The 70,233-nt window shown below is 54.9% G+C and overlaps 2 protein-coding genes across 2 annotated transcripts; one reads left to right on the forward strand and one right to left on the reverse strand.

Annotated features, from left to right (window-relative positions):
- Positions 1 to 306: 306 nt before the first annotated feature.
- LINGO3 (leucine rich repeat and Ig domain containing 3) lies at positions 307 to 22,919 on the reverse strand. The gene is made up of 3 exons (XM_055710124.1): positions 21,758 to 22,919; positions 12,114 to 12,217; positions 307 to 2,158 (listed from the first exon to the last, which is right to left on the reverse strand). Exon 3 carries the CDS (start codon positions 2,122 to 2,124, stop codon positions 307 to 309), a length of 1,818 nt encoding a protein of 605 aa, XP_055566099.1. The 5' UTR covers positions 2,125 to 2,158; positions 12,114 to 12,217; positions 21,758 to 22,919.
- A 21,534-nt stretch (positions 22,920 to 44,453) lies between these two features.
- LOC114014486 (C2 calcium-dependent domain-containing protein 4C-like) lies at positions 44,454 to 45,754 on the forward strand. Its single transcript, XM_027798312.2, has one exon. It carries the CDS (start codon positions 44,575 to 44,577, stop codon positions 45,424 to 45,426), a length of 852 nt encoding a protein of 283 aa, XP_027654113.2. The 5' UTR covers positions 44,454 to 44,574; the 3' UTR covers positions 45,427 to 45,754.
- The last annotated feature ends 24,479 nt before the right edge of the window (positions 45,755 to 70,233 follow it).

The raw sequence follows: 70,233 nt of genomic DNA on the forward strand, positions 1-70,233 counted from the left end.
GGTAGCAAAAATGTTGGCTACATCGGGAGCCCCTGGAGCTGCGACGGCTGCTGAGCCATTGTGCCCCAAGGGCTCACCACAGGGCTGGGACAGCCGTGGCCATCGCTCCCCGCCCCTAAGGTCCATGTGGTTCTGACCCTGCTGGCCCACGGCACCTCTGCCATGTCTCCGTCTGTGTCCCAGCACTGCGAGGTCCCGCCACCAGCCCTGGGACGTCCCTGGTGCTCCCACCACACCTTCGACCCCGTTCCGCCGTGGCCGTGCCCGGGCCCAGGCAGCAGACAACGGTTCTCTTCTGGGAGAGGCTCAGATCATCTTCATGTTGAACTTTCTGGCTCCTCCTTGGCCAGTGGTGGTGGTGGGACCGTCCACCTTGCGGAAGGAGTACTCCACTGAGAAGTTGTTCTTGTGCTGCCCCCGGCCCCGGCTCCAGACGAAGAGGAGGAGGAAGCAGAAGAGCACCACGCCCAGGAAGGTGATGCAGCCCATGGCCGTGGAGACCAGGATGGTCTTGAGGTCCAACGTAAACTTCAAGAAGACTTGCGTGTCATTGTGGGAGGTGTCGTTGAACTCGCTGAGGTATAAAGTCCGGTTTGCGTAGCGGGAGCCATCAGCTGGGCGACCCTTGACTGTCAGGGTGGCGAAGTAGGTGTCGTTGCCGCCTGCGTTGCTGGCGATGCAGATGTAGGTGCCACTGTCCTGCACCTGGGCGAAGCGGATCTCCAAGGTGCCCCCAGGCAGCACGGTCACCCGCCCCGTGCTGCGGGTGGTGATCATGCGGTGCTGGGGGGACACCCAGGCGATGGAGGGGTCTGGCTCCCCGTCTGCCCGGCAAAGGAAGGACACGGACTGCCCCTCCTGGGCTGTCACGTGCTGCAGCTTCCGATCCCGGATCTTGGGCTTCTGGCAGGTGAAGTACTCGAAAAGCACAGAGTCCGGGAAGTCGCGCAGGGCATTGCCCTGGATTTCAGGGGGCGAGGAGCACATGGGCTGCTGCCCGTCGAAGTTGAGCGTCTTCCGCCGCTGCAGGATCCAGAGGAGGCGGCAGTCGCAGGCCAGGGGGTTCCTATCCACCCGCAGTGTCTCCAGCGTGTTGACGGAGTGAAAGGTGCTCTCCTCCAGCGTGGAGAGAAAGTTGCTGGAGAGGTTGAGCAGCCGGATTTGTCTCAGGCCGGAGAAAGCCTGCGGCTCCACGGATATCAAGAGAGCGCCCACAATGTGGAGCTCCTGGAGCCGGATGAGGTCTTTAAAGGAGCCCTTCTGCACAGTGCTGATGGGGTTGTAGGACAGGTTCAGGTACCGGAGGTATACCAGGTTCCTCAAGGCAGCGGCAGGCACGGCTGTGATGTTGGTGTAGGTGATGGAGAGCGAGGTGAGGTTCAGGCCCTGGAAGCTGGTGGGGGAGACGTCTTCCAGCAGCGGCCAGTTGTCAATCTCCAGCTGCAGGAGGTTGTAGAGCTTCTTGAAGTTTTGGTCCTCCAGTGCAGAGATGCTGAGGTGCCGGAGCCGCAGCACCTCCAGGTTCTGGAGGTAGGAGAGTGACTCCGCTGAGATGGAGGTCAGGTTGCACTTCTCGATGGTCAGCTGCTCCAGGCCGAGCAGCCCTGAGAAGGCCCGCTGGGAGATGTACACCAAGTCGTTATCGCCCACCTCCAGGCTCTTCAGGTTTCGCAGGTCCTGGAACATGTAATCCAGCAGGATGACGAGTTTGTTCTCGCTGATGTCCAGGAGCGTGAGGTTGGTCAGCTTGGTGAAGACCCCTGGTGGGATGAGCTTGAGCTGGTTCCCCCGCAGCCGCAAGGTCTGCAGGTTGAACAGGTTGCTGAAAGCGCCCGGCTCCACATTGGAGATGATGTTCTCACTGAAATCCAGCTCCTCCAGCAGCGGGTATGGGGAGAGGTCCCCCGGGTTCAGGCAGCGGATGCGGTTCTTGTTGAGCTCCAGGATCTTGGTCTCGGTGGGGATGCCCTCAGGGATGGAGGTGAGCCGCTTGCGGTGGCACACCACCGACTTGATCTGCGGGACACACTCGCAGCGGGCAGGGCAGGCTGCCACCCGCGGGGGGCTCAGGAGGACCAGGTGGAGGACCAGGACCAGAAGCCACCATGTCATTGTGTAGAGCATGGTCTTACGGGCTCACTACTGCTCCCCCATGTGCCTGGAAGGAAGAGAGATGCAGAGTGAGTGGCAAGCCTGGGGGAGGCTAACAAAGTCCTACCCAGCCCCAGATCACCCGTCTGTGGGCTGAGATTGGAAAATGCTCCCCAGACCGTGGCCTGTGGTGCTGGTAAGGCCCCAGCACCCCCCAGGAAACCCACTGGACCCCACTCTCAGCATCTAATGGGTGACCTTGTGATTGTGCCCCATGCAAACCTGGGGTAAACAAGCCCCACTGCCCGCACATTCTGTTGGGAGAGCACAGGAACCGAGGCAGGAGGAGAGGTTTGTGAAAGGGCAGTGTAGGAGCAGAGAGATGCAGCCAGAGGCCTTGCAAACTCATGACACAGGTGGGATGCCACATGTCCTCGGCTCCCCCTGCAGCTGCAGCGAGGTCTTATCTGGCAGCACAAATCCTTCCCAAGCCCGGGGCTCCGTGAGGTCCCCCAGGACAGGGGATGCTCAGTGCTGCACGTAGGGACCTGTCCTCCCATCCCTGTCCCCAGCATCGCCCTCTCGGAGTGGAGATTAAGGCAGCTGCGGCACAATCTTCACAGCAGAGGGATTAATGCCGACCCTGCGCAGCGTGGTGCCCTGGCTGCCCTCCTTTCCAGGGATTAGCACTTGGCTGTTGCTTTCCCTTTTCTCTGCTTCCCCTTTCCCACTGCCCGTCCCTTTCCGCGCCCCAAAGCCGCTGGGCTGCCACTGCACCTGGAAACGCACTCCACAGTCCCCCTTTCCATAATGAAGCACTGTCATTAACCTAATTAAGTGGCAGAGCTGCTTGGTTGGGGTGCTGTGGGGTATTTCTGGGCCTGCATGCATCCTGGCATGCCTGCCTCCATGGGGAGATGCTCACCATGTCCTGGCAGCCCCTCCTTCTCCTCTTCCTCCCCCTCCTCCTCCTCCTCTTCCACCTCTGACTCCTCCACCTCCTCACTGCCAGGGTTTATTTGCTTTGTGCCCTCCCAGGTGTCTCCTGGCCACTGCACCTCATGGGCAGGAGGCAAGAGCATCCCTCTTCCCAGCTGCTCTCCATCGACAGTGTTTACCTGCGCTCCAGCGGCCCTCACCGGGGACAAACCTGCCTGTCCCTGGGACATCTCCGCTCACAGACTCCGAGCCCTGCCTTCGCTGTTTTCCAAATTTTCAGCACGGCCAGACTGATGGTTTGAAGGGGCAGTGGGGCACCGACCCCTCAAGCACAGGGGACCACATCCCATCACTCCCACAGCACTGGGACAAACTGGTGTGCAGTACCCGAGAGGCAGCCAGGCTGGCTCCAGCCCTTCTGCCTCAGGGAAGCCCAAGCCCTGGCTCCGGGGAGCGCTGGACCTTGTTTCCTTGCCCAAGCCCCCACCCCCTCACTTCTGTCCCTCTGGGTCCATCAGGGACCCCAAACACGGCTGCCAGAGCCCAGCCAAATGTGGGGAGGGGGGACGGGAGGATGCGATGTCCGGAGCCGCTCAGCCCATCACAGGTTTCTTCCAACCTAAATGATTCCATGGCTTTTCCTATTCTATGAATCCATGACTTTTTTTTTTTTTGGTGCGTGCCTTAATCTTGCCACATTTCCCTTTTTCTTCCAGCCGAGAGGGAAGCGTTCCCATTTTTCACACAACCACAGGGAGGGGACCAGCAGCCGGGTGGGATGCAGCATCACATTTCCTTGCTGGAGGACAGTGGGGTGGGACCAGAGATGCCCTTGATGCCCCAGCCCCTTCTTACCCCCTCGCCAGCTATGCAGCCCCCTCCAGCAGTGCTCAGGCTTCACCATTGCACCCAAACCCCCCTGTCCAGTGACTGGGGGTCCCCAAATGCCCCCCAAGCACTGGAGGAGGGATGTGGCTGGAGCTGCTTGGCAGCTTCTGCCTTCTGGGAGGCTGCTCACAGCCATGCCAAGAGCATTTTGCGTTCGGCTCTGCCTGGCTGGTGGCCTTGGGAACCCGAGCTGGCTCTGGGATGGGGGGGGGGGGTGGCTTCCTTGGTCCCCCCACTTCAGAAGGCTCTGCTCCTGCTCTGCTGCAGGGCTGAATGGGCAGGATGCACTCGGGCACGACCTGCAATCCCACAGGAAAAACACCTTCCCAGTTGACTGTGACGCATTTTTTCTAGGTAGCATCTCTATGCTTGGCTGTATCTTGTGCCTGCCGTCACGTCCCCCAGGGGCTGGGGGTGGATCTGGCCCCTTCCCCTGCCCACAGCCACGGTGCTGAGGCAGCCCATGAGCACGCCAGCTCACCGCCGTGTTTATTATGAATGAGCCCGCGGTAACCATACTCCACTTTTGGTTACTACTCTGGCCACCTGATCCTCTAAGCAGAGGTATGAACCCGCTGGCGTTGTTTTACCCGGCAGCCGGGGAGCAGGAGCCATGGCCCATGGCTACCCTCCCCGCTCCGCAGCTGCAGCAGAGCACCCATGGGTGCTCTGGTGGAGCTGGGCACGGCCCCGACACCCTCAGCAAACCCCACAGCAGGGGATTAATGGGTGCTGGATGAGCTTCCCCTCCCAGCAAATCCAGGTGGATACACGCTCTGGAGTGGGGGTCTCTGCTGGCCCCGGAACATCCCGCAGAAGCTGCCCCAGCTGTGGAGACCTCGTGTCCCCTGCAGTGACAACTGGGACCCCATGGTCCCCATCCAGCCCGGGCAGAGCCCAGCACAGAGCTGAGCCCACTGGCTATTAATAGCTCATGACTCCGACAGCGCGGTGCTCTCCAGGGCTCACCTCGTCCCCGGGGACTGAGGCCAATTAAGACTCCAGTTGAAGGCCTAGATACAGGCTCTTCTTCACATTTAATTTATTTTTAAAAATAACACGCCTGCTGCCTGCAGGGCTGGGGAACAGAGCCGGGAAAGCCTGCGGCTGAGGGGCTGCGGCACAGGGTGGGGAAGCCAAGCAGACCACCTTTGGCTAACTCAGAGCCCCTGGGAGCAGCCCCCAGCTCCTTCCCCCCCTCCCCACCAGGACAGGTGGCCACTGAGCCTGTTTTGTTCCAGCCACCCCAGCACGGTGCTCCCCAGCCACCCGGTTCGCAGATGCTCAGCTGCCAGCCACCCCAGCTCACAGGTGGGGTTTCGCTGCCTCACCACCACTGCTCCGGGAAACGGAGGCGGCAAATCCCTGTCACCCGCTTCGAACGGCTCCTGCTTTGGTGGCACACGCTTGGCACACTCAGCTCCTCAGACAGCAATTGCTCCTCAGCCACCATTCCTCCCTTTTTCTGAATAAAGACCAGAAAATAAGCCAAGGGTGACATTTCTAGGTTCCCCTGTTTTGACATCGTGCACGTACAAATGCTTCGGTCAAAAAAGCATCTTGTTTTATCGTACCATTGACTTGCAAGATGCAAAACGGTCCTGCCGAGACCTTCTCCTTCAGGAACCCCACTGCTGCTGCTGGATGAGCCTGTGTCACCTCCTTCACAGGTCTGCCTGGGGAGGCTACATGCTTGGGACAGGGGATGCAGGGGACCCCAGGGGAGGGTGGAGACCCCCAGGCAGGGAAGGAAAAACCAGGGCAGAAAGCAATGCTGGGACCCCCATGCATTTTTGAAAGGCTCATCCTCAAAACACCAATGGGGGGGATGTGTGTGCCCTGACACACAGGTGACAGGGAGGTGGCAGTGCCAGCAACCCGTGCCAGCACATCCCAAATTGACATGAGACAGGAGAGGGCTCCTACAAACACCGCCGGCAGCCAAACGCTGCTGGAAACACCCCGAGCGCTGCCTGCTCGATGCTGCTTGCCAGCAGCCAGCCCTGCCCTGGCAGCGAAGCGTCCCAGCTGCCTGCCCACGGCCGCCCTCGCTCCCCGGCTGCCGTCCCCAGCCTGCCAGGCTCTGTGCCAGCAGCTCTTCGGCGCAGACAGCGGCACCTCCGTGCTCGCTGGGGGCCGTGCCAGCATCCTCGCAGGCGCCACTGCCCCGCTCAGCCCCTGCACTGGATTTGGGAGGAGGATGGTGTGGCCGAGCATCCCTGCCGAAGCAGGGTGGTATTTCCCCTGGCTTATTTCCAGCTTGCCAAGACTGCTCGGGCAGAGCGCCGGACTCTCCATCAGCACAAACTGCCTGTGCTCCCCGGTCCTGGGTTATCAACTAGATGAACTCTGCGTTCCCAGGAATGGGGTACAGCTGCATCAAGCAGGCTCGATGGCTCGGCTGGGACTCAAACCACTCGGAGCTGCTGGCTTGGAGCGGAGGATGCGCGCGCTGAACGGGGACTCCATCAACTCCCATGGGTGGGTGCCAGGCTGAGCTCTGGGCTTTGCCTCCGGGTGGGAGCCTTGGCACGGGGAAGCCCAGAGCCAGAGCCCTTCAAGACCCGAAAAGGAGCCCAGCTCCCCAGTCCTGTGCCAAAACCCATCCAGACGCCTGCTCCTTCCTCCCCACTAGAAAACCCCGCGCCCCTATTTATACCCTGCAACAACCAGCAAAAGCACAGCCTGCCCGCGGGGGTCTTGGGTTGCAACGGAGACACCCAGAGCCCCCGGGATGTCTGCTTCGTGCTCAGCTCTCACTGGTGATGCTGCCCAAATCAACCTGTAGCACCTGCAGGCTGACACTGGCCCCCCGGGGCAATTTTAGGCATTTTTCAGAGCTGATACAAAAAAAATCCGTGCCCAAACGTGAAGTCAGGGATTTGAACCATGTATTTCCAGCCACGGCTGCAGGTGGCTTTGCTCACAGCAGAGCACAGTCACCAGGGACATTTTCCAAGGGCACTGAAACAGGGACCAAAGGCGATCTTGTGCTGCTCAGTGTCTCCAGGGTTTCTCCTGCCACCACCCAAAAATAAACCTGTGGCTCTTGCAGTTTTATTTTATCCATTGCCTGGAGTCTGCAAAACCAATGGGTATGTGGCCACGCTGAGCTTGGAAAACCCACAGGAAAGACCAGGGGGCATGGGGAGGATGGAGATGATGGGGAGGAGCTGAAGGAGCATCCCTGGCTGTAGGAGTGACACCAGCAGGTTTCTCCCTCTGCTGAGGGCAGCAGAAACAATTCTGCTTATGCTGGGGAGTGGAGGAGAATAGATCAGATCTGAGGCATAAACAAAGAGGCAGAAAACTTGGAGGGTCAGAGGAGGCCAGTGACGTGCCTGCGCCTTGCTCTAGCGAGGCTCTAGTGATCAGGCAATTAGCAAACCAAGCATGAGAATAATCCAGCTGAAACAGGGAGAGGAGGAGAGAGCTGGGGATAAGAAGGAAGAAAATCAATCACCAGACCTAATGGAGAATTATCTAGCAGAGAGTTATTCCTAATCCCATCAGAGTCTGGCTGGGAAACAAATTCTTCCAGCTCTGCCACTCCACAGCATGTTTTTCTGGGTCAGTTCAGCTCCCTGCAAAGCCGGGTGGGAGCAGGCAGGAGGCAGAGCGGGAGCAGTGGCGGGGACAACCGAGCGGCTGGGTGGGCGGCGGGGCAGCCTCTGCAGCAGGAGGGCAGCCGGCAGGCTCCGTACGGTGGGTGCTCCCACGCCGCGGTGGCTCGTGCCTGCAAGACCTGGCAAATGCCCCAAGGTCGGGGCTCCCCGGGGCACCAGGCAGCCAAGTGACTGCAACCAACAGCCATGGCAGAGCCCAGCAGGGACCCGTGGTGGCTGTCCTCCTAAGAGTCACCCTCCTGAGCCAGCTCAAACAGAAACAGGCTTTCCTGACGACTCACAGAGATGGAAGAAGAAAGTGTCGGAGGAGAGATGTCTGTGAGGAGACCAGCTCCTGCTGGGCCACTGCAGAAAGTGTCCCGAGGCGTGACTTCAAGGGACTGCTCGAACAGCGTGGAAACCTTCTGTAGAAGGGAGTTACTCAGGTGACTGGCAGCTGCTGCATCCCACTCGTCTCCCCCTGCTCAACGGCCCCAGGTTTCGGGGCCAGCCGAGACAATGCTGGAGCACGAAGGCTGTGTGAGCTTTCAGCAGAGGCAGGATTTACCCTTTCTACCCAGCAAAAGCCACGACTGATGTCTTAACGGAGCTGTCTTCCCACCCTGTGATCCCATCCTGAGTCCTAGCTGAGTCCTCAACAGTCGAAACCACAGGACTCTCCACTTTTCCTCCCACGTGGAAACTCCCAACCCTCACAAATGCTGCGAAAACCCAGAAATGAGGATTCCCTAATGAGCTAAGACACCAAGGAGACAACTTGAAAGAAGCCATGGCTTATTTTTAGAGTCAACCTTATGATTCTTGAGCACGTGGCCCAGGCAATACTGCACAGGCAGCCACAGATTGGCCGCAATCTGCTTTTCTTCTTGATAGACGTCATGTCTGAATCTCTATCTCTACAAGATGCTCCCGGGAGAGAAGACATTTAGATACGACCACAATGTACAACATTTCTAAAAGGTCACTGCATGTACTAGGGAACGAGGTGCAGGAGCCACTCATCAGCAACAGGGGCTTTGGGGAGGTATTTAACATTCCACAAGCATCTTTATTTCTCTACCAAGGTGAGTAACTCCTCTAAAACGCGGGAAGGGGGAGCAGGACTGGTGGGTGCTACACTCTTATTTCAACCCAAGCAGTTGGCTTGAACCACCAGCCAGATCTGAATCCCGACACCCACTGGGCGATGGTGGCTGAGAGCAAACCTGGCCCAGACCTTCACGACCTCAGCACCTGCTGGACCACGCGGGAACCAGGGCTGGGCTCCACTCCCTGTCTCCAACCAGAACGCCTTGCTGGTGGTGAGCTGCTCCACTGGCATCGCTCAGAAAACACTGGAGTTGAGCTTGGGTTTAGTCAGGGGCGGTGGTCCCCGGATGGGCACCGGGGATTATTTTTTTCAGGACTCCCAGCAAGTTTCTGCTGCGCAGTGAGAACTTTTAATTTGCAGAAGCCGTTAATGTCATGGGCAGGATGAAGAGGGTCGGGAAGGCAAATGCAGGCTGACGATGCACGTCCCTGGGACTTCACCCCAATGCTTTGCCATCACTGTCTGTCACCCGACCAGCTGCTGGCCACAGATCCCATGGTGTCCTTGTCCCTGAGCATCCACTCGGCTGGGAGAGGACCCAGCAACGAGCTCAGAGGCCACCCGGGTCTAGGAGGCTCCCCCTGTAAACCACCTCCCCCCTCTCCCACTGAACAGCAGGATGCAGCCCAGGAGGCTTTGCAGAGCTCCTCATCCAAACCAAAGCTCCTCATCCGAACCAGCCTGGGGGTCTGCCCGTACTCAGGTTTCTCCCCAACCCAGCACCGAGAGCGGGGACGGGCAACCCGAGCCCCCGGGAAACGTCCTCCTGGCATCTGTTGGGTTTTAAAGCCCACGCCACGATGCTGCTGCAAGATGTAGAAAACACACGCTCCCAACAGCCCCATCCAGCACAGCCGTGACAGCCAGGCAGGCACGTACCCTGGCTACGAGCAGAGCATCTCAGGACGCAGGGCTGTGCTCCTGGCAAGGGCTCCTGCCCCCACTGAGACACAGATAAAAGTCATTAAATGAGAAAGGGGAATTTGCTCCTTCTCCTGCAGCTCCTTCCCCCTCCTGCCTCCCACGGCGTGTGGCTGCTTTACGAGCTCATCGCGTACCTTCTGCACCAGGGCTGCCAAAACCCAGCCTGGGAGCAGCACCCCAGGAACAAACCCTGGGCGGCAGAGAGCACCGGAGCCCGTGTGCCACGCATGGCTGGAGCCACGTGGAAGGGGACGGAGGGAGCTTGCTGGAACCTGGCCAAGCAGGACATCCCCAGGCAGAGCTCGCTGTCCCCCCTCACTGGGAGCACCCATGTCCTGCCACAGCATCCGAAGGGGCTCCCAAGCAGCAGGGACAACGTGCCACCTGGCCACGTGAAGGGGCCCTGTGTCTTTGCTCCTCTAACCCAGGCAGCTCCATAATAAATGAAGTACAGGAGCAGGATGATTAATAATCATAACTGAAAAGCATACACTGTAATTAGCCACCCTTCAGAAAGCTGATTGATGACGCTGCTCGGGGGCGCGCGGCGCACCCAGGCTGGCACACATGCAGCCGCTGGCCCCAGCCCCGGCCAGCACCTGGCAGAGCCCCCCCCCAGCTGCTGGTCGAGGACATCGCAGCAGCCTGAGCACCAGCTGCTTCCCCGCAGGCTTTGCCCCGGCAAATGACCTCATTTGTCCACCTGGTCCAGCGCGCCAGCCCTCGTTAGATTAGGTTGTTCATTAAGCTCAGCATCTTGGTGATGCTGGCCTGAGCCCCTTGGGAGTCTGGCATGTAAATCTCACACCGTGATTGATGCTTCCAGCTGCCGGCACTGGACCTTTGATGGCAAAGTCTACTCTTCATCCCTTACCTGAACTGCAGTGGCACCCAGCGCAGAGCCAGGGTTGCACAAAACCAAGTCAAGGTGGTCACAGCTACCTCTCCAAGGCACACAGATAAAATGACAGCTATTTCCAGGCTTGACCCTCAGAGAGGACCCTGCTCCTGAGGGCTCAGCCCCAGGGGTGCCCTCACCCACGGCGGGGGGTGCAAGGGTGCCTGGCACGCTGGCGAGCCCGGCTTCCCTCCAGAGAGCGAGCCTGGAGCCCTGGGGCTGGCTGCTGCCAGCCCACGGGCACCTCACCTCGGGAGGGTGATGCATCACTTGGGAGGCTTTAATTCAACTGGGCGGCTGGACCTGTGGGCAGGATGAGCAGGATGAGCAGGCTGACAGACAGATGTCTGCTCCGAGGACAGGGCAGGAGAGGCAGCCATGGGGGGAAAGCAAGCGGTCCCAGCAGGACTGCTCGGCTCTCTACAGGATAACGAGCTTCTTGTGGCTCTGCTAGCAAACCTCTGTGGGTGCAGGGGGGGTGAGAGGGGCAGGTATGGAGCCCCTGATCTGCTGGAAACCCTGCTCACAGCTGGAATCCCAGGCAAGGGGAGTGCGGAGCAAAAGCCTCCCCTCCACCTTTCAGCTCTGCTCAGCATCAGTCCTGGGCTGAATGCATTTTTTAAGACCTGTCCACAAGCTACTGCATTGGCAATTTCATTGCCATCCCAATTACGATCATGGGAGCAGCGAGCAAAGAAAGCAAAACGCCATTACAGGGTGAAATAACGCTTGACATTGCAATCTATACCTCATCCTGCCAGTGGGAGAGAGACCGAACCCCCCACTGTAATAAGTCCCTGGGAGGGGAGGGGGACGGCGGACTCGTCCCAGCCCTGCCTGAGCCCTGGGAGAGCAGAGGCCCCCCCAGCCTCGCTGCTCAGATTTCGGAGGGGGTTGCCCGGGCCCTGGGGGGGGGTGTCCAGCTGCGCCACCCCCGCATCTCCTCCAGGCTGGAGACTGCAGCAAGTGGTGACATTTGGAGCAAGACACGCTGGTGTCTGTCCCCAGATCTACAGCTTCGGGGCATCAGCTGTGGCTGCAGGACCAGGGCAGTATCTCCCTTCCCACACGCAGCCCCAGTGAGGTCCCCACAAGTCAGAAGTCTCCATGGCAAGAGGGGAAGGGGATGGCAGGGCTGTATCGCTTCACTCCCTGTCCGGCATCTTGACAGCAGAGCAAGGGCAAAGGCTCCAGAGTCCCTCTCCCAGAGCTGGGGGACTCCCGAATCCCATGAAACCCACCCAAACCCCAAACTGCCACTCTTCAAAGCGATGCTGCGCGTGCAGGCCAGTGCGGCCAAGTCTGGGGTCCCCGCTGCTGTCTGCCAGTGGCCTCAGAGGGTGTAACAGAGCTGAACGCCCCTGAGCTTCACATCACACCCCCACTTCAGTTACTTTTTCTTCATTTTGGGGCCATGGCAACAGGCAGGAGATTTCTCAGCTGTTACGTGGGATAAACCACCAGCTCGATGGTACCAAGTGCTCCACACTGAAAAAGGATGGTGGGGACGAGGAGGGAGCTAATGCCACCAAGCAGGGATGGCCACGAGCTAGAAATGAGTTGGATTTCAAGCATCCCAGCGTACAGATCCCATGAGGTGCAAGGGCAGGGATGCTGCTGTCCCCCCCGCCCCTGCTCAAGCCCGGGGGGTGCTCACCGTTCTGCAGGTCCGGGGCCGCACCAACATCTGGGTCTGCTGTGGCATCTGAGATCGGGGATGTTTAGACAGCAAAGTGTCCGGCACAGCCAGCCTCGGCTCCTCTGGGCAAAACAGCACAAGGAGACGACTGTCAATCACCTTTCCACAGTGTCCAGCACAGAAATCTCAAATAAATGCCCCCAAAACCCAAGGACGTGGCACACGGGCACCTCGCAGAGAGGGGAAGCATCGAAGCATCCATAGTGTTGCTCCAGCCCAATGTGTGACCTGACCATTCCAGCTTGCCCAATTACATCCATAAAATGATACAGCACTTTGTATCCTGAAGTGTCCTCTGACAAAGAGGAGAGTGTTGGAGCCAACAGCAGCTCTGGGATGGAGCAAGGGAAGACCCGGCAACGCTCCTGGGCAATCACCTGCGGGGATGCCAGGAGGCAGCACCCCCACAGCAGGTGCCCATGGGCAGCTTGCCAGGAGCCCCCTCATTTGGGGAGATTTGACCCAAACCTGGGAGAAGTGCCCTGTCCCATGTCCCTCCCCGGGGCTCTCTGCAGGGCTGAGACATGCTCCCAGCCCTGAGGGCCGGTGCAGGGGATGCAGGACACCAGCCTGCGAGCACGTTTCACTAGTTTGCTAAAGTGTTTTGAGCTCTCTGGATCAACCTTAATTAGTCTGTAACAAAGAAAGAGGGAACTGAAACAGCTCCTTTTTCAGGGGAAATCCACACCCTCCTGGTTAAGAGACCACAGATGGTCCCAGGCTCGGGTCCTGTTCAGCTACACTCACACAGAGATGCTGTTACAGAGATGCTGTTACAGAGATGCTGTTACAGCCTGGCAGCTGCTCTGACCTCTGCTCGAGACCCCAACTCATCTCTGCCCCCTGCTCCTGTCCAGCCCAGCTGCCCCAGAACTGCTCAGGGGGCATGGCAGCAGCTGGGGAGGTTAATTCCTGCTGAGAGGGGACTGGGGAGCCTTCGCCAAAGGAGCTTTCCATCGCTGGAGAACAGTGGAGAAAGGAGGAGCGGGCCCTGCAGCGGCAGCCCGAACCATGTGCCACCAGATCCCCCGCTTTGTGCTTGGGGGGGACATCGCCAGTGGCACCGGAGCTGACCCCAGGAGGGTGGGTGCCCCTGCCCGGGCAGAGCCACCCCCCGCAGCCTCCCCCCACATGCTCCTGCAGCCCCAGCGCTGCCTACCTGCTGCTTCTGGATGGGTAAAACTGCACTTTTGGGGTCCCCGGTGAACCGAGAGTGCACAGCACTCCAGAGAAGCTGAAATTCCTACAGGAAAGCATCACTACCCCAAAGCGAAAGATGGAGGGATCCCCCTAAAACCCACCGGCTCGAGGCTCAGCCATGCAGGTGCTGTGTGGGAGCTCCGCTTCCCTGGCCACCCCTGAGCCGGGGGTCCCACACAGCCCCTGGGGGGTGCAGGGTGGCTGGGCTTCACCAGGGACTGACAATCCCAGCCCGTTCCCTGCTCCAGAAAACCTTCCTCTTGTCTGCTTGGCCTGGGGGAACCTCAAGTTCTCCCTGGGAGGGCAAGCACCCACATTTCCAGCTGCCAGGTCCCAGTGTTGCCAGCAGCACAGAATCATGGAACGGCTGGGGTCAGAAGGGATCTCTGGAGATCACCTCGTCCAACCCCTGCTATGGCAGGGTCTCCTAGAGCAGTATCTCCTAAAGACCACACCAGGATGCCCGTGTCAAGCTCCTCTGGGGCAGGAGCCCCCCACCCTCGGCACACACACACACACACCCCAAGTCTCCCAACCACAGCCTGCAGATGTGCACAGCAGCAAACCTGCAGCTCATCCCAGCCCGTGAGAGACCCACAGGGGCCAAACCACAAGAGACCCAGACCCCAGGAGCCCCCCGACATGCCCCCGCTTCAGGACACCCAACAGTGTCCAGGGTCCAGCCAGCCAGCATTGTGCTGCCCTGGCATATGGGAGCGCGGAGCATGGAGCAGTAAGCCAGAGACTTTTGTTCATTAGGGCAATTAGCATCACACTTCCCAGCCAGGCAGGCTTCCACTTGACCTTCAGTTATTGAAATATGAACAATAAAAATGATGTGTTATTGTGGAGGGGGTGTCACAGGCCGTTCATTTGAAATCATCTCTCTTAGTAACATGCACCCCCAAGAACATCTTTTTGCAAAAGTAAATAGGAAAGTTTGGAAAACCATCTGAGAAAGAGAAAAAATTCAGCTCCACCCATCCACAGCAGCAGCCCAGCAGGGACAGGCATCTCCTGGCTTCTGGGGAGGGCAGAGCCAGAAATGACCCCAGGGAGAGGAATGGAGAGACGGGGCAGAGCTGTTCAAAAAAACCCCCAAAACCAAAAAAACCCCAAACAACAAGAAGAAAGAAATAGAGAAAAGACCTGTTTCTTAAGAGTCTTGGGAAAGTGGGAAGTTACTGAGATGGAGGCAGCTGAGCTGGACCCCAGCAGCACAGCATCAATCCAGCATCGAGCGGTCCCTGCACCGGCTCGAGGCTCAGCCATGCAGGTGCTGTGTGGGAGCTCCGCTTCCCTGGCCACCCCTGAGCCGGGGGTCCCACACAGCCCCTGGGGGGTGCAGGGTGGCTGGGTGGCCAGCAACAGCCGCGACCCAGCAAGAACCTCGGGGCAAATTCATGGGGAAAAAACCCACCAACAAACCCAACTGGCAGCTGTGACGGCTGGTGCTGGATGAAACAAATCCACCAGATCACAACCCCCTTTGCCACTGCAACAGCAAACAACTTGGGCCTGAACTCTGAATCCAGAGGCTGCCAGATGTTGGTGCAGGACTGAGCAAGGCAGGGAAAGGCAGCGGTGCTGAATGCCAGCAGGATGCTCCCTTAGCTGGAAATCGCTTTGCCATGAGGCTGGTGCTTGATGCAAAAAAAGTGAACGTGAAGACAAGACGAGGAGGGATGTCTGGCATCACCAGCTGCACTGCCCAGGGAGCAGACCAGAGGCTCCAGATCCACGTCAGCCCTGGGCACAAGGACTAATGAAAGCAGGAATTCCCCCCCGCCTTCCATTTGTCACACTTAGTTAATGCTTATGGAAAAAGGTTGCGATTTAGACCGCATTTATGTCACTTCATCTTTGGTTTGCAATTGCAGGGTCCTGCTCGTTTTCTACCCCCAGTTAGTGTTCAATTACAGGGGCGCTGCTCCATCCCACCTCACTGCTGCACTGGAACGGAGAAGAGACAATGGTCCTGGCCATGCAGCTCCCCCCAGGTCTCCGGAGAGGAGATGCTCTGTAGAAGGCTGACCTGAGAGCAGCCTTTTTCCTCTGGCAGCACAAAGGGAAGCAGATGGACTTTCTTTCAAATGAGATTTAAATGGAAAAACACAAAATAGCTCATTCTGCCAATATTGAAGAGTTGGCGCCCAGCTGTCCCAAGCACGGGGAAGGTCAGACCGGGTGACCCTCTGGAAAAAGAGGCCAGAAGCACCAACCACCCGCACAGTTTGCTCCTGTGGCCGCACCACTGAGGCTGGGTCTGAAACAGCGGTCAAGGCACGGCTCCGGGCACAGAGCTCAACACCTTATTTTCCTCCCAAGGGAAAAAAAAATAACCCACCTAAACTTAGGTATTATGGTCTCCATAAACCAGATCACTGCAAAGACTCAGTCAATGGAGTCTGGAAGAGATGCTTGGTCAGAGCCGCCTTAGTTACCCTACCTGGCACTGCAGGATGGTGCTCTGCAATCCTCTGCTGCTCACCAACCCGCCAGGGGTGGCACAAGGATGGTGCTTACGAGGCCTTTTGAAGGTAGGAAGCACCTTCCTGAGCCTGCCTGGGTCTTACTTGGTCCATCCCCAGGGGCAGCAATCGCTGCTCCTCTGACTTGGGTTGTTTTACAGCCATCCTGGCTGCCCGGCCACTCCACATTACAGCCAGAGCTCCTTGCTTTGCTGCGCCCCAGGCAAGCTGGCCCCACAGCTCCTCAACGCCCCTCTAAACTATTTCAGCCTGCAAATGAACCCTCTCATCCCTCCAGACTGAAACAGCATCAAAATAGAGCAAGAAAGGCAAGCAAGACCTCGGGGGCACTTTTCTGGAGATGCTGAGGATGCGAGATGAGTTGAAGGTCAGGCACATCCCCTTGACCCGCTGTGTCTGCTTGCATCTGTGCATGTAAGTGGCCACGATACCCCCACGCTCCTGGCTCTGAAGCCAGCAGGGGCTTTGCTACCTCCAGAGCGATGGGTTGCTCAGCCCCAGGGAGAAGCAGGATGGTCCCCACTGCCCAGGCTCACCCCAGGTCCCACATGGCCTCCTTGAGTCTCCCGGGAGCATCAGGGTCCTGCCATGTAACAGGGACAGCACTCGGGCTCAAATGTACCCAGGGCAGTGAGAGGGAGAGGGACAATATTTGTTTCAAACATTTCTTCTATTCCCTTTCTATTAAATATTTTCCCTCCTCCTCTCAGAGAACCTCCTTTATTTCTCCCCATCTCCCTCTAGCAACGGTATCTGGGAGAAACAATGAATTTTTAATAGGAGGGGGCGGTGGGAAGCAGGAGACCCTAAGGCAAAGAGATAAAACATTGATCTATTAAATAACTCCATTATCACAAACCCACATTTTAGGGAGAGGGAATCGCACGAAGGACCATGCAGCTTCGGGCAGGGGCCGATGGGTGCCGACATCTGCTCACGCTTGGGGTCGCAGCCCCTGCTTTTCTCCTAAACCAGTGCCAGGGGGATGCTTAGCAAAAGCAAGCTGCAGACGGGGCGAATCCTGCTCAGAGGGACTTTCCTGGCCTTGCCACATGCACACGGTCATGGCCGAGGTGGCTCTGGGTGCGCGAGACCCCCAGAGGCCATTGCCCAGGAAGGGGAACCCTCCAGCTCTCCCAGCCCGCAGCACTGTGGGTTGTCCCTCTGCACCAGCTCTTGCCATCACCTGGTCCCCACATCCCCCCGGGCTCTGCAGGGACATGGCTCACCCTTGCAGGGCAGAGGATGCCCGGCTCCCCACGGTGCCTGGCCCTGCCGCCTCATCACACGGCTACAACTAAATATAGTCCCCAGTTCTCTTTTCTTGTAGGCAGAACCAGTGCTCCGGGTGAAAGTCCTTTCCCATGAACTCACTGTTGCTTAATAAAGCACAAACCCTCGGAGACCTTGATGCTGGGATCTGTCATTTTAATTCTTGGTGACACTTGTTCCTCTCCACTACGGTACGTGGCCGCTGCTATTTTGGCTGGCACATCGGGAGCCAAACAAGAAGCCCTGGTGCTTCACATCTGAGATGTTAAGAGCTGGGATGCAGCTTTAAAAAACAAACCCATATGATGGATGGGGCTGCAACCTGCAGCAAAGCTCACGGTGGCATGAAAGATTCAGGGAGAGGAAGGCAGGAAAGCAAGGAAAGATCTGGGGGGCAGCCAGAGGGCACGGGAAGGAGGAGGGCGAAGGAGAAGGGCACGTGTTGGGGCTGTGGCTGGCTTTGCCACTCAGGACTGAGCTGCTTGGCGAGATGGATGCTGCCTCCACTCCCCAGCCTGGTACCTGGGATGCCCGTGTGGATACCAAGGCACCGTGGCAGCCTGGGGATGGCAGCCCAGAGCCTTCACCGTTTGCTTTTTGAACTTGCCCACAGGGAAGCAATTTCTCACAGTTTGCCCAAATTATCCACCCAAGTCCCTGCTATTTGGCCACGCTGGGGTGAGTTTGCTCCTGTCCTTGGTTTGCCCATTTTCTGTCGAGAGAAGTGCTCGGGGCTGGGGAGTGCTCTGCTCTGCGACAAGTGCCATTCCCCCACCTTGACACCCGCACCAGCCCTGGCCCCACATCTTGGCCAGCCTCAGCCCCCACCTCCCACACCCCACAGAGCCGGGGCACCCCTGGGCCAGCACAGGGGTCCAGCTACGGCCCCAAAGCGTCACAACTTAAAAGCCAAGAGATCAAAAGGAGAACCCAGCACATGCCCTTGCCAATGGCTGCCCAGCGCATGCTGCCGACAGCTGAGCGATGCTGCGGTCCAGCCCCCTCGCTCCTGCACCCCCTGAGCCAACGCTGATGGAAGCATTTGCTTTGTCTTTCAAGGTAAACCCCAACTACACCTCAAAAATAGCCTTCCAGAAAAGTCAACTGATAACACCTGAAGCCAAATCAATTTCCCTACCATTGCCGGCAAGCCGGAGTGGCTCTCGGCATCTTTTCCAAATGCTCTTGCAGGTTTTATTGCTTTCCTTCATCTCCTCTCACATCTCTGCTCTGAACATTTCTGCCCTCGCCTGTTCGATTTGATGTTTTTCCAGGACTCGAAAAGCGGCCCTTCGGGCTCCGGCAGCCCCTCCGTTAGCAGCGTTAGCAGCGCCTCCTGCCCCCGCACTGCAGCCCCTGCCCCGGGGCAGGGGAGGTGCCGCATGATGCCCCCTCCGCCCTCCTCAGACAATTTAATTGTTGCTTTACAGCTGCAGCCACAGGCAGGCAGCAGGAGTTTGGCTGTTGCCATCTCAACCTACAAAGCTAGGCCTCCGGACTCCATCCATTTACAGATGGGGAAACGATGCGCGGGGTGTATATTGGAGGTTTTTAGAGCCACTTGGGAAGTCAGTGTGGCCAGGGACAAGCTCAGGGACAGTCTCGCTTGGCCCCCGGGTCCCTTAGCTCTGAGATATGGCATTCGGCACCTGGGGGATGCTGCTGGCACCAGGCGTCCCACCCAAGCTGCCCACAGCACAGCGAGCCGGTGGCACGGGAATTACCGCTGCCCATGCAAAACACCCGTCCACGTTCTTTTATATTTCCAATGTTATTTCCAGGGCTACGGCAACAGCTCGCTCCCGTCCTGGGGATGCGAACGTAGCAGTGATGCAGCTCTTATCTGCTGGAGCAGCCCAGCTCCTCTGCAACCGCCTGCTCCTCCTGCCTTAGGGCAGCTTCGGGGCCACCCACTCCCTGGTAGGATGCTCGGGGGCAAAACAGTGGCAAGCCAACCACCCGAAGCTGGAAAAAAACCCCCAAACAATTCTAACATCAAATTAAAGCCTTTAAATGCCAAGCACAAATACAGCTGGGCGCTCTTGTCCGTCTGTGCCATCGGGCTTCAAATTCAATGTTTAATTCGGGCCCGTGCTGCTGCTTGGAGAGAAAGCGCAGTGATTAGGTTGGGGCCTTGGAGCGAGGGATACGTTATCTTGCAATGCAGGATTAACACAGCTAATAAAAACAGACATTCCTGAGCTCCAAACACTAGAAAAATATGAAAAAAGCCCCTGGCCCTGTTATCTTCAGTGAGGGATCGGCAGAAGCGAGTCCCCTGGGAAGGGCTGAGCCTGGCAGCAGCAGGAGGTGGTGCAGGATCCAGCCGTGCCTGGGAGATGCCCTGGCTCTGCCACCGCAGCGAGCCCCTTGCTCAGCCTGGCGCAGCCGCTTCCCACCCCAGGCATTGACGCCACGAGGCAGAAAAGCAGCCCAAGAGGGGTGAAAAGCAGCCCAGTCCCCATTTCTCTGGCCCTCCAGCTCCCTCCTCCCAGCAGAGCAGGATAAAAGCAAAATCTGCTGGGTTTTAAGCCAAAAACCCCAGCTCTTTCAAGAAGCTGTTTTGCCTCCTGCTTCCCTGTGTCGGTGGGGACACGTTTGCACCCTGCTCCAGGGGTGCTTCTCCTGCTGCTTTGCAAGCTGGGCATTGCCGTGTTCGAGAGCATCTTCCCCTGAGCCCAGCTCAGCCAAAGACCAAGAGCTTTGGGAAGGGCTGCAGTGGGATTTCTGCAGCCTCTGAAAACCATGAGAAATGTCGGGGGGAACCAGAAGCCACCTCTCCCAGCTGCTCCGGCCAAAACTCTGCTAGTCCTCCGGCAGCAACTCCGCTCCCTCCCCTCCACCTTAACGAGCACCACAGAACACTGTTGATAGATACATTATCTCAAATTAAACCGGATCAATCACAGGCTGTCACACTGGCAGCTCCCCAACATGTCTTGAATTATTCTCCTGTTTAAAGGACGCACGGCACGTTCCTTGCCATGACCCAGGGCAGGGGGTGCAGGCAGCAGGGACTTTGTCCCCAGCCTCCATCCTGCAGCGTGAGGGATGACAAAGCAGCGGCGAAGGGCAGAGCTTTGGGGTGCAAAGCCGCATGGTCCCTCGCTTTACCAAGAGGTTGCCATGCGGTTCATCACCTGCATTTTGCATTTTTAAGGCCACCGGCAGAATCTGGCCCTGGCTTTAAAGACATGCATGAATATATCACACTGAGCAGCCGCTGGGCTTGCAAGGAACTGCTGGGCAGCTCTGATTTTTCAGTTTTAGCTTGTTTGATTTTTTTTTTTTTAAATATTCCTTGTGATTTGATTGAGAGAGATGTTTGCAGGAACTTTCCCTCTCTGCATGCAGCTTTTCTCATGCTGTCTCCCTTGCGTTCGGGCTGGACCTGGGTAAACCAGTGCCCACTGGGGTGGCCTGCTCTAGGCAGGACAGCTTCTCACCCGCAGGCAGCGCATCCCCAGCCGGGCAGGAGCAGGCAGCAGCTGGCAGCTGAGACCAAGCAACAAAACTAAGCAGCAAGTGGTAGCTCTTCAAAAGGCCCAGGCTGGTCCTCACCAGGCAACCAAACGTCCCCAATCCTGCTCCATCCCCAGGTTCCAGCCTCTCCGGCTGGCGCAGCCGATGCTCTTTGCTACGAGTGTGTGGACTCACACTCTGGGTGCTGCCAGGCTGCAGATCCACACGCTGAGCCGCTCTCCATCTATTTTGTGGGTGCTCTGCCTGCTTTTGTTATCCTCTCTCTTCCCGTTTGCTCTTTTCTCCTTCCCAAAAGCTCGTCTCAGGGTGAAGGCTGGGCACGGATTGAAGCAGCAGCTGCTCTTCTGCCACCGCCGCCTCGCGCGAACGCGGTGGGAATTAGAGCACCTTTTGTCAGGTTTTAAGCTCAATCCGTTTTGCAAGTGGATTAAGAAACTGGCACAAAAGTACTCGGGATGTGGAGTAGGAAGAGCAGGCTGCTATTCCAGAACGGCGACAGGAGCCGCGTCTGCTGCGATTGCTGCCTGCTCCATTTCCCGGAGAACCACAACCCCGGCAACATTCCCATGTAAACCAGACTGGGATTGCGGGCGGGATGCGCCTGGCCCGAACCCCGGGGGTGCGGGGGGCCGCGGCTGCGGGGCGGGGGGCAGCGGGAGCCTGCTGGACCGGGGGGGGGCCGACAGGGGCGGGGAGCAGCCACCTCCCGGCCCTGCCAGACCGGCTCGGGGCCGCCGGGGGGCTGCCCGCAGCGGCCCCAGCCCTGGCGGCGGGGGGGCTGCAGGTACCGGCCCCCCCCGAGCGCCGGGGCCGAGGGCAGCGCGGAGGAGCGGCGGAGCGTTGAGCCGGCCGGGTTCGGGCTGGACCCCCCCCCGCCCCGGCGCCGCTCCCCGCCCGCCTGAGGCCATGGAAGCCAACCCGGCACGGGGGGCGCCAGCCCTGCCCGCCCCCCCCCGGAGCTGAGCCCCGCTCCCCGCGGCCGCCGAGGGGCCCTGCAGCCCCGGGACGGTGGGCACCGGCCGGGCAGCCGGTTTGGGGGTACGGGGGGCAGGGGGCGAGGGTGGCCCCAGGGCGGCGGGGGCTCCGCGGCCGCCCCCCCCCCCACGTGTGCGCCCCGCCGGGCTGTGCCCCCCCCCCCCGGGACCCCGCACTCACCGCTCGGCTCCCGCTCCCCGGCTGCCCATGGCGCGGCGGCGCGGGCAGAGCCGCAGCCCCGGGGGCGGCGCGGCGGCGGCTCCGGACGGACCCCGGCCCTGCCCCGGCACGGCCCGGCCCCGGCTCTCCCCGCCGCCCGCCGTGCCTGGCCGTGCGCGGCGGAGCGGGCGTGGGAGCCGCCCCCCGCGCCCCCCGCCGGGCCGGGCCGCGCCGCCCCGGGAGCGCGGGGGAGGGACGGGGACAGGGACGATGCGCGGCCCCGGGCTGCGCTGCGGGAGGGGGGAATCCGTGGCGGAGCGCAGGGAAGGGTGTGGGGGGGTGTCTCCTCCTCTCCTCCCCGCCTTGCGGTGCCCGGAGGGGAGGGGTCCGCCCGGGGTCCCCCAGCCCTGGGCTCCCCGAGCCCATGCCAGCACGCCCGGGTACCCGCCTGGGCTCCCCCAGCCCCGTGTCACCCAGCCGGTGTCTCCACCACCCCGTGTCACCCTGCCTACCTGCCCTGGGACAGGGTCCTGGGGCCCACAGCACCGTGAGCCCCCCTCCCTGTGCCGCAGACTTACCCCGCGGGGGTGGTTGTGGACCACCATTGCCATTCCCCCCCCCCGCCCCCCAACTGGGAAATTGGGACAAACAGGGCATCGGCAGCACGGTAACAGCAGGAGTGAGCATGGCCCCAGCCCAGCTCCTGCGCGCCCGCTGGGCTCCATTACCCCACACGCAGCCACAGCAGGGCCAGGAAGACGCCAAGCTCTGCGGGTGACAACGTCGGTGCGCCCACCAGCACCCACCACCCACATGGAGACAGTGCTCACCATTAGCCATTCCTCCTCTGACCTCTCTTGCCCCTCAGCTCCTGCTAAAGCCTCCCGCAAACACGGATGATTTGGTTAATTAGGCTTTGAGGATGGGAAAGGCCAGTTCCCTCTTAGGGCTGACAGAATTCCTGGTCTTCTCCGTTCATCACTGCTGGTCCAGGCTGGCGCTAGCCTCGCTGGTCACAGGGCTTAGGAGATGCAGGCTGCTGAAGTGGAGTGTCCTGTGCCCTTGATCTGTTGCGTGACAGCTGATGAGCATCACCTGAGCGATTTGGTTACAATTTCTGCATCTGGCAGCGGTTTTCAAGCGGGGTTTGGCAGCATGTCCTCCATTTTACAGATGGGGAAACTGAGGGAAGAGATCAGGAGTAAGGAGCAGGCACAGCGCTGGATCCCAGGCTGATTTAGTGCCACGGGCTCCCTTGCTAGATGTTCCTGCCTGGATTGGCTGCATTTGTGCAGGATGTTGCCAGGAGAAATGCCAACAGCTCTCCCAGCTTGGGTGCCTTATCGGTTCCACTTGCAACTTCCATCCCTTGCTGCAGCCCAGTGCTTCTGCTGATGGAGATTTCTGGCTGCCTCCTACTGCTCGTTTGTTCTGGGATGTGGATTTATAATTTCAGTGCAGGCACAAGCATCTCAGGCTTTCCCATTTGAGTTTCATCCCTGGATCTGCAGTTAAAACCAGGAGATTTACATGGGTGTGAAGGCATTTAATTGCTGTTTTAAACAATAACAATTTATCTGCTTAATAAAAGGTGAAAAATCCAAGCATGAGAAATGCAACTTAGTTGGAGATGTATTTTTAAGAGGCTGGTGTTGGGGGGGAGGGCGTGCTGGAGCGATCCACGTTTCATTTCAATTCCCTAGGATGAAAAGGTGATTTTGGCTAATTTGAACCTAGTCATTAAGCTGCTGTTTCAAAAACACAGAGTCAATTAAACAGCTTCCCCCCCTCCTCGCTCCACAGGCCTGCCTTGTTATTAATCAAGGGACAGGGGGAATTGCTTCATCCATACGGCTCATGCTCCTGTCACTGGGAGCCAAGTGCTGATCTGATTTTATCTGATGGAAGATGCTTTCCCTGCCTGCTGGCCAGGATTAGAGTTGATTTTGGGGGGCAGAGTGCTGGTAATACAGAGGGGAGCCCAGGTTGGAGGGCACCACCTTGTCCTTGTCCCCTCTCCAAGCCTCTCACCAGAAATCCAAGTAATTTATGTTAGAATCTGACCCCTTCACACCATTATTTTACTTTGGGGGAAATCAAGGCACAGACAAGGGTTTGTCACTAAAGCCCCTGGAGTGGATTTTAGCTCAGACGTGATCCCTCTCCAGGTGTGTCCCAGTTCCCACCTCCTCCTACTAGCTTTGATGCCCCTTTAGCATCAATTTGGACTTTAATGAAAGCCCTGGACAAAAATGCAGGGAAGAGGTGCCAGGCTGAGGTTAACAGCTCTGCTTCCCTGGGCTGGAGCCTCGCAGCCCTGTGCTGGGCATCAGAGAAGCCCAGGGAGCCAGGTCTTGCTGTCCAATTAATTCAAATTTGCATTAATCAGAAATAACCTTATACTAGGAGACAGGGGGCAGGCTGGGCCAGGGGCCACCCATCCTCTGAGCACCCAGAGCCTGCTCCCTGCCACAGGCATTTGGGGGCTCTCCTTAGCTCCCTGGACTTTACCCCTACCCATCACCCCTATCCCAAGATCCTGGCCCTATGTAAAATAGTTGTGTGTGTGTGTGTGTGTGCCCTGCCCCTGCCATGAGGATGGGGACCCATAAACCACATTGCTCTGAACTCTGCCTCTTGCTCAGCATCAGGACTGGGGACGGAGTGGGACCACCTGGGTTACAGCTGTACCTTGTGAACTGAGGGGAACACAAATGTCACCTCCTCCTGTCAAGGTGTCCCTGTCCCCAGCTCAGGGGTGGGCTGGGGGAAGCACAGGGTGGTATGCCCTGGGGCTGTCGGCACACAGTGCTTTGGGGGGATCTCTACCTTTGGAGGTGCTGATCTGAGAGAGCCAGCACTAGGAGCGCCTTGACAAGTTTTACTGTTTCTGGGGCGTTTTCACACAGACTCAGCAAAATGATTTAAAAAAAAAAAAAATAAACGAGAGAGAAATAAAAAAATCACAGCTGCTCTGGCACACACTCAAAATCCCAAAGAGTTTTTGGCTGAAACGTGCCAACGGGAAAAAATATAACCCAATAAACAGAGAGGTAAACTCCCTTTTGCCCCCCGTTTGCCCTTCCATGGTGGAGTGAGGGAGCTTTCCCTGCTGGGGGGCTGTGCCAGCCCCCAGTACCACTAACCTGGTCCCCTGCCAGCTCAAATGCAGCACTCCAGCACAGCCAGCTCCGGTGACAGCCAGTGATTTCCCTCCCATCCCCCAGGATGCAGCAGTGGGAGCCATGTGATGACTACAGAGTCTTGGTGGCTGTTAATTTTGACTAATGGAAACCTCGATTAACTCCTAGAAGGAGCCGGCCGGGTGGCTCATGATGTGCGTGGCGGGTGCAGGAGGAGGCAGCGTTTGGTCCTGCAGAGGTCGGGCCGTTGGGGAGCTCAGCGAGTGCCCCTGGGCACTGCACTGATGCTGTAAGGGTGCCAGGGAGCTAGTCCTCGCTTGGCGGGGTACCAACCCCAGGGCATGGCTGGAGGGCAGCCCAGACACCCCCAAATGGCTCTGCATCAGAGCCAGCCAAACCAAGGGGGCTGGGGACAGCACCGTCCTCAGCGCTCACCCCCCTGGGGTGGATGCTGCCCGAGCTGAGCCCTGTGCCAGGAGCCTCTCTCCTGGGTGCCAGAGGCTGCTGGGGCCCACGGGGGGTTGTTCCCCCCCGTGGATGTGCCACTGGGAGGCTTTGCAGGGACCCAAACACAAGTGGAGAGTGACACCACATGGCTGGAGGCAGCAAGGCCCTGGGCGCCCCAGGGCCACCACCCCAGCTGTCTTCTCCTCCAGCTGGAAGGGCAGGAGGGGCCCCTCGACATCCACAGGTCCCCAGCCTGGGGCCACCCCCTCCCAGGGACTCGCCGGGGTGGGACCCTGCACCGCCTGGCCTGGAGGTCCCATCTGGCTGGGTCCCCCATCAGCACCCCAAAATGCAGCGTCCCCACCCCATGTCACTCAGGCAGGACTCCAGGGTGCAGACGGAGGGGCATAGCCCACAGCCCCTGCTCCTGGGCATTGGGGAGCACAGGATCAGGTCGCTGCCACACCGCACACAGCGTATGTGACCTCCGCCGCGTGGAGCCGGCGTCGTTGCCCTTACAGAGCCCGTTTCCTCCAGCTCACTCTGCCCTGACCCCGATGCTTCTGTGTCTGCGGTTTTGATCTGCTGCAGAGCACGGACCCCTGAGGGAAGACATCTCACCCCTGTATTTACCTACAAAGCACCGGACGGACGTACCTGCCCTGCAAACACAGCCTGAGCCCATGACTAATCCTAGTTACTTTTAATAAATATTTGGTACCTACAATGAAAGTTTCTTTGGCCAAGCACCTGCTGTTCCGAGCTGTCCCCAGCAGAAAAGCCATCAGGCGAAAGGTTTTAATTCAAGCAGGAAGGAGAGGGACCTTTCTCCCCTCTGACTGCCGGGGCTTCGAGCAGAGGGGAGATGGGGGGAGCCAGCGCTTGGCTCCTCACCCACCCACCTTCAGCACCGCCTAAGTGAGCCCTTTCACCATGTCTGGGTCAAGTGTCCCTTCTGTCAGTGAATTTGGGTGAAGGTGACAAACTCTTCAGAAGGATGATTCCCCCCATCCCTGTTTTAAGGTCTGGGGCTCAGTTTTGCAACAAACACCAGCGCCAGGAGCTTTGCACCCCACCAGCCCCCAAACCCAGCACACCTATTTCCCAGCCCTGAGGAGGATAAAGCCAATTATCCCTCACTCGCCCCCCCCCAAGCTGCATTTCTCCTGCTGCCACCTGGCACGATGCTCGTGGTGGGGCTCAGCCCACCCGGGGTCCCCTTTGCGAGTCCATCGCTGCTGCAGGTCCTTTGCCAGGGGCAGGGGTGTCTGTGCAGCGCCCAGGTCCCAACACCTGCCCGTGCTCACGGAGCTGCTCGCTGCCTGGCGTGGAAGTGCGTGTGCTCCGGGTGCTGCATGCCCACCTTCCGGGCTCGCCCATCCCCACTGCTCGGCTCGTGGCCCTGCTGCAGCTGGCAGCAGAGCGTCTAGCCCACAGCCGTTGATTTATTCCCTCGGCAGCTCGGCAGGTGAGGCCAGTACTGCCCAGCTCGTTTTCTCAGGGGGTTCTGTTGGCCCTACTAATCCAGGAAGGTGCTCCAGGCACCAGGATACATCGGGAGAGGAATCCCTGCCAGCAGATGCGCCCCGATTCCTCCTCCCACTGTGATACTCATCTCCAAAGTGGGGTTTGCTGCTGCTGCCCAGCCTGGCAGGATTGCAGAGCCATCTGTGTCCTCAAGGACCACCAGACCGTGCTGTGGTGGGGGTGGTGCAGTGATGCTGTGGGGTTGGGGGTCCATCGAGCGGAAAAGCCTAAGGAATTGCCTCATGCTGAGATCCCTGCTCGACCCAAAAGCAGCAAGGAGTGGGAAATTTCAGGCTTTAAATCCAGCTCTGGGTGCAGCTGCCCGCAGCGGCCGCACATCCCACCCCCAGGCTGCCTGGAGCTCAGGGTGGCGGGGGAGATGGTGCTGGGCTGTGGGGTGAGGGCAGGCAGGGAGCCGGGCACGGCCACTGCAAATGCTTCCTCCAACCCACCTGGCTTTGCCAACAACCCCAAAACACACATTTCTATAGCACTGGGCCCCTCAGGGGTCCTCCAGGGGCTGGTCACATATGGAAGCCAGCACTGCAGTCACTCTGCACCAGAGTGACCGGGCAGCATGTGTCCCTTCCCAAAGCACTGGCCACAGCTCTGTAGCAGCAGCGCAGGCAGCTGCGTGGCCTGTCCGAGGTGGCAGATCCCACCCTTGCTCAAGGAGCTGATCTGGCAGCTGCCCCTGCAGTGATTTTCTTCCCATTTCTTGTTCCGGTTCATGGCCCCACATGCCGCTGCATGTCCTGCCGTATGCCTGCGCAGGGGCCAGGCCAGCGGCCACCCCCCACGCCACCCAGCCTCTGCGCTGGCCTGTGCAGGCTGCCGAGCCCTTGTCACTGCTCCGGGTGGGTGCAGGACAGTGGGAGGCATCTGGCAGCACCAGCGTGTCCACCACCAGCAGAACTGGCCGAGACATGGGCTGGGGGGTGCTTGGGCACTGCTGAGGACAGCGCAGCTGTCCTGATGCAGACGGGCAGAAGGGGTGATGAGAGGTGCTGACACAGCAGTTTTTTTGCCAGGCTCTGCCTGTTTCACCTCCTCTGTGCGGCAGAGGTACTGGTGGCTGCTGGAAGGGTCCAAGGTCACCTCTCCATCCCTGAACAAGTGCAGGGGTTCATGCCAGAGCCGTTCCCGGTGGGATCCCGCGCTCCATGCCACCAGAGAGCTGGGGGCGGCTGCTCCGCTGCCTCCTCACTCCCTCCCCACTAGGAAATTGCTCCTGATGAAATTCAGCCCACATTTCCCTTCACTCAGCTGTGTCGTGCAAAACGCGCTTCCCACCCCCGTTTCCCGTTTCCCTCTGCCTCCCTCTACCTCCCTCGCCCTCCCTCTGCGCACGCCTCCTGCCTGCCTTTATCTGAGAGTGGCATCAAATCCCTCCCGGCAGCTCCAAGCTCATTTTCAAATATCATTAGAGCTGCTTTGCAGGCAATTAGGATTCCAGGCACTGTGGTGCCGTGGCCGGCAAACACACCATTTGCACTTGCTAGACAGAAACTGTCCCCGGTGCCTCCTCTGCCCCGTGCTTCCGTGACCCTGGCATCTGTCTTCGCGCTCAGCACCAGTAGACCAGGTTCTCCTCTCCTTAATTCATCAGCTCCAGCCACGGCTGTGTCTGCTCACAGCTCTGGGAGCTGCTGGTTCCCAGTCGGATGTCCCAGGGCTGTTGCAGACAAGTCACGGCAGTCCTGTCCCCAGCCAGTCTGAACAGAATCGCACGAGTGGAGCATGTAGCCTGGTGGCAATAAAACCCCAAAAGTCATGCCCGGTGCCACTGAGGGATGGCCCTTGCCAGGTTCTGGCTCAGGGATGTTGCAGGTACGTGATGCTGAAGCTGGCAGCGCAGGCAGGAGGGAGCTCACTACCCTGGCTGGGGACCTGGGGGGCTGCTGGGGCCAGCGGCCAAGGAGGGGTCCTCCTCACCCATTTCTGATGGCTCACTCCCACGCAACATTTCTGATCCACTGGTCACTCTGCAAGACAACATCTTGGGAGAAAAGTGGCAAGTCGTTGCAAATTGCTCAGGGACACATGCCCAGCCACCGCCAGGCTTCTCCCCTTGTCTGGAAGGAACTAACTAAAAGCACCAAACACAGAAAGGAGACCACCCACCCCCCAGCTGGGGCTCGGTGACCTCATCCCTCCCAGCCCCTCTCCTGCTCTGTGGCCAGTGGGCACTGGCAGGTGACAATGGTGACAACACACTTCTCTGACCCTTTTCTTATTGGAGGCTTTCAAGGTTTTCTTCGCTCTGCTGTGTGCCCTGTCTTGCTCACTCGGGCTGCCCGGAGTGATGCGCCCTTTTCAGTCCCTTCCATGGTTCAGGGTCACGCCAAGTGCCAATCCCTTGTGATTTGCTCCGTCTTTCCTGTCCTCACACGTACCATGTCCAGGACACGATCTCAGACAACGAGGGAAGAAGCTCCCTCAGTCCCCATTCCTTACTGCTCTGCTCAGTCCAGTGCGTGGGGTCCTGCTTTTTTTGGCTGCCTACTTTTGCTCCATGTCCTCTGAGTGGGATGGAAGCCGTTATGTTGAAAGACAAGACAAATCATGCTGGTATGCAGTGATGGTAGAGCTGATTCATAAGCCAGGTGGGTCTACAAGGTCTAATTTGGGATGGAAGATAGCTGACGAATTCTTTCTTGGGAAACTAACTTTTCTTTGATGAGCACATTATTACCTACCAGCAGAATGCCATTGCCCTGCCCAGCCAAGCACTCGGCTTCCGTGGGACAAAGGGGCTGTCATGGTTGGGAAACCTGTTTTAAAGAGGAAGTGTTTTAATATAAACGGCTTAAAATTTGCCAGAAGGATCATCTCCCACCCATGTGTTGGTCTTCAGGGGCATTGGCTGACACCAGTTTGAAGATGGCAGTTTCTCCCCTGGGGAATCCAGCTGTTTCCAGTTGTTGAGCACCTCTTCTGGCCCACGTGTGAAGCGTCGCAGTGCTGGCTGTGTCTCGCCTGCCAGAACAACCCTCATTGCCCACTGCAGGGATGAGGAGCTCCGGCTGTCCCCATGCCAAGCAATGCTTTGGGGCTGAACGTGGCTCCGGGGCTGGAAGCAATTTCTCCAGCGTGACCCTGTGGGAATGGGTTTCATTGCTCCAGGCTGCCTGCAGCCAGGCAGGCAATGACAGCAGCGCGGGCAGCCTTGTCCAGGTGTGGGTGCTTTGGAGGCTGGGGGAGGAGGGCTCTTCTTTGGCTGTTGGTAACTGGGTGCTGGGGTCAGCGCAACCAGGGCTGCTCTCACACAGCTACTGGGGGGGCTGCAGGGTGGGGGGGCTGGCATAGAGCGGGGCTGCGGGAGCACCTTGGGGAGCGTCAGTGCTGGAGGTGAGAGCTGGCGCTGCACCTGGCATCCAGCCAGCATTATTAGTGTCTCACTTCTGCAAGCAACAAATCCACCCACGTCCTCGATGGAAGGAAAAACTGTTTGGAAACAAGACCTCTACCTGGCACACGGATCCAGAGATGCGCACACCGCCCCCCCCTTCCCCATGCCTCCCTGCCTGCAGCACCCAGCTCCCTGCACACTGCACTGCAGCAGCAGCAGGAGAGGGGCAGCTGTGCCTAAGGGACCTCAGTTCCACCATGACCATCCCCAGCACCCTGTCCCCTGTCCCTGCTCGTCATGCCAGTGACAGCTCTCTGCACCTTGCAGCACTTAATATGCAAGAAGGGGCGAAGATCGCTGCACCCTGCCTCATGCAATGAATTATTAATCCAGCATTAGACAGGTTGGACTGTTAAATCTTCCCCACCAGCCATCCCTGGCTGTCCCCCAGCGTGCAGGGACACCGGGCCCGGGTTGTCCATGTCCTGCTGGGGGAACTGGCCAGAGACCAAGTGACCCAGGCCAAGCGTGGTGCTGGCTGTCTGGAGACTGTGTCCCTTCCCCTGCTCCGCCACTAAGTCATGGGGAATTTAAGGTTGCTCTCACCCCTTGCCCTGTGCCAGTCTTCACTGCTCTGCCCCAGGGTGAATCCTGGAGGAAATCTTGGGATCCTGCTGCCACGTTCTGGGGCTTCTAGGGAAGACCTGAGCACAGGGTGGGGTGCTGTGAGAGGAGGGGGTGCTCCCAGGGGCACAGCAGCGCATGGATGCTCGGTGCTGCTCAGGGAGCCATTGCAGCGCCCAGGGCTGTTGCACAGAGCAGGGAGCACATCGGCTCCCTGACGCCTGCTCCCAGCACGGGGGCAGTTGTGTGGGGCAAGTGCCGATGCCGGGGCTGCTCAGGGTGACTCAGCATGGGAGGCCTGCTCAGGTCCTGTGGGGCAGCGGTCTCCTCGCCCTGCAGCACCTGTGGGCAAGCCCTGGGGGCAGACCATGCTGGCACCCTGTCTCACCTGCATTTTCTGCCACTGAGCATTCAAGCATCCCATGGAGGAAGGGAGAAGGAAGGGCAGCTCGAGGCTGCAAGCTGGCATGGATCGCTCCACCTCCCCTCTCCAGCCACCCTGTGCCCCCCATGTGGCTCTTGCCCTCCTGTCACTCCTCAATTGCGTCCCTGCTGCTGGCGAGCTCTTCGCTGGCAGCTGCCATCAGCACCAGCTGCCCTGCCAGTGCTGCCAAGCCAGCCTCCTTGGCAGGGGGATAATTAGGGCTGCAGGCGAAGGGGAACTATTGCAGACTTTTGCATTTTCCCAAGCAGTCATCTCTGTTACTGTCTTCTAAGCAGATTAAATTTGGGTCCCAGGCAGGGCAGTCCCATGCCCAGCTCACCAGGCTGCTGGGAGGCAGAAGGGGGTTTCTCTGAACATGGAAAGCAGAAAGAAATTCTTTACACTGAGTGTGGTGAAGCACTGGCACAGGGTGCCCAGAGAAGCTGTGGATGCCCCATCCCTGAAACATTCAAGGCCAGGTTGGACGGGGCTCTGGGCAACCTGGTCCAGTTGAAGATGCTCCTGCTTGGGGTGGTGGGGTGGGGTTGTCTAGATGGCCTTTAAAGGTCCCTTCCCCGCCCAAACCATTCTACAATTCGTGAGAACCTGATCCTTTGCTCAGAAAGACCCATGTGCACAGATGTTGATGCTGGAGCTGCATATCAGAGGCCACCGCATCCCCCTGGGGGGGCTGCAAAGGGATGTGCTTTGTGGGGAGCAGCATCTCTGCTCAGATTACGAGCATGGGGGACACATCCACATCAGCTGATGGCTGGTGTCGCTGAGGCGAGCTGTCCGTGCTGCACCTCATGGGGCCAGGACCACCACCAGGCTCTGCTCCCCCCCAGTGGTCCCCGTGGGCAGCATCACCACACTCAGCCCTGACCTTTCCCACAACGATCTCATGGAAGCTTCAGCTGGTCAAGCCCCTGCATTTGCTGCAAGCCCCCGGAACGTCCCTCATCAGTACAAAGGAGAGGAAGGGAGCAGGATGAAGCAGGAGCAGAGGTGCTCTACAGCTTAAGCAAACACCCAAGGAAGCGTTGTCTCATTGCTATCCACGTCTGACAAAACCTACTAAAGTAACAGGAGTAACAATAATCCATCATACCGCTGCTGTCATTAATCCCTGGTAATTGTTTCTATAATTAAAAGCCCCATTGTGTCTTGTCTTTCTAATGATTTATCAGCTAGGGAGCACTCTTGCATGAATGATGCATGGCTGTTGGGAGCACATCTGCCTCTGGGATGCTTACCTTTTAAAGAAATGCACGGTGCCTGCTGCAGCGCAGCAGTGTTCCCTCACTGTCCCCTTCCCTCCTGTGCATCGCAGGCTATTCAACCCCTCGATGCCATCCCCATCCTGAAGACACCCCTTAGCTGCCTGGGAATCAGGAACCAGATTGTTTTGATCCTTTGGGCAAAGCTCCTGGCCTCTGATCTGCAAGTGAGCTACAGCCGAGGACAAAACTAGCTCATGAGCTAGAACAGCAAAAGAGAAGCCACCTGCTTCCCCAGAAGTGCGGGAGGGCTGGGTCTCATGTCGCAGATCATGCTCCTGCCTCTGATGTGAGCTGCAATGAAGACTTAAAACAAGGTGGGAGGACCTATTTTTTGCTGGTGATAAACCAGGCGGTCTTCAGATTCCTTCTCTGTTAGAGACCCTGGAACCGCTGAGGAGACTGACTGGAACGTGCAGTGGAAGATGCAATCCAGGGTGGTTCCTTGGCTGCACAGAGCTGTTCTGGGCATGAAGTTTCCTTGGCTGTAGGCTCCTCCTGAGAAAGCATTCTTGGTGATAAAGCCAGGAACTGCTAAGAAGGCTGGAAGAATCACTGAGGCCCCAGCAGACAGCCCACCTCCTCCATGCTCTGCAAGAACGCCAGCCTGGCTAGCTTCCCAGAGCCCCTGGAAGCACTGACAGTGGCGAGCAGGGCACAGCCAGCCAGGATGAGATGAGGACAGCAGCAGGTCCTCTGGGGACAAAGCAGCAACCTGCAACCTTGCCTGCCTCTTCATATTGCAGAGCTGCAGGCACCATGCCCAGATCCCCCCTCCCTGGGGGAGCTGGGATATGGGGACAGGTCGGGAAGATGAGTCACCCACTGCAGGCAGAGAAGCACCCACAGCTACCAGGGAGGTCCCTGGGGAGAGGGGGGTGACCTACCTCAGAGCAAGGAGGGGCCGGGCGGTGACCTACCCCCCAGCTCTGTTCTGCCCTGAACTGAAGCTGCAGGTGCCTCTTTCCCATCAGACAGATCCAGGGCACTCTTGCCACGAAACCCAGCCCAACCCTCGGCCCCTTTGGGTGCTCCTGCACCCCGTACCTGGAACCAGCCCTAGAGCACCGGCACATCGTGTGTTAGCACCAGCAGACCAGCTCCCTGGCAAGGACCTCATCCTTCCTTACCTCTGTGGGGCTGGGGTTGGGGTTGTCCTTAGCTCTCAGCCTTCCCTTTTTCTAAGCTGATATCTTGCAGCATCTTAAATGAAATATGAATAAATACAGTGAGTTTTGGAGAGTGCACGGATGAAGCTAATCGGACCTGAAAATTACTCTCCTTTCTTGTGTGAGTCACACAACTAATGTATGTGCATATTAATGCTTGCAGCATGCTCTCCTTCCCATCTTTGTTTTGAAGAGCTTGCACTGGGGGTTTAGCTAGAAAGACGCACACCACCGCTCATTTCACAGCTCAGCTGAACATGGCCCGTAGTGTGTGGGGGTCTGGCCCACCGGATCTCACAGTTTTTCTGTTACTTTGCTTGCAGTGTGACACACAATAAGTCTCCAGGTCTCAGCTCGCCATCTCCCAGCTGGACATCAGCCCAGTCATGGCAACCAGTACAGCACTGGTTTCTCCACACCACCCAACTGTGACCAACAGCTTGGCTCCGGTTCAGGAGACTGCAACAAGGGCAACAGCACAAATATTGGCTCAAGGCCTTTGGAGAGCTTCAACATTCCGAGTACACACGAGCCAAAAATATCTGGCCTGGAAACCATGTACCTCGTGATGGCTCCATTTCCAGCGGTGCGGGTGATGGCCAGGAGCACTCCGGCACTGGTGTGCTCATCTGCTCCCAGGTACGCCCCTGGGTGCAGTTCTCCTCGTGACAAGGGCCTGTGTGCCCAGGTCAGGGATAAACCACTGCTTAGTTGGTCCAAGGCATCCCTGGACTCTCAGATCCAGATGGATGCCAGGAGTGGTGGTCAGCCCTGCTGACAAGCCCCCACCGGCAACCACAACCCCCCGAAGGGCAGCTTGAGGCAGCCTGGCTGGGTCTCACCACACGCATCCCTGAACCAGGCAGAGCCCACCACCAGCTCTGCCCCTGCACCCGCGTGCCTCTGGGACCACGCTGCGTCCTCGGAAAAGGCACAGATTAATTCCCCAGACAGCCAGGACCAGAAGCCTTACTCTGCAGCAGCGATGCCCAGCGCTTGGTGTGGTGACAGACACGGGACAGCCGTCTGTCTCTGCCACCAGATGCAATGCCAGCTGTAAACCCGCCGTTTTGGGGGCGGCCACAGCGCTTCGACCCTGGCTGCCTGCGCCGCAGCGGAGAGCCTGATCCTCAGCGCAGGCCCCTGGCTCTGCCTGCAGCTCCTACCGAGCTCCCCAGGGACTCATCAGTGTCTCCCTCGTTCCTGTCGCAGCGGGAAGATAAAGCTGGGATTATCGCAGCAGGCTGCCAGCTGCAGGCAGGAACCTCGCGTGGATGATGGCACTGAGCAGGCACCTGCCCACGCCGTGAGGGTCCGCGTCTCCTGCGGAGGTGGTGGGCAGGAGCACAGCCAGAGGGACCCCCTGAACTACCCCTCTGCCTCGGGAAAGCAGCTGCCATGAGGGGCCCTGATGCTTTTCAGGAACTGCAGTACCAGCCGTCCGCTCCTCCTGCTGGCAGGGATACTGGTTTTGCTGGGGCAAAGCTGGGACTGTGCCAGGCACAGCACCACAGCCCAGCATTGCCAGGGGCTCTCAAGCTCCTGCTTCGCTTTCCAGGCGGCGGGGGTCCCTCAGAGAACAGCTGGGCTGGAAAAGGCAGGGGATCAGGGTCAGGTGGTGCTCGGTGCCTGCCCCTCGCTGCTGGAGCACTAGTTCTGGGGAGACCAGGAGACTGAAGGGGAAAGAGGAGCCTGATGGGAAGAGAAATGCTGTGGTTTTGTCTTTTCCTGAAATAGAGGAAAAGATTTTGTAACTAAAATTATGACCCATAAAGATGATTTTGCTGGAAATTAATGTTTTGAGTCCCTGGCAGCTGTATGCACATGATAGGAGAGAAATGCCTCCTGTAATTTAAAAAATTACACTTAACGTTTAACCTCATTATTTCCAGAGTGCTGGGGCAGAGGCATTGGAGCCGATCACGTTTCCCCCTCCACAGCCCCCACGCACGCCAGGGACATGGCACTCACCCCGAAGGGACAAATGAACAATTTTCCTCTGTTCCTTGTAGAAAAATGCAAAATGCTCCTTCCAGCCCTGGAACGAGGTTGGAATAGGGGTTCTGACCCTCTCAATTACCAGATTTGAACTGCTGACGGCGATGGCATTTCTTACAGCACTGTGCCACGGGATGTGATGGCCGCTCTGCCCGTCAGCCCCTTTATCAATGGCTCACCCCTCTGCTGAGCACAGCCCAGCAAATCCATTTCTCAATCCTAATTAGGCTCCATCCAGGGCACGGAGCCAGCAGCCCGAGGAGGAGAGGATGCTAATGAGGGATGCCAGCCCTGGGGAGTGCCTGCCACCCCCTTTCCCTGCCTGTCCCAGCTGCGGGGCTGTTCCCGTACCACCCTGACCCCCCACGCTCCCAAAGACAGGCCTAAGGTAACCTGCCCATGGCTCCTAATTGGATTTGCTCATGCTAATTATGATCATTTTTGCCTCAATTAAGCCATTTGTTTCCCACACAACTCCCTTGTCATAGGTCTAGCAGGGAGCCCTTTGCAGACTGCTTGGTCCACACATCCTCTGGGGACATTGACTATCAGGATTGCCTTGGCTTACCCCTTTGGGCTCCCTCAAGGGCCATGCTTGTCTCTTCATCCTCCTACCATGGCATTAACCCCTCTATTTCTCTCCCTCCCCCCATTCCCCTCTTTCCCATCCTCCTCTCTCACAGCACCCGACTTGCTCTATAGTGGTCTTTGCCGAGGAGACGCATCTCTACCTGACCAGAGCTCACCAACCTGCTGTACCAGGCTGCTTCTTGCATCATCCAGCCCCAAACCCAGCTGGGCTGCAGCCACCCTGCCCAGGCTGGGGAACATCCCTGTGCTCCACCTCCCCACACTGGGGGGAAAAAAATAGGCAAAAAGCCACAGACCAGGACAGGGAACAACAGGGACTATGGGAAGGAAGGGGAGGGATATCCAAAAGTGCTTAGTAGATTCCTGCATTTTGGCAGAATAGACTCTCCCATCCCTCTCGCCCTGCTTGCAATCCTCCCCCCCCCAGATGTAACAAGGTGCCAAGCCTTCAAAAAGCATCAGGTTCTGTAAAAACACCTCCCAGGGAACAGGCTGGCTGCAGCAACGCTTCTCTGCCCACACAGCCTTTCAGCTACAGACCTGTATTCCTGGGATAGACGAGCCTTATCCTGCCGCAACTAGAAGCCCATGTGCAAGCAGGTATTGCAGGCAGCTCACTCACAGCCCTGCAGAACCCCTTAACCCCAGCAGCAGGGACACCCACCAGGCCACCAGCAGCCCCTGCCACATTCAGGCACCTCCCAGGTGATCAGTCACTGCTCTCCAGGCTGAGCCTTTGCACACTAGCAGCGGCAAGACCATCAGCTTCCTCCTTTTTCAGCCTGCCTCCCCAACAATGCAAACATGCACCACCTACTCACTTGGGCTGGATTCAAGGTGATGACCTTGGGGTAAAGCAGCTTCACAGCCAGTTCACACTCCACTGAGTCATTTACTTCCTCCACAGTCATCTGAGGAGCTCTCTTCTTCCCAGGTCAGGACGCAAGACATGGGAAGCTTTGGGCATACCCCTCATTGCAGACAGGTGTGCACAGAATTAATTTGCAGGTGAGCTCTGAGAGCCAGATTTAGTGCTAGTTGTTTCCTCACCACATTCTAAGGCATAATCACTCTGCAGCCTGGCACCCAGACAATGAACAAAGCCTTTTCTTTATCTCCACATCCAGGGTTTGGGAGCAAGCAGGAAAAGCCTGCGCAGATTTCAGACAGAGCCCTCACCTAGCTACATGCCACTAAAGGATGCTTTATTAATCTCTGCTTTGAAAACACTGGCTGCAGAGAATGGGAGAGCTGTCAAACACAAATGAGGAGGAACTGAATTAATGCAGAGACCAATATAATATCTAGGAGTTGCAATATCAGCTCCTTTATCAATCTGAAGGCAAATCTTACTGTTATTCAGCAGTAATGAAACCAGTGCTATTGTGGCTGTAGATAGTGCCAGGTGAGAGGCACACCTGCATTTTAAAAGACACTGCCACAGGGAAAGATGTCGAGCTGCTTTATGACTGCTTGCGCTTTGTGACTCATTGTGCACATCGATGGTGCACAGATAACTGGTCTAACCTGAGAGAAAAATGTCTCTGCCTAGCCCAAGCCAAGCAGAGGTACAAGGAGCCAGCGCCAGGTCTCTGGCCAGATCTGCGTGGGGAAAAGCCAGCTCTGGAGTGCCAGGGAGGTGGTTAAGGGCTGCAGCTCAAGAAGAGGTGCCCTGACACAGCCCCTAGTTTAAAGGGCAAGTGTTTCTTCCTCCCAGTGGCTCACTGCTGGCCAGAGCAGCCCTTTGCACAGGCACTGTAGCCCAGCAGGAAAAGCTGCACAGAGCACAACATGCCCCAGAGATGCTCTTAACAGAAGAAACAATCTTTAATTAGAAAGACATTAACATCTCTGGTCACAGCAGAGTCTGGGAGCAAGGACACCTCCATCCTCCTTACCACCCTGCTTTTGAACTTCCTGGGATTTTTAACTCCCACTTTCTTGCAGACCATATGAATTGGGGAACACAAGAACAAAACCTCGGAGCTCCTCAGCCCCTCCCTCCAGAGCTCAGAGGGATTTATACTTCTTTAGAGACTCTGCCCCTGGCAGGGGCAAGCACAGTCGTTACAATGCTGGTGGGCAGCAGAGGGTGTGTGGTTGTCCACTGCCGTGCTCGGAGCAGAGCTGGCCTGACCCATCCAGGTTAAACCTGCCCGAGAGCTCAGCTTGCTCAGCACAGCATCCCTGCTGCAGGGCGCCACGGTTATTTATAACACTTGGTGCATTGTTAGTTCAAGTTGATACACACACAAATAGAGCTCCAGGCAGCTGTGCCATCAGAAGCAGCCTCCAGGCATGCCCCAAGCAGAGCGCCAAACACCCCAAGCTGTTCCCATTTTTACACTCACATTTGGAGGAGGAACTGCTCTTTGCAGCTTCAGATACTGTGACTTGTTCCAGGCGACAGATCAGGTGTTGGCCAATCTCGAGTGACTCCAGAGCACTGGGTTGCATTCAGGCACTTTCTGATCCCAGCCTGCCTTTCTAGAACCTGAATCACCCTTTGCTCAACCCTTGCACTTGAGCCAGGGTGGGTTGTAGGATCCATGTGGAGGAGACAGCTCTAGGCAGACACCCAGGCACAAAGAAGCCAGAAAGCATCAAATACTTAGAGATCTTCAGTCTGAGCAACAGGGACTCCACATGAAACTGGCTGGTTTATCCCAAGGGCACAGACTTGCTACCCCCTGTATTGCTGGGGGATGTCACACATGTGGAGGGAGGCACCTCTGCAGCCAGCCCAGGGCCACGTCAGTGTGACCACGCTCAGGTACCACCACAGAAAACCTGGCTCCACACAGACTGAGCCTGCATCTCTACTCCCTGCACCCCTCTCCTTCCCATCCCACGTTTCAGCATTCCCAAAGCCATCACCCTCCCAGGAGTCATGAAGAGCCTCTCCACAGGAGGGATCAGAGGGGAAGGTCCCTATACCCTGGACTCCAGCAGCAGCATGTCCAGACCATCTACAGGCAGAACCTGCCAGCTCCAGGTAATGACAGCCAACTGCATCCTAGTTCACATGAAAAAAAAAAAGGGTAATTTTATTATATAGTTTAAAAAATATCAACATAGCATTTAACTGGACATCTTACTCTAGGACACAGCTGCCCCAGAGAAGCAGGCACTTTGCAGCCACAGCAGAGGTCCAGGTTCACAGGTCAGGGCTCTTGCTTATCCTAGAAAACAAGATATTTTACTGTTAACACCAGCCAGTCATCACTGACACTGATGAGAGAGCTGCTGAGCCAACCCACCCAGCACCTCTCCTCACCCTCCGTTTCCCTGAAAGCCAGGCACTGAGCATCAGTTTCATGGGAATTAGCCAGGCATCCACCAGTGCTTTGGCAACATGTGGGTCTAGAGCAGTGAAGGACCCTGTGTGAAGGTGCTAGTGATGAAGACTCTCCCACAGGTCCTCCCCATTTTGAAGTGGAAGATACCTAGGCCAGCGAGCTGTGAAGAGCTCATGGTGGCCTGCTGGTAGCACCTGTGGTTCAGAGGTGGCTGCTCTGGGTACCAGCACAAGATGCTCAACTGGCATTTGGCACCTGTCATGCAGGGGTGGAAACACCCACAGCACACATCCATCATCATCTCAACAACATGTGGGGACTGAGGCTGTCTCCTTGCACAGGGAGAGGAACTAGAGCCCCTACAACCCTTTCCTAGCTGACTTGGCAGCAAAGGGAGTAGAGAGCTATGTCCAAAGGCTCAGAGCCTGGAGACATCCCCCCAGGCTGAAAGACCTTTGAGCTTGTGACACCTGGCATGCTCCACACTAGAAAAGGGTGGGTGGAATTATGGCCCAGCACAGAGAAGTCCTTACCCCACTCTGTGACAAACTACTGCTGGTCATTGCAGCCTACATGAGCCTCCTGCTCACTGCCACCCTCACTGCCCACATCAGCTTGGGCTTCTGGGCATCACCATTACCACCATCAGCAGCTGGAGCATCTTCCCCGCTGGTAGACCCAGCTGCATTCCCTGGTCCCAGCTCTGTGCTTGCAGCCAGCGGCTCTGGGGTACCACTAACCCCAGTGGGGTTGTACATCCTCCACTTGCAGAGTCAGGGGCATGGCCAGACTGCAGCTCCACGGAAGGGTGGCACAAGACCCATGAGTGATCTCATGAGTTTCAGAGTAGTTCAGATAACCCTTGACACCTCTCCTTCTGTAGCCAAGGGAAGGACAGAAGTACACCCTTCCAGCCTGGTATTTGCAAGTGTACTGCAGACCAAGGCTACAGCCAGCGTGGGGCAAGCACACTCACCTGGAGATCTGGTGATTCCTTCAGCATAATGATCTCATTTTTCTCTTCAAGCTCCAGGTCTGCCTCAGTGTCATTCTGGGATTTGTACTCTTCACTGTCTGTTGCTGTGTCAGAGGGCTGGAGAAGAAAGAGGCAGTGGACGCACCGGCCCCATCCCCAACAGCACTGGGAGCCACAGCCAAGTAACCAAGGGTGACAGGGATGCTGCTTTTCAGGGATGTCAACCAAAGATAAACTTTGTTGTGTTATGGGATGAGTGGGGCACCCACACCTTTCAGACACAAAGTGAAGTGATACTCCAGTGTTCTTTGGACAGCCTGCAGCCCTCAAAGGGTGTCCAATAAAGGAAACCTCTTTACAGCTCCCCACACAGGCTCCTCTGCGGGGACACTGCAGTGACACTCCCAGCCTACCAGGGGCACATAGAGGCTAAACACAATCACCTTGGAGTTGCTCAGCCCTGGAGGCACAAGCCTGCTCAGCAGCCAGATCATACCTCGTATGTGAGGTCTTCAGAGTCATCCTCCGACAGGCCCCTCTCCAATACCACCAACCAGGTCTCTGGCTCCTCTGGATCCAAGTCATCCCTCTTTCTCTCATTTGCTTTGTTAGTTGGGTTGATTAGAGCTTCATGGGTCTCTGCAGGGATTCGTAAGAGACACAGTCACAACACACACAGAACAAACCTTCATTTGTGCACTTCCCAGTTTTCCACCCAGCACAGGAGCTCCAGAGCTGGTGTATTGAAATACCATGCTGTGTGCTTCTTAGCTGCAGAGCCTCCAGGTGTTCCAGGAAGCTGCAGCTCTTACCCTTGGGCATGTTGCTTTGGCCCCAGTCTGCTGGCAGGTGGCCCAGGATGTTCTGGATCCTGGTGGGGACAATAGAGAAGATGAGGCGCATTATTCTCCCCCTGAGCTTCTTGGAAAGTTGTCCAGGCTGGGTGGGAGACTGTGTGAAGGAGACTTTGCTGATGATGGTCTCCACAGGGACCACAAATCCAGTCCAGCCTGATGCTCTCTGAAGGGTCTTCAGCTGCAAACAAGAGGTACCTTATGTCATGTGAGAACTTCCAGCTATTTAAAGTCCTCAGTGAAACTCTTAAACTCTGCTCTACCCCAGCTTGGAGTGGAGACTGGGACCAACTTCAGCCAGGTAAAACAGGGCCAGTCAGATTGTACCTTGTCTCTAAAGACCCCCCATCTCTCGTGGCCCAGAGAAGGGGAGAAATGCAAGTGATGCAACACCCATTAGCAGAAGGAGAACAAGGCAAGACCAAACCAGGCAGAGGACAAGAGCTGGAATGGGGAGGGAAGCAGAGAAGTGCACACAGAGCACAGGGAAGAGGGAAAAGATGGAAGTAGAGAGAATATCTGGCAGAGAAACTAAAGGAACTGCTAGTCTCAAAGAGGGGCTTTATCCCCCCCATCCCCTTGGCCTCAGACTCCTCCATCCGCAGGAATATCACTTACCAGGTACTTAACAAAACCCAGCTGAAGGATGCGGCACAGGAGCCTGCTGGAGAGGGAGCCGGGCTCATTGCAGGTGACTGGCCTCCCCTAGAGATGGAGAGAGAAAGGTCAGACACCCTCCACCCCAGCTCTGACAGTGCCCCCAGCAGAATCAACTACTTCAGCACCTTCTTTGGTCTGGGGGATGGCATTACTTGCTTCTCCATGAAGCCCAAGAACCCAGACTCAACAGAAACCTGGTTTAGCCCAGCCTGCAGCCCTCAGGCTACTTGTAGCCCCTGGCCCAGCTGCTGCTCGTTGCACTGACGAGCTGCCAGCCCCACTAACCAGTGGGGCAGCCCAGTGCCCTCCCCTGGGGGTTCCCTGGTTGAGCACTGGTCCTGGTGCAGGGCCTGATGGCTCTCAATTAGAGGTTTATTTTTTCTCAATGTGGGGTGCTTGCCTCCTCCGAGGGGTTGTAGCGTGCCAAGCCAAGACCCTGATTTGGGATATCTCCCCTTGCTCTGTGACAATGTGAATAGCTGAAGGCAGAGGGTGATGAGGTGCTAGAAAACCTGTCCTGCTGAGCCCCTTGGTGATGGGAGAAGGTGGACCCCAGATGAGGAGAGGCCCTTCAGCATCCCTCCTGGCCTGTGCCCTTCCCTTGCTCCCGCACTGCAGGGGGAAGCTGGGGCTGGGATTTGTTTCAGTCAATAAAGATGAAAGGAAGGGAGTAAGCCTGGGTCTTTGAAATCACAGCCTGATCAATTAGTCAGCAGCTCTGTGTGTGCAGGAACACACATGCACACACACTCCTCTTTGTAAAATGGGCTCAGCTGAGCCCCTAGAAGCACTTTCCAGAAGCTTCTTTATAGCAGATCCTTTCAGCCCCTGCTCTGGGCACTCTGAGGTTGTAACTTTGTGCGGACTGTAAACCCAAAAGCTGTGCTGGGCGTAGTGTGAACAGACCTGCTGACCCCCATGTGCAGCTCAGCGTCGATCCTTCCCCCAGCTCTGTGCTTGGGCAAGCTGAGGACCATGATGTGCAGATGGGCTGGAGTCCCATCTCTGTCCAGTTCTGGCCCCATAACTATCAGGAGGGATTTTCAGCTGTTATTTCTACCAGGCAGGTGGGATTGGAGTGGGGAAAGGTGTTTAATGTCTAGGTGTCACTTTACCCTGTTGCAAGGTAACAGACACACTGCTCCAAATGCTGGCGAGGCCCAGAAGCAGGCATGGTGTGCGGGCACTGCCCTTGGCGTGAAGGGCACAGCATCAGCGTAACAGGGCACCCACCTCCCCTCTCCATTCAGCTGAACAGGGCATCGTGGCAGAGATGACCCCGCAGAGATGGGGACCGATGTCCAGCATCCACAGATCTTGCTTGCAGCCATGCCACTGGCCACACGTTTGGGGGACAGGCATGAGCCCCCCTCAGTGGAGCTGGGACGTGGCTGTTTACTATATTCTCGGTCAGGCTCCCAGCGCCGGCTAGTGCCAAAGCCAGCCTGGCCTTGCCCCTGCTCCTGCTGAAACCCACGGCAGAGCCTCTTCGGTTCCTGGTGTGGGACAGAACCAAATCACGGCAGGTTACCACAGCCCAGCTGCACTGCTGCAGCGGCAGACCCTGCACTGCACAGAAGCGGAGCTGCTTTGCTCTCTGCGCTGTTTGCAGAGCAGGAGCTAACACAAAGCATCCGTGATCCCCCTGCTAGAGAGGGGGGGGTGGGCTTCCCCAGCAAAGGTGGCTCTGCAGCTCTGCCCCTGCCCGGCTGCAGAGGGGAGAAGGCAAAGCAGCCTTTGTCTGAGGCTCCGCTGGGACAGCGGGTTCATGCTCCCACCTGGAGGACACGCAACACGTGTCATCACAACAGCCTCATGCCTGGGGGCTGCCCGGGACCGTCGCCCCCCTCAGTCCCATGCCCAGCAGGGATGGGAGCACAGGGATGCTGCCCAGTACGCAGCCCGAGTGACAGCAGAGATGGGAGGAGATGGGGGCTCTGACTGAAATCGGTAATTTCTCTGGGTAATTGCGTGGGCCAAGGTAGAGATTTTCCTGGTGGGAGTTTTGCCAGACAGAGCTGAAGTGTTTGTCTCCTGCTCTCACCTCAGGCTGCCCCTTCTGCTCAGCTCCACCTGATACCCACAGACGGTGACTCATCCTGCACAGGCCACCGCTCCATGCACTTGCTCATGCTCCTGGCTCCCTCCCACCCTGGGTGCTGCAGCCCTCGCTCCGGCTGCTCATCCAGCTCTTCTTCCCCTCTGTGCACCCCCCACCTCCTGTCTCATGGGTGACGGGGCTGGCCGGCACCAGTGGCCCTGCATGTGAGCAGGAAGGCAGGAGCAGAGGTTGCGGACAAGTGCCTCCTCGCCCGTCCCCCTCCATCTGTCTCTCCTGTGCCCAGGCGGGTGACGAATTGCTGCTGGTCTGGAGGGAGCAGGTGCAGGGACCTGGCAGCCGTTGTCACAATGCGTCACCACATGGAGAGCAATCAGGGCTGGCTGCAGAGCATAAATACACAGCGCTGCTCCAGGGAGCCCTGTCGGTCCCACCATGTCGCTCTGGGAGGAGATGCTCTGCCCCCGTGCGCTCCAGGGTAATGGCTCCAGGGACATCTTCCTCCATGTGGTGACCCCCGACCGCATCCCGCAGTTTACTATCCCCTCTCTGGACAACCACAAGAAGCAGAGGCGCTCAGGCAAGGGGAAGGGGCAGCTGGTGGGGACGGCTTGGAGGAGTGGCTGGGACTCAACAGCGGAGGATGAGCACGGTGTGCCTGGCTCTATGTCGTCCTGCTCCAACGCCGGGCTCGCTGCCGCTGCGCAGGCTATGCCAGACCCCAGTGCTCGGGCAGCTCTGTCCCTGCCCCATCTCCCTAAGGTCACCACCCCGTATGGCTTCGTCACCCTGGGGCAGAGCCCCCAGGTCACCAGTGAAGAGGCACTGTTTTTTCACTCGGGCTCAGGTTTCCCTCGAGAACCCGCTGCTGAGGTAGAGCCCAGCTGGCAGGAGGAGCCAGGATGCTGCAGGCACCCAGGGGTGCCTGTTGCTGGGGGAGGCGGCTGCTCCCGGACCAGGGGGGGGCTGAGGGACCACAAGCAGCCGAGTCCCCATGCCAGGAGTCACAAGGATGGTGGAGACAGCCAGGCCTACAGGACTCCAGCAGGGCTTCCCCTGCTCAGCAGATGTGCCAGCCCGCTCAGAGACATGCAAATAACGGATGTTCTGGAAAGCAAAGAGGCAGAGAAGAGAGAGACGAGGCTCCTGGGGGTGGGCTGTCAGAGGAGCAGCTCCAGCCTGGAGCTCCCCACTGGGACACCCAGGAAGAACTTGCTCCAGAGGATCCTCGGGAGGCACCTTGCCCACCCTCGGCAGCTCAAGCCTACAAATTTCACTCTCCACTGATCTTGCAAAGCAGCTCTGAGAAACAAAGATTCCCTACAGACTTGGGAAAGGGACGCGCTGGCCAGAGCCTCAGCCTGCCAGCAGCCGGGCTCAAACGGGAGGGCATCAGATGTGTCACTTCACCCGGAGGAAAAACACTGAAGTGGCATTGCCCTTGGCTGGGGCGCCAGGAGTGCTCTGCAGCAGGAGGCGCCGGGGGCTTCACGGGCTGGGGCAGCGTGCCCACCAGGCCAGAGGACAGCAGCAGCAGTGGCGGCAGCAGCGGCAGCAGCAGTGGTGCAGCTGCGTGGGGCAGGCTGGGGAGCAGAGGGGGCTGCAGGTTTGTAACTGTACAGCATCTGAATAAAAGTGAAAACATTCCAACTGACCAATGCACCTCTCCTTTTTTCTTTCCTGTGCCAGCAGCTGAGTATCAACAGGATATTTGGGTGCACCCCAGCACTCCCTCCTATTGTACCCCTGGTCTCAGCAGCTCCCACTGTTTATCTCCAGGTGAGAGCAGGTTCTTGATGGGCTTGAAACTGCTGAAATGCAGAGCAGGAGAGTGTCTGAGCCCTCCAGGACATGAGCTGCAGCAGGCTAGGAAAGAGAGATCACATTCACTTTATGGCTGGTTTCCAGCTTTGTGGCTGTAGGGTGGGACGTCTGCATGTGCCAGGGTCCCTCTCCCAGCCTGACCCTTGCAGGCGGGACCTCTGCTTCCAGGACACAGCAGCTTTCCAGAAATAGTTACTTCACGGCAGTCCACAGGGTACAGTTGCCAACTGCTCTTAACTAGCTGCGATAAAGCAAGTTGCGCATTATTGGCTGTGCTCTCATAAACTGCTTTTTGCTTTTATTGAGAAGCAGAACCTGCAATGCCAGAATTAAAGCATTCATGGTCAGCAGTGTTTTAGGGCTAATGAAGCACAGTGTCCTGGGTCAGCAGCGCTGGGCTGCTGTCACGTTCACTTTCAGGGCTCTTAATTCTCAATGAGGATCCCTGAGAGGTGGAACTGGGAGGGCTGGTCCTGGCCCAGGCGAGCAGGTGGAGTGCAGCCACCTGGGGGGGACTGGGGGTCAGCTGAGGTCCCTGCAATAAGACCATACAGAGCAGGCAGCGATCAGGTTTTGCATCGGGGCCATTAAACAGTGGGTTTCTTATCTCAGTTTGATTCCACTCCCTGCCAGGCTGGCTGTGTGACCTGGGCCATGTCATGCTCTAACTCAGTGGCTTGGTTTCCCCCATCTCTTCAGTCTAGTTTGACTATAAGATAAGCCCTTTGCTGGAACCGCCACTTACAAAGGAGCTTTGCCGAGTGTGTCTGAGCACCACGCAGCCACCAGGATGAGCCAGAAGCGGGACACGGGTCCCCAGAGTCCCTGCTTTCCTCCAGATGCTGTTGCATGAAAGCACCGGTACCCAGAGGACTTCAGTGATGGCATGAAATAGGGGTGGGAGCTTTTCATATGCAAATCCCAGACTTCTCCAGGCATATACATGCCCTCCTGCATGGCTTATGGCATGGATATTAATGACTCTTTCTCCAGCATGGAAGAATGTGGTAGCAAGGGCTGTTAGAAAGGGACCCAGGATCAGTTATGTGACAGAAAATCCGCTCAACTATTATTATTAGGAGCACTGGCACTATAGAGCAAGTCAGGGACTAAAGCTTCTGAAAATTTAAATTGATCTCCAGCTCCTGAGGGCATCATCTCCGTTCAGCACTTAGGGATGAGAGGGCAGATTGAGTTACTACAGATTAATAAACGAGCGGTTATCAGTTGAGTTGTGATATCTGAATGTGTGCATGCTCTGAGCTGACAGGCAAATATGAATTAAGCCATGCTCCTGTAAACCTCTCTCCATTTCCTTTTGATGCTTAAGCTACTGCACAGTAGTGGCTCTGTTTAACTGCCTCATCATCTTCCAAGGAAGGCATGGGGACAAATCCTTGGTGGCAGCTGACTGAAGTGGTGAGCCTGCTGTATTTAGCAATTAAACCTGGAGGGTGGGAGCTAGGGCTCCTGGGTTTTATTCCTTGCTTGGTGACCTTCCTGAGCTCCTGGGAACCTTACTGTGCCCCTTCCTTGTCTACAAAATAGGAAGAAATCTGCTCTGCTTCACGGGTGGGTTGCATCCATGTTCACAAGACATCTCTGATGCCCTTGGCAGGATATCCCAAGGGAAGAAATATTGGATGTTATTACAGCCTGCCATGGTACGAGACTCCTTTCCTCCGCATGTGCTAGTGTAGGGATTATCAGCCTGGACAGAATCACAAATTAAAGCTTTGTTTAAAATGGTTGCGGTGGGGATCGCTACATGGCAGGTGTGGAGCCGGGCTTAAGCTAGGGAGGAAACATCAATTCCATGCAACACAGCAAAGGTGCTCTGCCGTGAAACTGCCTCTCTGCCGTATTTCTGCTGCTGCCAGGCTACACCTCAAGGCATCCCTCCAGCCTGCGAAGTGAGAAGGACAATATCTCCCACTGGAGCAACGTGTCTCTGAGATTTACAGGATGCCCTTTCCCTGCAAACCCCGTGCCTGGCAGTGAGGACGTTACAGTGGGAGCCATCACTGATGTGGCAAGATAAATAGTCGTTACCAGCAACTGATTATTCTGCCTGGGCCTGGTACATTTTCTAAATGCTGTTTTTGTCTGACTCAGAATTTTGTTCCAGCCTCCTGCAGGTACAGACAGCAGAAAAGCTCAGGGCTAATTATCAGCTCTTAATCCCACGTACAGCGGTTTCAGCAGCACTAACCACGCTTGGCTGTAAGTAGGTGGAATCAGAAACGTAACAAGTCCAAATCTCCAGAGCACAAGGGGCTGGATTGAGGACAGGTCTCCAAATCCTCCGCAGCAGCAGCTTCCCCAGCACCCTCCCGCAGGGCTCAGCTGCTGCAGCCAGTGAGCCAGGCAGTACCACGGCCTCCCCCAGCCCTGTGGTACTGAGATGCTTCTTCCCTCCATGCTGACCCTTCTAAGAGATCAGATGCACCAGGCACCAGCTTATTTGGAAGAAAACCAGCCAAACTGGGCAGAGACCGAGAGCATTTCCCAATGTCTCATTCCTGCAAACTCTATCAGGAAAAATAAACAAGACCTTCCCTTCGATCTCAGTGGATCTAGTGTATCTGTCAAGGTCCCTCTCATGGTGTTATCTCCCCTGTTCTCCAGGATTTTTACTGCAACCTATGGAAACCAGGACCTCTCTCTTTCCTTTTCAAAGAAGCCCAGCTTGCCCCTGGCCAGGCTGCTACCATCACCGGTCACATCGGTACTGCAGCCCTGGTGCTGGGCTCTGCAGGGCAGAGCAGAGACCCCCCAAGGGGAAGCTGATCTCTTGCTCTTGACAATCTCAGGTGCCACAAATGTCACTTACTGCACACTGAAGGTCTCTTCACCATGCTGGGCATGGAGAGATGTTGGTCTCATGGACACCAGGCCCTAAGCAGCAGCAGGAGTCAGCTGGGAGCAAGCAACATTTGTGATCTCGGCATGATTTTTATGCAATGGAACACCTGGCCTTCCTGAGATCGATACAGAACTGCTGTCTTTGCCAAGAATTTTATAGTCAGTGTCCCTGCCTGCTAGGTGAGATAAGCCCCTTCATGTGCTCATTAGCTGCACGGCTCCTTTCCCAGCTAATTGGTGCTGGAAAGGTCAAGCTCTTGCTATGAGACAGTCTGCCGCAGTCAGAGTCCCAGCTTGGGAAGCTGGGAGGCATGCGGGGCTGGAGACCACCCTGCTGACCCCTCCTGAAACACCCCCTGCTGCCTTCAAGCAGCGCCACGCTCTCAGCACCCCGCTCCACACCGCGGGCGCCTGGCTGGGCTGTGGGCTTCACCGGTGCCTGGATGCTACAAGGATCACGGCTTCTCCAGCGGGTTAAATTTCACCTCCTCAGCTGGCAGGCTGTTTGCGACCAGGTAGCGACTGCCTCCAATTTCTCTGTTATTCTCGTTTGTTCCGTGAAGGGGTTTGTTTGCTTGTTTCCCTTACTGCAGCCATCTGACAGCCAAGCTGTGCTCGTTTGCCGTGCATGGCACGGGGACAGGGCTCAGGCTCTTGCCGGGCAGAGCCATGTGAGCCCCTGCACGGCACATGGCAGCAGCTGCTCCCCGCTCAGCTGCGCCCGCATGGAGAAACCACTTTTCCATCTACCCGGGCTCAGCAGCAGGACCTCTGTCCCCAGCCGCCGTCTGCAGAGGCAGCTGCGTGAGTGCATCCAAGTCCATGCTTTTCCCTTCAGATGCTCCCAGAGATCCAACCATGGCGAGACTGATCCACTTGCGAGGAGGAAAAATACTAACTGTGTTCCCCTCCTCGGGGTTTACTTTAAACCTCGGTGTGATCATCTGTTGCTCTTCACGAAGAGCTGAGAGTCATATCCGAGTGATTTTCAGGCAGCTCCTCTTGCTCTGAATATATTCAAATATCTCTAGAGATGGGGTTTATAGCGTGCAACTGGGAGGGTGTGTGGGAGCAGCCGGCGCACAAGGGATGCGATGTTATCTCTGGACATCTGTGCTCTACTGCTGGAGCCTGGCTTAATGGGAAAGGAAAGGCAAAACAGCTTCTGTGCTGTGAAAAAAAGGAGGAAGATTCCTGGCTGAGCCCATCACAAGGCAGCAGCTGGGATGTGGTGACTGGAAAGCAGGAGCTGCCAGGACAGGGAAAAACTCAGCGGGGTTAGCAAGGAGGGCAGAGGAGAGCCAGGCTGCTGCAGACCTGAACCTGCCTGGCAGGATGGGACTGGCAGCATCACCTGGGGAAGAGGTGGGCTGGGACCCGGCACACACCTTTGGGGAGTGTGTAGGTGTGTCTGTGAGCGGGCACAGGGATGGGCAGGAGAATTCACCCCATGGAGGGAGGTTCCTCATGCTTTTCCACGTGGCTGTGTAATTCCTCCTACAGCCACCCTGAAGAAATGGGCAGTTCGTTCCCCTGGTGCGGTGGCCTTGGCAAGGCGAGGAGGGGTGGGCATGGCTGCACAGCTTTGCTTCCAGCCCCCGTGGTGCGGGGGTTGTTCCCAGGCTGTGAGGGGTGTGGGTGACCCCCACTGCCCATGAAGCCAGCGATGCTGCAGCCCCACGGCTGTGCCCAGGGCTTCTCTGTGCACATACAGCACAGCCCTGCACCTCATCCTGGCACTGGGGGCCACCTTCAGCAAGCCCAGGAGGACTCAAGCAACCTCCGTCCCCTGCGCTTCTCTTCCCACCACTTGCTGTCACTCCTTCCCCACTGGGAGAGCTGCCGCAGTTATAACTGCTGAAACCCAGCTGGGGCGAGGCGTCAGGGGGGTCCCCCCAAGGGCATCTGTACTGGACCCCAGGCCTGTGATTTCTGGTTGCCGCTCAAGGAGATGCCAAATTTCCTGAGCTGGAGATTTTCACTCCTGGGTGCCAAAGGGTAGCTTGAGAGCTGCAGCAGCAAGGTTGGTGGGCAGGAAAGCCACGCAGGCATTCGTAAGGAGTTGCTCATGGTTTTTTTCCACCTTCAGCTTGTCTGACCAGGGTTTGCTTGAATTCGCTCCTGGATAATGTCACTCACTCATGTTTTAGTGTCGCTTTTAGGCCACACACCAGAGATACTTGGCTCAGCTGCCTCTTCAGGGCCAGCATTTGGGACATGGTAGGCAAAGCAGTGACAAGCTCAGCAAGTGGCAGACTTGGTGGTTGTGCTAAATGATAGTCTCCTTTAGCAGTCCTCCAACACTGTGCCCCTGGAGAGCAGCAGGACAGGGGGTGGTGAACCTGGAGATGGTTTCCCACTGGTAACAGCAGTCCTGGGCATCACTGACTCTGGCTTGGGGCTTCCCAGGGTTACAGCAGAGGGTCTTCAGCCAGGAGAAATGGCCTGAGAGATGCAGGCAATGCTGTCAATGATGGCAGCACATTGCGAAGGTGCCCCTGTGAGAGCATGGCTCTGCAAGGAGCACCCTCAGCTGTGACACTCAAAGCAGGACTTGCCTCAAACACAGCAGTTTTGGCTGCTTTGCCTTCTCATATTCTCTGTGCTACACGGGCGTCGCTACGAGAGCACAGTGGAGGGCAGAGCTGGTGGTGAGGTCCCTTACCGGGGCTGCTTTCCCACCCACCCATGAAGATGCAAGGAAGAGTCCTGCGGGCAGGACTCATCCGAGCTGTAGCAGAGCTGCTTCCTCTGCTGCGGCTGGAGTTGGCCCAAACAAGACTGCCAGCTCAATTAGAGGAAACACACGGAAGGCATCTGCAGGGATAGCTCCAGTTTTCAGCACAGGGCAAAGCAAGGAGCTATATTTTTGTCTTGTTTTTGCTAATTATCCATGTAGATGAAACAAGCTGTTAAAGTTGGAAACCAAAATAATTTTCTTCCGTATGCTGTCTTCACACCTCTCAGGATTTGACCCTACTGAGCAGCAGAGAGCTGCTTTGTTCATTTGTGGGTATTTTACTTCCCCCCAGTGCCTCTTCCCATGAGCTTGTCTGGATGTGGCAGACTCACAAGCCAAAGCCCACCCTTGGGAAAACCAATGTTGGCAAGAAGTTGTTTTCCCAGGCTTCAGGTTGTTTCTTACACAGCACAGCAAAACTTCCAGGCTCAGACCAGACACAGCCATGCTGGAAAAGCCTCTCCTTGTGCAGACAGGCAGGTCTCGCAGGAGGACAAAGCCCTGGGAAGCTGCGTGTCACGCTGCCAGCACTGGCTCAGCACCCTGGGGTGGGAGGTCTTGCCAGGACCAGCTTCCCAGTGCCAGAGCTGGCTGCCCATGGATGGAGGGAACAAGACAGATGTGCATTATTCAGTGTCAGCTGCTGTTTTTCTTGTGTCCAACAAAACAATAAACTGTGGCTGAAAATAAAATCAGTACTTGCCTTGCCTCCTTTCGTGTTCATGCTCAGCAAGGAGCTTGGTATGGCAAAGGGAAGGGAGGCTGGTCACCATCAGCCTGGTTTGAAGAAGCAGCTGAGCTGGGGCAGAGCCACAGGGATCCCAGCCCAGCTCAGCTGCAGGGAGCAGCTGGAGAGTGCTGGGGCTGCCGACCCTGCCAGGGCGCCCAGGGCTGCTCTTCGGGGAACAGGTACCCACTGGGATCACAGCGGCAGCGAGGAAAGTTGGAGTAAACCTGTAGCAGAGAAAGGAGCTGAATGCTGTGTACCTGGCACGAGTGAGAATGCAAACAAGGTGAACCAGTTTTCTGGGTGAACAGATAAACCTACCAAGCAGCTTTGTTGTTTGTGCCGGGGACTTTAGCACAAATGCAAGCAGCAGAGCTGTGGTTGCTACACAGACACGAGAGCTCCTCTGTGTCCCATGCTGTACAAATGCAGAGAGCCTGAACTTTGTGGCAATCAGCATCCCACGTGGCCGAGCCACTCTCCAGTTCATGAGTTATGAGACCATTTGATCTCCAGAGATGGCAGGGTAACTGGGCTTGCAAAGCAGGACCAGCCAGAGAGCTGAAGGAAGGAGCAGGGAGAACACAGCACCATCTCATCGTGTATCCCAGCCTGGAGGCTGAAAAACTGAAAGCACCTGGTTTGCAGATCTGGGGCCTTTCCCTGTGTTATCTCCAACCTCTGAACCCTCCTGGTTCAAAGGCCCCCACCTGACACTCTCCCCAGCTGGGGTCTCCTCCCTCTCGCTTGAACCGGTGTGCCAAGCTGCTGCCTGCTGGCCCTGCTCTCAACAGCGCTTCAAGCCCTGGGCACATCTTCATGTGCCGGCAGCCAGCAAGAAAATGTAGTTGATCAGCAAACATGACAATCGCAAAGCTCCTCACCAGACAGGCTGGATATCCTCCCCCAGACACCATGCCCTCAGCTTCTACCTCAACCCCTTCTTCACATGTGAAAGTGCTACTAGAAGCTTATAAACCAGTATTGCTTTCCCCATCAAAAGTCATGAGTCATGTAATTTTTAAAAGCTATGTGGTTCACCTTTGTATCTGCTTCAAGCTAATTGCTTTAAAAAAAATAAGAAGCAGGATTCATTATGTTTCTTTAATTGCCCTCAGGGCTGGGTGTACTGTGAGGGTGAATTTAATTTAGCTAGAAGATGATTTTCATTAGGGGATAAAGGAGAAGAGAGAAAAAGCATTGTATGCTATTCTGTCCCTTAAGAAAACAACACTTTGGGAAAGCTCTTGGGAGCGTGGGGCCAGGCTGCTGGGGGAAACGAACCCACCGGCGCAGTTGCTGTGCCCGCTGCCCCCACTCCCTGCTGCATCACTGGTGCAAGCGCAGCAGCGAGCACCCCATTGCTCCGGGGGCTGGAAAGTCCTTCAGGTGTCAGTGGAGCAGGAGCAGACAGTGCAGGGTGTGAAATACTTCTGCGCTCAGGGGCTCTGCCTACAGGCACTGCCTGCCCCAAGCAGGTCTTACCAGGGAGCATTGCATCTTCCTGCTCCAGAAAGGCTTCACCCGCACGGCTCCTCAGCCGGGCAGGGACAGCTCAACCTGGCTGACAGGCAGTTTCAGGGAAACTGAGGCACAGAAGGTTACCTCACTCATCCAACGCTTGCCCAACAGGATGAGTGTTCTGCATTGCCACTAACGCCACGGGGTCTCACCAGGCTTTGTGGCAGAAGAGGAGGGACACTGAAAGACGGAGCCGCCTTGTGGGAAAAAAGCCCAGGTGAGCAGAGTGCGGAGGCAAGGTTCCTCTTTTCTCCTTTCCTCATCATCTCCCTGTCGCTGCTCAAGTCTCTGACTGAAATTCTTCATTCTCCTTTGCTTGGCACCTCCCCCTCACTCCCCTGTCACCCTCGGTGCAGCAGCCTGGGGCTGCCTGCGTGGCCACCCGCCTGCCCGGGGCCACCACGCTGCTCCTTCAGGCAGGCACTCAGGTCTACTGATGCGACTCTATTCTGGGAAATGCATTTCAGCAAGAGCAGCTGGGCTGATGGAGCCTTAATCACTCTGTGCTCCAGAAAAAGTCATGAAAAGGCAATAATATCTGGGTATTTATGGCCCCGCAACTGTTCTGCTCTGCAAGGCAAGTATAGGGGAGAAAAGAAATAGGCAAAACATGTGGAAGGGCATTTTTTCCTGCTTCTGAAAAGTGGAACAAAAGGAGAGTGAGGATGGGCTGAGCTCTGCAGAGCCGGCCAACACACAGCCCTCTGAGCTAAATGACAAAAGCTATAAATTTGCTGAGTGGGAGCTCTTGGCAGAAACCTGTGGGAATGTGTTTGCACAAGTCCCAGTGTCAGAAATACTGATGGTTTTGAAGGCTTGATAAGGAGGAGCCCAGGGAAGAGAAAGTATACATTGTGATTTATGTGACCAACACAAAGGAAGAGAATGAGAAAAGCAACATTTATCATCAACGGGTGCCTGAAGCCGGATGCAGAGCTTGCGGTGGAAAAAGCGTGTGTTGTCGCAGAGGTTTTAGGTGGTGACTACAGAGCTACAGGATCGGCTTATCCTTGCCCATCTCCCTAACAGCTGGCTTGGGAAACCTGGTGAGGTCAGGCATGCTGATGTGAGGACTGAAAACTATTAAAACGCTGGCTTGTTTTGGACAGAGAAATCTGCGTTGTGCTTTCACTTCTGGCTGCAGGAGGGTCTTTCGAGGGCGAGCTGAGCCCCGCTGGCACTGGGGAGGGATGCCTTAACCCCTGCCCAGCTGTCATCTGGGTGTGGGACTGGGGTACACAGAGGGGTGAGGAAAATGCCGTGGTCCTGAGCAAACCTGTAAGACTGCAAAAGCCGCTACAACACAAACCTAATGCGCTGCAGAAGAGCTGCCCAGTAATGTCCATTTGAGGCTGCGTAACTCCTGGCTCCTCCATGGTTTTGCAGCTGAACACTGGGGTGAGTCTGTGGGGACGGCGGGGACAGAGACCCCAGCAACGTCACCCTCTGCTGAACGCTTGTGCATTGCTCACAGACATTTTTAGCCACCCTACAATAACCAAGCACCGCATCCATTCCCTGCTTTTCCATTCCTTACAACCACCAGCAACTCTTTGTTCCCTCCCAAAGCTTAGCAGATTTCTAACCATGGGAAGTTTTACAGTACGCTTCTGCTTTGCCCAGAGACATCTCCTGTCATCATATCAAGCGTTTTAAGTTTCCATACAAAGGCTGTTTGGCCTGTCCCAGGGTCACCTCCACCCTGCAAGTCCCCATTCCCCCCTGGCTCGGCACATCTCCCAGCTCCATGGCAGGTACCTGAGCAGCTGGGCTGCCAACGGGCAGGCGGGCAGGGAGCTTGTGGGGCCGTGGTGCTGTGCCGCCGGCGATGGTGGGGCCGTGCTGCTGCCACTGGCAATGGTGGGGGCACCAGCGATGGCTCCCACACAGCAGCTCACCCAAGGAGGAGCCAGGGGCTGCTGCCACGTTGCTGCTTCACGGACTGGCTAAGGGAAGAAAATCTGTGCTTGGCCATGGATGAAGGAGAAACAGCAGGGATGCTTTATACCTCTGCCTTCGGGAGAAGTGAATGCTTTCAAGGATAGAGCTGTCAGGGAGATTTCCTTTCTTCTCCTCCCCTTTCTCCCTTCCTTCTTTCCTTTCTTTGCTCTGTCACCTTACAGCTCTGTTCCACGGTGTGTAACCTTTCAGAGAGGCACTTCCCTGCAGTCCCAGCAGAGTCTCTAAACCTGACAGCATGGTGAGAAACCGCTGGAGGCAACTAAACTCACAATCTTCTTTGAGGATTACACTCTGTAGGAGAGCTCCTCTTGCTTGCCTCTTCTGCGGGAATTTGCAGTGTGCCTCACAGCCTCCTGCCAATAAGTGTGATGTGTAGAAAAAAGATGACTTTAGCAAATTTTGCTTTGTATTTTGGAGTTGATATATTATTTAAAAATGGTTCAATCAAGTTTTTTTATTATAGAAGGGCAGTGATGAGAATGCAGAGGTACGTACTATATCTACCCAATTAATGAGATTAGTCCTATTGATTTTAATGGGGGTGATTCACTGGCTTGAGATGAAACACTAGCTTATTTATCTACTGGATCACGGCCAGATGATGCGGTACCTTATAGGGTCTGGTCCTTAGATATCACAACTAGCTACAGACAGTGCAGGAACCCAGTCCTTTTAGGAGCACTAGTCTTGAGATTACATTGAGGGTTTTATTGCTATTATTTTAGGCAGAGTGCCCAAGAGGGAACAGTATGATTAATATTGAGGGAACAAATCCAGAGGTAATGGTCCCCATGAGCCCAGGGCCAGGGAAGCTGACAGCTCGGTTTTCTGGGTAGCCAGGTGGAACTGCTGATTTCTGAGCTGCGCTTTGGACACGCTGCCAGCAACATTTAGGGATGGATTGGTGGGCCTAGAGGTAAAAACTTCACACACAGCTCACCCACCCTGCTGAAAGGGACTGTTAGCCCTGTTTGCATAGGATCAGTGCCACCTCTGTGTCCTGCCTTCACAGGGTGTGCAGATGTGATCTCCCTGGCTTGCGTCCCCCTGGTAACTTATGCCCAGGCAGGAGCCTGTTTGCATATGCAAAATTGCCTGCTGCCTATGTGTTTTGAGCACAAACGTGAATTCAGGCTGCCCTTATAGCAGCAGGCATCCATCTTCCCAGCGACACAGCTATGTCCAAGGCGGCTCACCTTCCCCTGGCTGGGACAGCTGGACGTGGAGCCAGAGAGACTGCAAGGGCAATGCCCCCCTGAGCAATGAAACAGCCTACAGCAGCCCAGGGAGGGATGCAAGCTCAAGGTGCTGAGCTGCCTCCAGCACCTACCTGGGCCGCCTGGGGATGTGGCAGCACCTCAGCTGCTGCTTTGCAGCATCTGGTGCCCTCCCCTGGCTCCCTGCCACACTGTTGGCGCTCGCTGCCAACCTGCAGCTGCTGCCCAGCCCCCACAGGTTTTTAGCAGAGGCAAGAGAGGAAAGTTGCTCCTTGCCCTACATTTTAAATGCCTGTGGGGTTTTAATTTTTTTGAACAGTTCAAGACCTTTCAGAGCCCCTCTCTAGGTTACGTTCCTCTTCTCCAGCCTTTCTTCTTAGTATATTTAATTTCTTCTTTTATCATTAGCTTACCTTTCTTCTCCTTTCCCCTCTGTGTCTTGGATTAAACCCATCCTCATTTATCTAAGGCTAAGAGCAAGGTTTTTTTAAGAAACAACCTCATAACACCTCTCCTACGGGTGCTGCCTGGGAGCAGCAGTGAGGCCCCGGTCTCCCTGTCAGATACTCCCTAACAGACATCACCACGTTTGCAGAGAAGCACAGAGGATCACGAGCTGCTCCTGAGTGAAGGGGATCCATTCTGCCCAGAGCTCAGCTTCAGTCGTGGCCCTGGTGCTGGAGGAAGCCGAGTGCTGTTCTTAGAAACGCCAGTGCTCTCCCAAACTCCAGAACAAACAACGAACGTGAGTTTGCATTCAGCTCCAGCAGCATTTCTGGTGGAGGGGAGACAAGCAGGAGCAACCTCACACTTCTCTGGGGTGGGGTGTTCCACCTTCTGAACAAGATTGATTTCTAATTGACGTGACTTAGGGAGAAACTTCCCAAAGAGCAGGATTTCCTATGGTCACTCGCGATGGCACTACTGTTCCATCTCCTGTAGCCACTTGCTGCTGCCCCCACTGCAAGAGGCAGGACATTGGTTTTAGTGGGACACTGAGATTTTCCAACTTTTTTGTAACTAGTTATTTGTAACTAATGTCTCTCTAAATTTGTCTGTAGTTTTCCATGCTTTTTGGATGGTTCATCCTGGGAATGCAGGGAGCCAGAACAGACAGTCCTTTTAACAGCCACCAAATACTTCATGTTCCCACAGAGAAGCCAGAAAACTAGCCCCGTAACAGCTACATGACCTGGAGGGAGTTTGTTGGTCCTCAGTACTTTGTAAATAAATACTCAGTCGCTGCCTCAAAAGAACTAGGCAGAAACGCTGGGGTGTGAACAGGAGCTGCTTTGGGACTGCTGGAGGTGCAGACCCTGCATGGCATGGTGTACGTCACGTTGTCAGCACATGCAGTGCTCTGCCCTATTTCAGCTGAACCTGTTCCTCCTGGGACTTGTAAAACTTTTCCACTGTGATGGAGAAAGGACAGCTTCCACTCACAGCCACGCGGCTCCCAGCAGAGTCAGCTCCCATGGGAATACAATCGATCCTTCGTGGACAGGGGTTCAGAAAGCTAGAGCAAAATTTTAGCGTTTTCTTTGAGTGCAATATGACAACATGGTCTTACATTATTCATTGGACTCCCCTGACAGTGCATGCCACACAGGAGATTAGTTTATGCTATGCTTTAAATTCTAAATCTGCCTATGCAAGGGGAATAATAATTACACTCTTATAAATGTTAAAAAAGAAATGTCTTAACACTAATTAAACTTATTTATCTTTCACAATTAAAGAAGTTATCATCGCAATGAAAAGTATCACAGGAAAACAGTATGTTTATTTATCAAATGATTTTCCTGAATGTAAGGGCCTCTCCTTTACAAATTACACTATGAAAGAGCAGATGGCACTTGAAGATGAATAAAAGCCTAACTGTTGCCCTGTATGTGATCCCAAAAGTGAGACAGCTCAACTGAACATCGTCATTAATATTAAGGGAAAAGCAAGGCTGCATCAGGACCCAGGGCTGCCTACCACACAGGAGTAGTGTAAGAGGACTCGGCTCCAGCAGGAGACCTTGGGGCTAGGGAATACCTGCCCCACCAAGCAGCGGTCTCCTATCCATCAGCACACTGACCCTCAACCACCTTGTGCCACCTGGTGACCGTGAAGAGGACCAAAGCTCTGCACTGATGGCTGGTTGTGGTACCCAGCCTTTCCAGTGGCCACACAAAGTGCAGGTCAGTGATGAATGGGGTCAAGGTCTGCCTGGGGCTCCTGCTGGCCTCTTGCCTGCGAAGGTGCTGACTGGTGCTGCATAGCTGGGGAGGGCTGTGGGTTTGTGGTGTCCCAGCAGGGCAGGCAGCCCCACACTAGCTGGACAGTCAAGCAACAACCAAAAGGCAAGGAGATGTGAGAATCACCTAAGTGCATCTGGACAGAGGCTACAGCTGTGCAATTGTGGCAGGGTGAAAAGAGCTTGCCCCGTGTGTAGAGATGTTAACGCCATGGGACCTGGCATGGGTACAACTGGAGCAACTGCTCCGAGCCAGCCAGGCTGCGGAGGACAGCACAAAGAGGTCAAATGCCCACGTCCTGGCAACACGGGGCTCTGTGCCTTGTGAGCCCAGGAAAGCTGCCCAGCAGACCCTCCTTCCAGCCCTCAAAGTGCAGGTGCTGGAGGCTGCTAGCCTTACTGCAGGTCTTTCCAAGGATGTGGAACCAACAATATCTGACTTTAAGAGCCTGGAGGAGAGGTGACCTCCGCTGGCAAAAGTGCTGACTGAGGCAGGACTGTGCTGCATGCTGCCCGCATTGTCACCTTTGTCATGCTGCATCCCTAACTGAAAGCTTCAAGAGCCCAGGGGAAGGCCAGGCAAGAGAGAAGCCAGCAAATGAAAAGGGGCTGCTCTGTTCCCTTTGTGCCAACACTTCCACTCAGCCTCTTTTTTCAAGGACACGAGTCTTAGGAGAGATGAAAGGTGCCGCATGCAGTGGCGACTTCCAAATTGGAGATATGGCCTGGAGGTGACTGGCTGTTTGCTGCAATGTTGCTGATGACGCAGGTAGGAGAGTGGGTCTGTACGGAAAAGGAGATGAAAGGCAGAGCCTAGGAGCAGGCAAAAGCTGCAGCGACCCTGGGTGGGCAGAGACACTGAAAGGAAGGAGAGATGAGGAAGTCAGGTAAGTAGGGAGAGCCTGAACTTTGGTGTCAGAAGCAGCAGGGTTTGCAGGAGGATGAACACAGGACAGACTTGGCATAGAAAAGGTTTTAGAAAGTTCAGTGTCAGTGAAATGGTGAATAAAAGCCAGCCTGGAAGGATCCTGAAAGAACGAGGGCAGTGACCGATCGTAATTTTTAGGTAGAAGGAGTTAGGAGTGTGTCTGCTCATCAGTGGACTGGGACCATGTTTGTGAAACTCTGGGCACACTGGCACTTCAGATCAAGGACTGTCAGAGCATAAAAGACTAAATCTCCTGCATTTACACCCATATCCTGTTCTAGATGTGAACAAAAATGTTTGGCATGTTTCCCTGACCCAGCCTGGGAAGGGAGGTCGCACCAAGACCATCCCTTTAGGTACACAGAGATGCCCTTTCAACCATCTGAGCCCCTGGACCAGTTAGTCTGCAAAAACCTGAACTGGCTTGTAAAGATAGAGCGTCCTCTGCACACATGAAAGCAAGTGGCTGTAAAACAAGGAACATACTATTTTCAGAGAACATAAATTTATCTGCTTTTATTTATTCAGGGTGTTGATCTTCAAGTCTCAAGAACCCCACTGGCTTCTTACCACCAAGTTGCTAATCATTATGGAGTGCCTGGGAATGACATGCCTTTATTAGTGTGATACCACATTATAATTTTAACAGAAATTTCATGCAAATGTTGTGATTCCTTTTATACAAGCTGATAAGGTTCACTTTTGCTGTCCAGGATTTTTCTGAAAGAACGTGACTACATTTATCTCTGGCATCATTTTCTGAAGATGGATTTTGTCATTTGTTATGCCGTTAAACCCCACACTGATCTAGTGTCAAATTCTTGTCTCGAGATTATAACCACAACAAACTGCAACAGCTATCAAGGCTGTTGTCAAAATCTGTCTGGACTTTTTTGCACTTAAGTGTTCCAAATACTAACTTTGTTCCTAGAAAGAAAACTTCTTGGCTCTGCATTGAAGGAACATGTCAGGAAACGGATCCTGCCTTGATGGCATTGTTACCCTTAGTAAGAGGTAGGGATGTTTTAAAAATTCAAACTGAATCTCACACTTCAAAGGCATCACAGTTCTTTGTAGATGCAGGAGAGGATCACTCCCCACCAATGCACCACCACATTTTGAAGGGAAGTATCAGATGTTTTCATGAACTTTGTGGACCTGGTCCTTGTCTTGGCTGGTTCCAGCTGCCAGACTGCAGGATGCTACAACTGAGAAAGCACAAGGAGAAGGGCTGGCAGCAGTGAAATTTCCTGAACGTTTGCTTTGATTATAGCAGTTTTTACATTCTGGCCAGGCTGCAGTCGGACTTAGCTTGCAGCAGACCAACGTGCAGTTACATTGAGAGTGAGGCAGATGAGAACAGGCTTGTGCATGGTACCAAGTGACAGTAACAATGGAAGAAGCAGCAGCTGCTCTTTTCCCCCCACTGGAGCTGCAAACAGCTACAGCATCTACCAGCAGAGGTCTGGATGGCCCAGAGGGTCTGTCAGGATGGAAGGGTGGTACATGAGGTGGAGGAGAAACCTCTGAGCCTGCTCTCACATGCACCGGGTTCCCGTGGCTGTAAATCTCTTGCTTTGAAAAGCAATTGACAACACAAATTTTATCCAAGCGCAAACTTCGGTTACTGCAGGATTTCCCAAGCCTTCCGCTCCATGCCGATAATCCAGGCTAAACAAACCTCCCATCTGCTGCAATTGTTTCGACACTTTCGGTTCGGCCTGGGGACAAAGTTCAGGCAGAGGCAGCTGAACCTGGCACCTTGTCCTCTCTGCAGACCAAGACACTCCCGCTGAAGGAACAAGCTCATATTTTTACAGCCGCTTTCTGCCTGCCAGCTTTGCTCTTGCCTCTGTTCCAGAGGTCAAGATCAGTAAAAGGCCAGGACAGTGAGTGGGAAGGGGTCTGTCCTTGTAGGGCTGATGTGCAGCTCACAACTTACATGGGCTTAGGAGCTCGCCCCTTGGGACCACGCGGATCAGCTCAGGTCCCATAAAGGCCAAAGGCAACTTCCCCATCAGCTACTCAGACTGCCCAGGAAACGAGCTGGTAAATAACATCCCATATCACCTGCAAAGGTACACAGCAACCTACCGGGACAAGGTTCTGAGCAAGATGCTAGTAGAGGAGAAACTGAGATGAACCTTTGATAATTGGTGTTAAAATTCCCTGCTAACCTCTTGTTCTGATTATGTTCATTACAGAAATCACATAGAAAGGGTATAACTTTGTATCTGCACCCTCATCTGCTTGGCTCAGATAAAACATAAAATTCATCAGCTGTACTGAGAAAACCTTTTAGAAATTCACATAATTCAATTAGACCATCAAAAAGATGATCTAATCACGTCAGTTCAATTATTCAGACTAGGGCAAGCTAAAATCTTTCATGTCACCTAAACTGGAAGCCTACTGCTATGCCAGTCCTCTGGTAGCAATCCGCTTATCTAAGGAAGAGATTTATTCAGACTTTATTCTTGCTATTCAATTTAAATAGCGGGTCTTTTTGGATAAGAAAATCCTCTAAGTCTGATATGAATCAGAGGGGGAAAAGTATCCTGGACACCACAGATTATTCCGCAGGGCAGGAAGGGATGCAGCCTGGGCTGGGGCTCTGGCAGGTGGGGTACACACAGCCGCATTCACCCCGGGGGTTGTCACAGAAGCTGGGCACTCTGATGCCTCCCATGCAGGTACATTTTGGCAGAGCCCCTTCTGTCCTTCAGCTTGGCATCGTGTGATTTCATAGTGCTGATGCCTCTGTGTTCCCTTTCCCTGCTGTTACTGCTCTTTTTAAGCTTCTCCCCCATCACTGCGTTCTGCCCCACCAAACCAACTGCAAGACGCCAGGGTTTCCCACTGTTTGCTTGCCTGGCAGGACTTTCACTGGGCTCGCTGGGAGATCAGCGATATGTGCACATCCTCCTCTAACTCTTCCCCTGTTCTGTGAAAAGACCCAAGATCTGACCTCCTGCAAACCCTTTCCTGCCAGCCCTGCTGTATCTCATTCCTGACTCTCAGCCTACACCCATATACTCCGTCTCCAGTCAATCCCATACGTTGCTTTGCGGTTAAGGTGCTGTGCTAACACCCCGACTCTTATCAGGCGCTTGGTTTCTAGAGACAAAATGCTCTTACACACTACTCCTTTTGAAGCTGTCTGGCAGCTGATACATCCTCCCTGGAAAAAAAATAACCCCGACATTGGAACAAGGGGATGAAGGGTGTACAGACGAGCCTTTCAACCTGCAGCCTCACCCCATGAAGCCGCCCCAAAGATACAGAGAGTTAAGCCTTGATCAAACAGAGCTGTGAGCTCCCTGCTTGCGCTGCACTTGGCTATTGTTCTTGGGCAAGTCCCAGCTCGCAGCAGTGACGGCCAGAGAGGAGGAGGAGGAGGGAGCACCCCAGAGCCAGCTGGTGGTGGCACTGTGTGTGCTCCTGTTTACTCACTTGGTCTCAAAAAGCTTCTTGCTCCAGGAAAACAAATTAATTGCAAGCTGCTGAAGGAATCCTGAGGAATGCAGAACCTGGCAACAACAAGCTGAGTGCTCCATCCACAAGGGATGTAAATACGCTCTGTCTGCATGGATCGATACCTCCACATGGGCATTTTTGCTACCCCTGTTTTATTCTGGGGGCTACTGATGAGGAGATGGAGGCTCAAAGCTGCTCCGATAACAGCGATGTGGTGGTGTCCACATTGTGGGGTTAAATAGCTCCACAGTAAAACCTTCTTTCATTGACGAGAAATTAGTCAAGAGATAAACCCCCAAAATGCAGAATTAAGAGGCAAACTTTCAGCATGGGAAGAGATTGTTAGCTCTGTATCCTAACAATTTCTGCAAGAGACAGGATTACTGCATATATTTAGTGATGATCTATAAAAGACGGTGAACAGTGGATGTCAGAAAATTACGGCTTACAGAAAATGATTTAGATATGAGAGAATTTTGAATAGTCCCAGATATGAGAGGATTTTGAGGAAATTTGAAAGGACAGAAAAAAAAAAGATCAGCTGGGCAGTAGGTTGGCAGATTAAAGTCAGTGCAATGTGATGCATATGGGAAGAAACAGTTTGAACTATTCTTGGTCTTCATGCATTGTAAATCAACTAAAAGGCCTTGGTGTCACTGTAAAGAGCTCATTAAGAAGCATCTGCTCAGCAAAGCGTTCTGACCAGAAAAGCAGTAAGGCATTAGGATATTTAAATATAGGTTTTATGTAATGATGAAAATATTATAGTGCCATATATTACATTAGTGATGACACCTTCTCATCTTAAACAGTGTGTTCAATCCAGTTCTGTTCCCCTCATTTGGAAAATATAAATCAAGTTCAAAGAGCGCATGAAGAAATGCTAAAGACTTGGAAGATTTCCATATGAAAAGAGACTGCTTGGACTATTTCAACTTTAGATAAGAAATTAGTAATGGAAAAAACTGAATTTCATTCACTAATGAATGATATAGGAAAAGAAAAATAAAAGATCTTCCAAAATACTCTGTGTTGTACTGAATAAAGAGGAGGCACTGATATAAATTCAAATAACCTTTTTATGTCAAACACCATTAAAACTCAGATGAAGTGCTTTTGATCTGGAAACTCATTAGTACAATACAGTAATTTGTGCCCAAGAATTCAGTGAGATTCCACAAAGAGTTATGTCCTCTTCCCATAGACACTTGCACACAGATAATGCCAATTCTCACAAATTCTTATTAATTTCTCCATCCTCTGGGAGACTCCCAAGCATATTTCTTGCGCCAGAGCTCACACTTCTAATATACCACTGAAACTGGAACTCTAGATGACTCACTAGCCAACACATTTTCTCTGGGAAACATCCAGAAATGCTTCTGTAATATCAAACCTACTAAATCTAGGCTGCTGTTATCCACCTGTCAGTTTAGCTACCAGAGCAACAATTAAGGCATGTAAAATTCAATTCACATGCACATCCTTGTTGAAAGCAATTTCAGGTAATTCCCAGATGTCCAGCTACTGGTTGTAAGACCTCAGAAGAAAATCCATTGCGCTCCAGCTGCAGATGCAACCCTGTGCCTGAGGGCAGAGCCAGCCACGTGCCTGGGAACCCCTGAAAGCACTTTGTGGGAAGCCCGGGGTCACTGCAGGGGACACCCGCTCTGCACCACCAGTGGCCTCAAGGCCAATCTCAATGTGAAATTCACCCTCAAGTCTAGATGTTGATTCTTAGGAGTGAGCTCAGGTCAAATTCAGGGCAAATTAGCACCCTTGAGAGCTACCCCAATTACGCTGGTGCTCCAGCTAATTCCAGCTGCACAGGGAGCAGCCCTGGCCAGTGCACGTGTGGCTGAGCTGTGGGTGCTCGCAGTGACATGAGTGATGTCCATCAGACAAGGTGGCCGCAAGCGCTACCTGGACATTTTCATTTCTCCCCTACTGGCAGAAGAAGTCCACAGGTGGCTGAGGTTCAGCTTCCCTTCCAGAGCCATGTGGCCTGGAGCTGGATCCCAGGAGAGCTCTGAAACTCAAAATGTTTTTTTCTCAAACCCAGGCAGCTCAGGCAGAGTATAAACAGCCACAAAAAGCCCTCGTCTCTCCCTGTGGGTGGGATTGCTCCAGAGCCCTGAAGCGATGGGTAAAGGCTGTGACAGGGACAGTGGGGATTACTCAAGAAAGTCTCAAGTGTTATGATTTGGACCAAAACTCGTAAACCCTTAAAAGAATCTTCTTTTTTGCAAATCTCCCCATGTTGTTCCTTCACAATCCTTAAGTATTAGTACCAGAGACTTTAATTCTCAAAGAGGACCAGAAAGCTACACTGACAACACATTTCAAACTCAATTTTCCTACCTGCCAATCTACTGGCTACAGAAGACACGCTCCTTTCCAGAGCATACTCCTAAACCCTTCTGATGAGTAAGGGTTTGTGTTTTTGTTGTTGTTTTTTTCTTCTTCCTTTTTGTTTTGTTTTCATGTTTACAGGATACCCACTCATTTTCAAGGCACTGAACGCACCCATGAACAATGCCATTTCAGTATTTCAGTTTCAAGCAAGGAAGATGATCTCAGAAGAGCTCACCGTGTGATGTCCTGGGTGCCCTCAGGAGGCTGGCACAGGGGGTTCTTCCTGACCTGACATCTGCAGCGTGGCTGTGGAGAAGAAATCTGCCTTGTCCAGCTTTGAGCCCCCTGCAAACTGTTCCTAGAGCTGCTAAAACAAACTGTGCAACATTTCAAAATGTTTACAGACCTTTCACGCTGCAATATTTTAAGTGGATACAATTTCCATGTATTTATACATTTTCACAGATGTAGGGAAGAAGCCATCTTCTGTTTGAATATAAAGAGATATGATCATGAAGGAGAAAAATGAAAATTAAAATATGGTATTTGTAGGCAAGCTCCCAGAGGCAACACTGCTTAGGAATGTATGTCAAGAAGCATAAAGAGGCAAAAAGAAGGAAAGGGCAGAAACCAGCCAGGCTGTGATGCTCTGCCCACCTGTCTTCAATTTGGTAAATGCTTACCCCAGGCCACGATACAGCTCAGATGTTTTGAGCATCGCTGTCTCTGACCTCTGCTTCCTCCCAGCACAAGGAAAAAAGGGTGTGAAGGAGACACTGGCCAAGGTGAAGACATCAGGGAAAGTAGCACCATGTACCAAGCTGGCCGGCTGAGCTTGCCATCATGCCCGTTCCAAACTGGGTGTTACTGGAAACTAGTCTTGAATAGGAGCCACTCCCTTTGCCTTCTCCTAAAGCAGCCCAGCAGCGTACTCACGCACCTGCCTTTAACAGATCAAGGAATGAATTTAAACCTTATCTGAGCTTAAATACTTTAAACTAAAATTTCACTCTTAGTGAAACTGAGTTTCCCTGTCAGACCTTCAGGGAGTGAGGGAAGGGGAACTGATAATCTCAGATGAGGAGTGTCAGTGAGGACTTCTGCTAGTGCCTTGAAACACTCCTGCCACCAAATTGCATCTCTCTTAATGCATAAAGTTTTCAAAGTTTTAGGAGCAACACTGATGAAATAGCTCTATCTTACACTCTATCCATGACATTTTACAGATTTCAGAAATTGTTTTTGAATATGCAGCACTGACCAATCAAAGTTAGGGGTTTGAAATGTTTAGTGCATTAAGACTACACCTACGTGGAAGCTGAAATGTCTGTTTCCTTGGAAATTCTGTTATTTCAAACTCAATTTTCATTCCAGTGTGGAGCGAAATGTCATATTTAGAAATTCAGCATAAAGTGAGATGTTTAAAAAGTTTTCAAAAGTTACTTGAAACGTTCTGTTGTCATTTTGACAGCCTTCTTTTATATTCTTATTGTAATTTATTACGTAAAGTAATAATTTTCATAGCAAAAATTATTTTGAAAGGAGAAATGGAAATGTGAAGGTCTTGTCATTTTAAAGTGGAACACTTCAGCCCGATTTGCATGCTTGACTTTGCATTCAGAATATAATGGGCATAATCCAACACAGTTTTGGTGAAAGCTTAGATTTCAATAAAGCATCATTTTCTAAGAGGAAAATGTATGAGAATGATGCCCAGCTGCAGCATGACTCAGTACTGACTTGTTCCTAGCCTGATCTCACCTGGTCACTCCTGCCATTCTCTGCCTTAGCTTTGATGTCACTTCAGCAAAGATGCAAGGTAGACAAGCACTCCTAGGAGTTAGGTAGGTGATGTTCCCCTCAAATCTTGCATCTACTGAGTGATCACCAGTGAAGGTTTTGACCACCTCAGACAGAGAAGCTCTGAGATGGATAGACCTGGGCAATGAAACGTCTCATACCGTTAGCTGGATAGTTTGAGATGCCCTGGGGAGTGGGGTGGAAGGTTTAAATCTGCTCATGTTAGGGCCGACTTGCACTTGGATGAATCCAGGCTAGAAGAAAATTTAAAGACCACTTTAATATTATACATTCCCACTACCAACTATTGCTTTTTTATTTAGACATCTCAGGTGTGACAGAAAGCTGTTTCTTCAAGCTTATTGTAGTCCAAGCTCTCTTTTTAAGAGAAACAACCCATGCTATCCTAATTAAACAGGTGGTAAATAGATGTGCATACCAAGAAGATCCTTAGAATTACTGGCGTTTTAATCTTAATTCAGTTAATAAAAGGCATTCTCACTGTTCCTGCTTCCCAGCTTCACGGGGCCCTACTGTCTGAGCCTTACACGTGGTTGCATTATGGTGACAAACCAGCCCCCCCAGCTTCCTCCTGTATAAACTGCATATCTTGACTTTGCAGGCTCCAAACCTGGCATGAGTTTGCTAAATCCTTTCAAGAACTTCATTCCCATGAATCTCTGCCTGCAGCAAACCTCCAAAGGATGCCTTCCGCTACCGCTGCACCACTGCTAAGTGAGCAGGCTCAGGGGAAGGAGAACGACTCGAGTTGTCTCCAGATGAGGTCTCCCAGCCCCGAGCCTCTACCAGCAGGACCAGGACCATTGATTGCTCTTCTGTGTGTGGCTCCTTGCAGGGGAAGAAAGTCATGGCCTGGGTGACAAGTTTGGTGAAGAGGAGGGTAATCAACTCACCCATCACCTTTTCAGCCAAGGAAGAAAGAAGTAAACAGCAGGTGCTAAGTGAGGCTGGAGGCTCCGAAGCTCCTTCTCCACAGCACATTCCTGCCACCTGTGTCACCATGACATGCCTAATCTGAAAAAGATTTTTTTCCGCTTTGTATTCCTTTACATCTGGAAAAATAAAAAGCTGACTTTTCCAGGATAACAGATTTTCCTCTCCCTGCAGGGAATATCCCCTGCTGTAGTGGGTAAGAGCTGGGTGTGGGCAGGGGGATCTGCTCTGCCTTGTCTTCATGCTGAGCCAGGATGCTGCACTGGCATTTCAGGCAGCCACGGCCTCCCTGTGTGCATACGGGTGCTTAAACAAGGCACCTGCAAACCCACTGCAAAGCGGCAGGGCCTCTTAGTACACTTACACTTTAAGTAAAGACGTGGTAGTGAATCCCTGTACCTCTTTAAAGGCCTCCCCAGCAAGGGAATCCCTCAGGCTCCTGTAACGCTAAGAAAGCACACCCACCCGGCTGCAGAAAACCCCAAATCAAGGGACATTTGTTACCAAAAAGGAAAGGCCTTCACAAGAATGCAATGCTAGAAATGCAGGTATACAGGATCGACACATATCCTTAAACACTTGACCTTCACATTAATGCTTCTCACCACACCCTAAACGTATGGGCATCCAGTAAAACTTCATGCCGCGGGTGCTACTCTTTCCTCAGCGCAATGAACCAGAATGCCTCTCCGTCTGCCCTTCTGCTCTTTCTTGGTGTTGGCAGCTGCCTTCCCAACCGTCTTCCTTCACCATTCCCCTCTTAACCATTTGATTGCTGAGGAGTGTTAAGCACTATGGCCAAATCCAGATCAGGCTTTGAATATCAGTATTTGCAAAAAGCAGATGTGTCTAGGTCTGGGTTTCAGCACGACACAGCAGAGAAAGAGGGGCACTTGCAAAACCTGGCTGGGGTTATGAGTCACAGTGCCCAGTGAAAGCTCAGGGTCTGGCTTCAAGACCTCCACTGCTTCATGGTGCTCAGGCACCTGGCAGCTGGTGCCTTGCACAGCTTGCCTGTGGCCAGCCCTTTCTACCGAGCAGGTCTGGAAACTCACCTGTACAAGAGTTAATCTCGTTTGTGGGATTTCAATCTGACAGAATTACAGGCATTTGTACCATTTTCTTTCAGAAAAGTCCTTTGGATTCTGAATCAGTTACAGGGCTTAGGCGTATTATTTACAAACTGAAAGGAAGAAAAAGAACCACCCAGCCGGTCCTCCGGGAGACAATGCGGAGCCCTCCTCCCAGGGCCCCAGCGGCGTCAGCGCTAACTTTCCACAGATCTCCTGTTGCAGAGGCACGACACCCAGGCATACCTGGCTTTGATAGCCAGCGACTTAGAAGCTGAACTGAGCAAATGAATACCATTGTGAAACAGTTCTCAGGGTTTCTGCAAAGTTTACACATAATTTCTTGTAAGGGAAAGGTGGCCATGAGTGACGGCAGCACATTCTTGCTCCTCCCCTTCAAATCAAGCAACTC

Source organism: Falco cherrug, chromosome 4 (genome assembly GCF_023634085.1).
Source record: "Falco cherrug isolate bFalChe1 chromosome 4, bFalChe1.pri, whole genome shotgun sequence".
In the NCBI taxonomy this organism is placed as follows: Eukaryota; Metazoa; Chordata; class Aves; order Falconiformes; family Falconidae; genus Falco; species Falco cherrug.

Bases quoted from the DNA above. Each gene is read 5' to 3' on its own strand.
- LOC114014486 (XM_027798312.2), top strand. From the start codon at position 44,575: ATGTCGCTCTGGGAGGAGATGCTCTGCCCCCGTGCGCTCCAGGGTAAT.
- LINGO3 (XM_055710124.1), bottom strand. From the start codon at position 2,124: ATGCTCTACACAATGACATGGTGGCTTCTGGTCCTGGTCCTCCACCTG.